This window comes from Ambystoma mexicanum, chromosome 1q (genome assembly GCF_040938575.1).
Source record: "Ambystoma mexicanum isolate Mex_15411 chromosome 1q, UKY_AmexF1_1, whole genome shotgun sequence".
Lineage (NCBI taxonomy): Eukaryota > Metazoa > Chordata > Amphibia > Caudata > Ambystomatidae > Ambystoma > Ambystoma mexicanum.
This window is the reverse complement of record NC_090922.1, coordinates 1,100,847,915-1,100,920,003: the sequence shown is the minus strand read 5'-3', so window position 1 is coordinate 1,100,920,003 and position 72,089 is coordinate 1,100,847,915. Positions and strand designations below refer to the sequence as shown.

Below are 72,089 nucleotides of genomic sequence, written 5' to 3'. Positions count from 1 at the left end.
AGCCAGCCTCTTTTTTTTAATCTACATTTGTAACGTGCATCCATGGAGCCTGAGGCTTGAGGGCACAGACATGACGAACAAGAACATAAGGCATGGTGAGGATGGTCACCACGACGTATGTAAACTTGGAGACTAAAGATACCTCTGTGGGCAGATCAGTGGAATAGAAACGTCAAGTTCTAAGAGAGGAATGAGCTCGCAATGATGGGGGCAGCGAGTTCCATGTCATAGGGGCGAACAGAGCCGTTGATAGGGGGGGGCTAAGAGGACTATAGCCCCTCGTCTTTTGGTTGTAGCCCCTGTTAGAAGCTCAGGGGCTACACCCAAAAGGCTAGATAGCCCAGAGTCCTGCCAGTCCCGCGATTAGCTCAGCCCCTGGTCTTTTCCAGACCTAGCAACAGCCCTGGGGGCGACACTGTAAAAAGCCCCCATCTGTACTTTCTTGGTTTTACATCTTGGCAGCAAGAGATAACTCTGATTGCTCGACATTAGACTTCTGCAGGTGGGTTTTTCCCTGATGTAATCTTGTAAGTAGGCTGGCATAATGCCCAATCTGCACTCAAAGGTTATGACTAAAATTCGGAAAGTGATACAAGCCTCCACTGGGAGCCAATGCAGTGAACGTCTGGCCTCTGTGACGTTCGCCCGATGGGCAAGCCCAGTGACGACTCTTACTACGCCATTTTGTACTACTTGGAGTCGATTAATAGCTGCTTTGCTGACTCCTGCCAGAAGACTACCACAGTAATCGATTTTCGCTCCTATTATGGCACGTGCAATTGTTTCCGCTTTAGCTTGGGAAATGTATGGCCAAAGATATGCCAATAGTTTAACATAATAGGTAGCAGCTGCTACTGTATTTCCCACATGGGGTTTCATATTTAGCAGTTGATCCAGAGTGACAATCATTTTTTTAATTTAGGTTGAGGGACAATGGTGACCTCACCCAGCCGGAAAAGCTTGTAGGTTGAGTCCAATTTGGCCAGAGAAGCTGAAGAGCCCACAATCATAAGGTCTGTTTTCCCTCTGTTAAGTGCCAGATTGTTGTGCATCATCCAGGTTTCTATGATGGTGAAGATTCTGTTAAGTTCTAATTTGCCTTGACAGTGAGAAACTGTAAGAGGGATCACACACTGGGTGTCGTCGGCATAGTTGGAGAATATGACTCCTTCCTGTTTCAAATGGGCAAAAAACAGGCCTATGAATATATTGTATATACATGGAGAGGTGCTAGTTCCCTGCGGGACCCCATACTGGATTGGAATAGGGGAAGCCATAGCTTCGTTAGCAAAAACTGTGCTTATCCTGTTTGCAAGAAAGGAGTCAACCCAGCGCTCTGCGGAGGGAGAGAAATGTGGCACTTCTGCTAGTCAATCTGCAAGTATGGCATGATCCACATGATCAAATGCCGCAGATTGATCCAGTGAGATGAGAGGTGAGACCCTTATCTATGGAGCCAAGGAGCCTGGCCTTCAGCTCCAGCAGTGACGTTTCTGTGCCAGAGCCCTGTCTGAATCCGGATTGAAGGGGATTCAGAGTAGGGTGTTGATTAAGGTGCTGGGCTATCTGCAAGTACGCAACCCGATCTAAAATTTTGAGGGGGGAGGGGGTGTTAGTTATATGTCGATAGTTTAGTGGCTAATCTTGGGCAAGACCTGTTTTCTTCAGTATAGGTGTTATCCATGCTTGCTTCAAGTCGTCTGGGGCGATGTCCCGGTCAAAGGGATCCGTTAATAAATTTACAAATCCTCTTCAAAAGTGACGGTGGGCAGGTCTTAATAATGAGGGAAGAACATCGATCACTCATACATTTAGTGGCCTGAGTTGTGTGATAACCTTCTTAAATTCCTCCGTTGAAACAGGGCAAAAGTTGAAGGCAGGAATGGCAGGATCTCTAATGAAAGATTTGGGATCAACAGCATCTTGCTTTGTTTCAACAGCACCAAGAAGTCAAACATGGTGCTTTCTGTACTTTAATAGACTACATGGAGCTAAAAATGAGCTTACAGTGGGTTCAATGTGTTTGTCCTGCCTAACTTACAAAGCCCATTGATGGCGTAACGTTGCCTGTTTCTGCCAGTTCTTTTGGCATGGAGGCAGCAGATGATGCATGAGCACGAGGATGGATGAAACTCATTCCGGGCAGTGCTTAATTTGTAAATAAATAAGTGCCGGGGCCCAATCATTTCTTATGTTCTGAATTTGCCCACTAAATGCTCCCGACTTCAGGGGTGCAGCAAAGCCAGCATGACCCTGACACTGGCACATGAATGTGCGTGTCCTCCTGCCTGCTAAAACTAGTGAGTTGAATCTGGTACAGTGGCTGTCTGGCTTCTGCCCGTAGCACACACCTTAGCTACCCATTTTACTGCGGCAGTTATGCCAGTCAGCAGCGCTGTCTAGAGCAATGTGTTGGCATTACTACCGCAAGCTCACAACAGTGCCAACTTCCAGCTCATTCTTATTCATTAAGCGTGATAACTAGCACACCGGTGCCTGCATGGCTCATACTGTTGTTGCTTGTTGTGTGATTGAGACTAACTTATAGTTACCAGAACATAACCTCAGTAAGTGCCAGTACTCAGGAATAAGTGCCAAGGCCCAGCCCTCGCAAACAACCCACAAATTAAGCACTGACTCCGGTATACTCATGTCCCACAGGCATTTGAGAAGACACCTGCAGTGTCTGAGAGCTCACGGTGGGTGGGTGATGATGTGCAGGTGCTCTCAGTGCACTGGCTGTGTACGATTGATGATTCGTGTATGGAGGTATGATTTCTCTTTCTGTGAGGACTGCCTGGGCATCACATCTTCCGACTGGACGCTCCAAAGCCTAATGCCATATGCTTCCCTTCGGTGGGTCACATCGTGCCGCAGCTGGCTCTGGGAACGACTTTCCCACATTTAGAGTGTTTAGTTTACAGGGATTATCGTGTGACCTCGACTTCAGGTGCTTCAGGCAGCGCAGATTTAGTGCCCACTGCAGAGGTGGGGGTGGTGGAACGCCCCTTGCTCCACGCTTCTGAGCCCATGCACAGTAAAGACGAACATTGTCAGCGCTTCTTGCTGGGAATTTGGCTTCTTCAAAAGCACACATCGAGAAGGAACCTGCTCACAGCGCAGAGCCAATCACAGTGCGCAGATAACAGCTTCAGGAGACGAGGGCGGGTGGGCATGCGCCAGCTATTCTACTGTTGCACACAACCATCTACTAACCAAACGACCTGGCTCAAGCTTTTACTTCAAACTCGGTCTTTCAATATATGGCATTCACTGGAAAAGTGCGAAATCCAGTGCAGATTTCTAAGGTAGCCAGCCGATCGATTCGATAGAGGGCGGGACAGCGAGTGAGGACGTGCAGATAGCCTTATCAGACTCCCTGATTTCTTTCCCTGGTTCCCCAAGGCCGGAGCTCATTTTTCAATGATAACCCGGAAACAGATGGGGTATTGATGGGCTTTCCCATCGGCTCTTGTATTGCGGGTCGAAAACAACACACCCACCCAAAACACACCCTGGCCTGATTTACAGTGTTTTTCAATGGAATTGCACCATTGTAAAACGTGTTTGTAAATCAGGCTCTCTCTCTCTCTGCTGATATAGCTCGATGGGCTAAGGTACCCACTGCCAGTGAAAGCTGAAGGTGCACCGTGGCCCATTTCAGCACAGTGGCGCATCAACCATTGGGCAGATTGGGCTTTTCCCTCCAATCCCATCGACATTTTGGGCTAGGTTGACTTGACCTGGCTGACCTACGGAGCATAGTAAGATGGGACAAGACACTGACAATTAACTGTGCCAGCGGCTGCAGTTAACAAATGTTGGTAAAACATTTCATTGTTAACACCTGCATTACTATTCATACATTTGTATCCAATTGAAATCGTGATGGGGGTTGGCCTGAATTCCCAGAAGAGCCGCAAATACACCCATTTCTGACTACAATAATGTCACCAGAGGGATTCCAGGGAGGCATATCCACATTATACAAGGCAGTACAAACACACACACCTTCCACTAACACTATAAAAGAGAAATGGGAGCGAGACCTAAAAATAAACATAGAAGACTCACAGTGGTCCAAATATTGCCAATATACCAAATCTATCTCAATGTACTCCAATATTAGGCTAATCCAATAAAAGATCCTGAATCACCTACACATCACACCCAACAGAATATCCAAATTCAACACCTCCAGACAAATCCACTGTCCGAAATGCAACACCCAGCAGCAAATTCCATTCACATGTACTGGGAATGCCCACCCATTACGAAATTCTGGGAGGAAGTATCCAAAATCGTGAGCGAGATTCTGGACAGACACATACCAGCCACCCCACTCAAATACCTTCTAGGAGATATAGGAAAAATTTCTGTCAAACACCGAAGACTTTTTGCTATATCAAATGCAGTGGCCAAGAGGAACATTCTTAAGGCATGTAAAAACAAAAACGGCTCCAACTGTACAAGAGTGGTTGAAGGATCTCGTTTTGGTGCCAAACTGTGAAGAAACAGTTTCCGCCTGTAGACCTAAAGACATCTGGGGCCCTCTCAGGCGATATCGTGACAATGACGAGGTAGAATCCGAAGAAGACTCTGAATAATCCGATAGTGGCGTCAACGGCACAGTGACGATAAGTACAAAGTGCCCCTAAAGACTAAAAATCTCATGCTTTCAAGAGATGTATTTCTTTTTTAAGGTCAAATAAATATAATGTATAATAATACCATATATGTGATGTAGTGCTTATGACAGTAAAAAATAAAGGTTTAAAAAAAAGAAATCGTGATGGGGGTTAGCACTTGCATGTCAGGGGAGTGCTTGGACGGGTGAGGGGCAGGAGTAAGTGCATTCTCACAGCAGTTCTTAAGTGTGTGGTTTCAGACCAAGGAGAGAGTAACTGCTTGTACCATTGAAGCTGCACTAGAATAGATTCATTCGAATGTGTAAAGACGCTAAATGCCACCACCCGGGTCAGACTGGAGCATAACGTTGTCCCAGGCACCAATGAAAAAGTGGCCCACAGTTGCAAATTGCAATGCATTTCTTTTGTGACAGACCGTTTGAGTAGTACCCAATGGGTCGTTTTTTGATAAAAATGTGATGCACATTGTGCATTTTAAAGAATATGTATTTAGTAATGCTGATGAAAACTACTAGTCACATGCTGAAATAACTATCAAACTGGCCCATATTGGCCCAAAAAGTGGCTGACTTTGACCAAAAAAAAGGAGCTCACACTAGCATTTTGAGTTTTTGTCTTGGGCCGGGCTACCACGCAAAATTGTTCCCCTCCCGCAGTCTCTGAAGTTAGCGCCTCTCCTAGCATTTGACGGGTTAGTCCGCGGCCCTCTGCCCCCCTGCCTGAAACGTTTGCATAGGTGCACCCCTGTGTCTGTGGGCCGTCCTCAGGTGGAAAATCCTCCCTCCATAAATCAGGAACACAAATGCATGCAGGACAATGGGAACATTGTATACATGTTTTTGGGGGAAGAAGCCGCTTCAGTTTGTACAACGTTCTATCCCCGATGCACTTGTCTGAAGACACACTCAATATATAATGAGCATTGGGTGGACTTCTTGGAAAATTCTGAAGTCAGTAAACCACACTTCTTCTGCGCCACCCAAAATAAAGAGGGAATTCCAGACGAAATTTCACTATGATTGCTGACAGAATATTTTTTATTATTTTTGCCCCTGGTTGGTTTACACGTGTTTCGGCCTCTCTAGGGCCTTTCTCAAAACAAAAACTTTCTGGGCAAATGTAATAACAAATTATCTCATCTCTCGCGTCGGCACTGTCAAAGCAGTAACAGTGCCGACACGATGAGATTCGTAACCTAGACAGGGATTATCCCGTGACAGACAAGACTTTGACTGGAACTTAATTTGTTATTACATTTGCCCAGAAAGTTTTTGTTTTGAGAAAGGCCCTAGAGAGGCCGAAACACGTGTAAACCAACCAGGGGCAAAAATAATAAAAAATATTCTGTCAGCAATCATAGTGAAATTTCGTCTGGAATTCCCTCTTTATTTTGGGTGGCGCAGAAAAAGTGTGGTTTACTGACTTCAGGATTTAACCAGGGAGGGGGGGGGGGGGGGTTGGCCCCTCCCAAACCACCACACCAACGCGACACATATCCTAATCGGATGTAAACTAGGATCGCCAGCGTAAGAGGTTGAACCAAAAGGAAATCCCCACAAACTTCTACATTCTTGGAAAATTCTGTTTTGATTCCCACGCCGTATGTTTTACTTCTCAAGTCACCTAGATCAACATAATGATTCAAATGTGGCATCCGTAGTAGACACTGAGTATCGCCACAACATCTCTAGCAACATCCTATGAAGGAGGGATGTGTCCTTCAGATGATCAAAGGGCAAGCGTATTGTCCTGCACAAGAGCAAAGAATGGAAGCCATGAGTGGAGATGGCGCCCCTATACGTTTTCTTTCTAAGATTCACGTGCGTAATCTGCCCGGTTAGAAGCGCTGTCCCGGCCGTAGATCCCAGGCTTTGCTCGCCCGAATGACACTGAAAACGTGTTCCATATATTTCATTTTGCAGAGCTCCGGTGCACACGTAAAAACATCGAGTTGGCAAGGGTGTGCACATGCTGCCACGACACTTTGGGAGCACACAGGTTAAATGCAATATTTTTAAAACGTTATTACAATTCTGTTGTACTGAGTGCAATCGCCGGTAAGTGATCAGGTCACATATGTGTCACTGGTTACAAAGAAACGGGAACGTGTAAACTAGGGAGCATGCCATATCATTATATCTCCCTATGTTCAAATTGTACATGTGTGCAACGTCAAATTGTAAAGAATAATTTTAGTTCGTAATTGTCCAGATTACTATCCTGCCCCCCAACACAACATGGTTCCTATAAACCTTTCCGCACTGAACCCCTGGAGTTGTACAGTGTAATGAACTTGACCGGTCCAGAAGCATTTCCTTATGGAGAAACCTGATGGCATTTAGGTAATGATGTTTTTATTGGAGGGCTAAATGTATCACTGTGCTTAGCAAGTGTCGAGTAGTAGCTTTTTTTCTGGAAAAGGCGTAAGTAAAGAAAAGATTACCAAAATGAGCACGTGGCTGGACAGTATATCCTTAAAGCTGATTTAAGGGCGGGGGCGATTACACGGTAGTGTAAGAGTAGATTGTTTATTCTGCTACGATGAAGGTTACATTTTTAAGAAAGAGGAATGAATGAGTGCAAACTGTTTATATTCTCTCTACGCGCCTTTTTGTGAACCTGCTAAAACATTGTGATTAAAGGGCATAGGCACAGCGCCTGATGTTGCATGCACTTCGAGCTGCACTATATATACCCGATCCTGGCTAACTGCCAAACTACTCGCCGCGCAGGAGCTATGAAGCGCTTCATAGTTATTCGCGGGGAGCATCAGGAACACCAACGGGGCCTCGCATGTGTACCTTGCGCTCAAAGCGACCAGGGCCCGCTGCCGACGCTTCTGGGTTCGTGGCCCCCAGTCATTCTGCAAATAAATGGGTGTGCTCAAGTATCCGGGGGCTATACTGCAGTGCAGCCTATGCCACTGCCCTGCTGTCGTCATCTATATAGAGGTGCCCCGGGTCACCTGGCCACCCTTTCAGGTGTTCACCTGCAGAAGCCCGATCATCTGGCCAGATGGGCAGGGCCTTCATCTACAGGTGCAGGTCGCCCCCATAAGTTTGCAGGTTTTCATCTATTTTTATTTGTCGGTTGGAATTTCGGACACATAGAAAATAACGGTTTTGCCTATTACTGTAGCCTAAATGGTCCACGGATTTGACAACAAATACAACACACCTAACAGTCAAGTTTCTTTTTCCAAATGTCGGGCTTCTTACACCGAGGTGGGAACCCCATCAAAGGAAATAAAACTGGATCCCTGAAATAACAACAGCAAACTAGCAAAGGACCTCTGATATTAGTTCAAATACATTCCAACTCTCCATACACACTCGTGGCTCATTTCTAATGTGTACACGTTGTTTGTATGCGGGAAAACACGATTACCATTAAGTGAACTATAAATATGAAATATGGCCGCACACGTACCAAGATATCGTGTGTGACATGGACACAAGCAGTAGGTTACTTTGTACTTTTGGTTCTAAAACATTGAAAACAATTATTTTAATAATAATAATAATAATAATAATAATAATAATAATAATAATAATAGCCGTTGTTTTATATTGCGCTTCATTCTGAATTCCTGCGGCTTCGAAACGCTATAGTGTTATTATTGGCACTCGTTTTACCGGCTCCCAGTGGCACGTATATAAAACATGACTTCGTGTTGTGTACTTCAATGTATCAAAGGGAAGAACAGCACCACCACTACACTGGCACCAAGTGGGCCAAGCCTGCAGGAAACGCAGGCAGGCGGCCCTGCAAAATCAGCGCATCGTCTGCAGCGAGCACGAATCGGGCAGTGCTCGTCCATATCATTGGGAGCAGCCTGACGATCTGTGCGGGAGATAGGGGGTACGCCGGCCGCCACTGGTACACGTGATGGCGGGCAGTGGAGCCGCCCTGCGCTATCAGGGCTCCGGGCGGCTCGCCGTCTGCGCCCCGCCGACAGCCTGCTGCGGTGCAGCTCCGATTCCCTGCCCGTGAGCTAGCACGAGCCGAGGCAATGGCGGCGGGTGGGCGCGTTAGTGCTCCATCCACGGCTTTGGAGGCGCCTGTGCAGGTGCACACGTCCACACAAAGCTCGGCGGACAGCAATAACCCCTGCAGCACGACCACACGGCTAGGACCATTGTAAACAAACAGAGCCCCGAACAGGCGCCCTGTCAAGACCTTCGGCCAGGTTATTATGTGTATTACATTCCAATGACAGGCAGCTACATTCATCCATAACAAGGAGAGGTGAGGTGCAAACCAGTAAATGCAGGCAGGGCAGTTTCTAGCCAACTTGGCGCCCAGGGCAAAACACTAGAATGTGCCCCACTGGCTGGCACAGTTACTCTCAACCGACACCTCTGTGTCACGCGACAAAACCCTCCTCAATAGCAAATCATCGCTAAACAAAAGAAGCTGGTATCATTGTATTGTAATTCAAGTACTTTTGCATTGCAGGTGATCTGTTCACACCACCTCACTTGTATGTTGCAGGGGGTACCACTAGACTAACCATGTGAAATATTTTCTGATAGGTTATCATTCCAAGGTGGACAGTCTGTACACTCCTATTGTACTCTCTCAAAATACCCCTATAAGAGAGGGAAACGGGATAAATAGCACCAGTGAGTATTCCCCTCTCTTTGCATGAAACCACAGAGCATTTCAGGACTATAACAATGATCAGAGCTCTCTATATTTGACAAACAAGTCTGTGAGAAAAAGGTTGAATGTTTGAATCAGTAAAATACATAACGGACACATATCAAAGATTTCCTGCCAAAGCTTCCAAATAAGCAAGACTATCAAAAAGCACTCGGGAATACTCCACAATGGCCCTACATTACATAGATTCTTTCCAAGGGCGCCAATGATGTCCTTCAAAAGAGGGTGTAACCTGAGACACACTAGTAAGAGCTGAGAGACCATCCAAAGAAAAGCAACTCTTCTTGAAGACTGGGAAGAAGGGGACATACCCGTGCCTAAGCTGTACAAACTGCAACAACGTGGTTAAAGGAGATACGATCTCCCACCCCCACACAGGTAAAAAAATAAAATTGAGACTTTGCAACCTGCCTCACCTCAAAACAAACAAACAAACAATAGCCCAACTTAAATTTCAGGTTATAGAAGTTGTAAAACTTCCACAGAGAGGCGGTGACTACCAGTCTCTCTTGTCACAAAGAGAAAAGTACTGGATTCACCTCCTTGACACGTTACATGCTAGGGGTCTCAACGAGGACTTCTCGCTCAATTGTTTTGTCTGAAGACTGACATCAAATATTATTTACTTTACCTATATTTCAGTGAATTGTGTGACAATGTTAAGGTAGTATTCGTTCTGCCACGATGTAATTTGTATCACCGGCTTTTTGTGCAATTTATTGCTGCCTTCAATTTGTACAATGCCCATTTCATTCGTAATACTGATGAAGTAATCATGACATGCTGATGTTTGTAACAACAACTTGGATGATATGCGTGATTAGCCAGGTACACACTGTTTTGTAACAACAATATGGAGCACATTGTTCCTCTAACAGTTTGATGTGATTCCCCTATCTGAATGTATTACACTGCGATCACAAGAGTGATGAACCTGTTCCACGTTAAGAATTAGCTCATTTTCTTCAACATACTCATAGAACCACCCGCCGAGTTATCTTTTTCATGTAACACTATAATATTAGATGAGGTATTAAAGATATGGTTTCCCTAACGTATGTATGATCTGTAATTAGAGCATGGCATTGTTAATTATATGGGACTACCTCCAGACTCATGTAAGATGCCCATACATACAGGACCGGCTCTCCGTTCTGAGTGAGTCCATGACACTGCGCATAGACAACCCTTTTTAAAAAAAAATGTTACTCATTATCTAGGTTCTTTGGAACAGATTATATGAATGGTTGCCATTTTAACATTAGGTTCTGATCCGGCGCCTCTCCAAAAATAAGAACCCATATTATGAGTCAGTACTAAGTGTACAATAACTATGGGCACCTTTACTTAAATAATAATGTACCCGATGGCAGTATGAATGGACTCACCATTACGGGCATCGTTCTTGTCATGGGCACTGCATTTAATAACAAATATGAACTTAATTGAGCTGATGTTCCTCTTCATTTTGATTTTACTTTTCCATTCTGCGGCCTTCAACATATCCCTGACTTCTCTATAAAAGTGCATTATACTCATGAACCATTCTGAGGAATATGTTAGATAAGTGTGGACGTGGATCGATTACAATCATGACTCACTGGTGAACGTTTTAGTGCAGGCCACTTGAGACCGCTTGATTAATGGCTTCGCTACATTGAGTGAGGATTAGCATGCACCCGCCGTTTTAACATATTCAGTGTTGGCTGACTCCACTCAAAGATGGACATCAACCAACACGATTGACACAGTAGTCCTTTGTTTGTGAGACTGACCCCTAGTAAGTCTATATACTTACACAAGATGGTGTGCCCACCTCCTCAGCATCGGCAGCCAACCATGTGGCAAATGACACCTACATTAGATCGCAGCCGAGGGGAAACAGCGGCCCACTGTCTGTAGTTTGAGCGCGCACCGGATCTCGTCTTCTAGCAACATTACGAGCACGAAGTTGAATCATTGCAGGCTTCACTCTGGGAAAGATAGGATAGCTTACCCTGAAGTGGATCCTTTTATCCACAGGGTTACCTGTAATTGGTATCGACATCGATTAATGATCAAGAACGCACAGCAGCACTTTATTTGACCCAGGAGCTTATAACTGAAGATTACAGAAAACATCTGTAGGTGCTACAAGTTTGGTTGGAGCACTGCGCTCGCGGTGTTGACGTACACCAGCCTCCACACCTTAAACATGATGTTAGACCAATATAGCAACTGTTAACGATGAAAGGATTACCCTGACCAACAGGAGAGTCCAATTAGGCTCAAGAAGAAGAGGATTCTGCCTTGAAACGCATCAGCCATTTATATTGGACATCCGGATAGCTTTGCTGATAGAATTCTTTATTGATTAAATAAATTGCTATTTTTATTTAAAAAGCTGTTTTAAGTTATTTTATGTGTAATGCTTAAGAGAAACAACTACCACTATCCCTATACCCCAAAATGGAATCCTTAACTATCTTTTGACAGTATACTATAGTGTGCAGGGGACGGGAGGGTTCCAATCTTAGATCCTCACTTCTTTTCTTGTGTATAGTATTGGTCCTGTGCCAGGACCATTGTTCCTCCCCTGCACCTTAAAATTCCTTGGAATTAAACTAACTCGCTGTCTTAAAAAACGTTTCCCTAAAAATTGTCACTGTTCACAACACTCACTCTAACAATAAATTGTTTGTAACCATGATATATTGAAGAGCAGGCAATCCCACTCTCTACATTACAGGTATTTTATATATTTTTTGTGAGCAACGCCATATCAGTGTTCAAAGAGCACAATCTGTTAGACCTAATATTGTTCATTGAATTAATCTTGTTTGACAGATGGTTGGTTGAATTGATCCTTTGCGAACAGACAATTTGGTAAGTTGGCGGTTGGTGCTAAGTTTACGTATTTATTAATATTAAGACTATTGGTATTTAGCAAGGGGTCAGATGTGATAAAGGTCTAACACGCTCTCCCATTTCTTTGTCGCGACTCAAGAAAACCTGAGAATTGTGTTTGGTAATTATAATTTGTTTTGACAGGTAGAGGTGGTGTAACACGCCACGCAATTGATGATAAACATATAACAAGCTTACCAGCTTAATAATCGAATATTACTTTTTTAAATCTCTTATTTTCTTTCCCCATTCCCCCCAACCTTTATTTATTGTTTTTCCTGTTGGCTATTATATTCCTGCTGTTTGCTATTATAATTCTCCTTTGTATATTACTGTATTTTGGTTCATTAATTGACTCTGTCATTGGATTTACATACATGGGACCCTCTGTTTGTGACACACCTTAATGACCATTGTGTTTGATGCATGTGGTGTTCTTTTTGACTGTCATTATTTGTTCATGATTGTTATCAATGTATCTCCAAACGTTAAATCAATGTTTGCCTCAGCCTCAGAATAAGAGCCAAGTCTCGAAACACGTGTCGGGCTGATCTTGCCAACAATGAAAAAATGCACAATTGTGCATAAAAACCACAATGTTTGATGCAGTGTGATTGCATAATCTCATCAAATTTCTTACTTGAACTGTAGAGTGTAGGTAGGGCAATACACCCACATTATATAATCACACGCGGCCTACAGCAAACCAATATTACACTTGTGAAAGCGCTGGGGGTCTTCTTTGCCCCCTCTCTTCTCGTTCGTTAATTCTTAGGTGGACTTCTCTTGATGTCTTGCCAATATAGATCTTTTTGGATGGACATAAAACAGCACGCACAACAATATTACTTGTACAGGTCGTCAGAACACGTAGTTGCCACACTTTGCCCTCATGTTCAAAATATTGTATTTTCATTGAGTATCTACATGCTACACATGAGGTACAAGGGTAGAGACCAATCACTTGGGTGTGATGGGCATTGAGGGTGGTTGCTCTTCTGACAGGCAGACAGCATACCTTTGTAAGCTTCTGTTTTAGGTTTTTACTTTTTTTGAAGGCAAACAAAGGCTTATCCATCTTGACTCCTATAGTACACAACACTCTCCAGTTTTTTAAGATTGTTCCCTGGATTGCCTTACTATGTCGGCAAAACTTAATTGAGCAGACCAACCGGTCCATCAAGGTGGCATTGGTTTTAATGAAAAGAAAGCTGTCTCAATCTGTAAATCTCACCCTTTTCCTGCATTGTCAGACCAATTTTTTAGGGTATCCCCGATCCACCAGTCGTGCCTGTAGTATATCTGCATGGGCATTGGATTTGGAAATGTCTGTCCAATTCCGTCACAAACACAAAAACATGCCATACAGTAAATTGTGCAATAGACATTTGAGATGTTGACTACCAAAATGTAAAGCAGTGTTTCACTTAGTAGCTTTCCTGAATTATTCTACCTGGAGGCTAGCTCCTTTGTGAAAAATTGGCAAAACCAAAAAGTATATTTTCAGTGGAGAGTAGTCATGTAGGAAGTGTAGGTTCAAATTAATCTGGTTCATCCAATCCATAAATTGACTTAAATTCTCTAGTGTCGCTCCAGATAATTAAGATATTGTTGATATAGCGATGAAATAAAACAATGGATTGGAGAAAAGGGTTTACATCAATAAGGATCAGCTGTTCTTCGAGCAAAATCATAAAAATAATGGCCAAATTGGGAGCAAAAAAGCAGCCCGTGGCCGTACCTTTGCACTGCAAGAAATAATCGTCCTTACACAAAAAGAAGCTATTTTCCAACACTAACCCTGTACATGCAGACAAAAAAATCAGTTGGGACTTTGTGGGGTATTGGGCATCTATTTAACATTGTCTCTATACTGCGTATTGCTCCTTCTTGGGGAATATTGGTGTATAATGCCTCTATGCCCATTGTGACCAGAAGATGTTTTGATGGATCAAATGCCAAACCTTCAACTTTATTGATGACATCTCTAGAGTCTAGGAAATATGTTGGGGTTGACATGGCAATTGGCTTGAGGAAGAAATCAATATATTTGGACAGTGGCTCGAGAATTGAGTCACACCCAGACACAATGGGCCGTGGGCAGGGGGTTTTAACCATGAACCATGCATACTCATTCGGACAGCTTGCGTTTTTGGATTTGAGGATTAAATGGCTGCAACATCAGGCCCTCAAAGGAGGTATAAAGGCTATTTTGCTTCTTGTATCTGTAGAATTTTAGATGAGGCAGAGCTGGGTCTCAGTCTAAGCATGCTCAGCCGACAATACAGACACATCTTTAGGGAATAATATCTTTAGACAGGAATGTTTACCCTACAAGAGACACCCAATAAAGAGGGAAAATGTACAGAAAGCATTGTACTTCTTACAAACGTTAGCCTGACCAGAAATAAGCTGATGAAGCATTTTAAACAAAACCGGCTTCTGAAACGTGGTATAGAGTCCCCAGTTCCTCAGTCACTACCTCCTCCCCATTGCACAGGCCTCAGGGGTTATTTCTGCAAAAAGGAGCAGGCCCATGCTTTATGTAACAGAGTTTGCATTAGCATGTCTTGTTAGTGCTGTCCTGCAGCTGGTTAAAATCATGGTGTGGCGGTGTAGAAGGGTGTTTGGCCTACTGGAAGTACGATTTGAGGGAACCTCTTTGATTGCTTTATGTGTTTTAGTGTGGGGACATTATAGCACACTCATAAGAGCTGCATACACAAACAATTCCAGTACGCTATTGTATGGACATGGGACACATCAAACAAAAAGAGTCAAATGTGCTGTTACATAAAGAAGCAGCACATAGACGTCTTAACAAACCGGGAGGTGACTTGGGCAGTGCACAAATCATAGCTGCACACATATCACTGCATTGATTTGCCACAAACTACTGTCTGCATGGTGACACAATGGACACTGCTTTCCTAATCAAGATGCCAAGTCACATTCAGGAGCCATATTGCAGTGGTTGGCGTGTTAAGAAAATGAAAAGTTATTTGATGCAGAGGGGGTGCATCCATGTCCCAAAGCAGCCACTATTTCACATAGGCAAGAACATAACAATTAACATTCTCAGGCCTGCGCCATATGTAACTAAAAAGTAATATACAAAAAAAGTGTGGGTGTGTTAAATAAAACGACATTAAAATAAAGAACATTGTTATCAAAATGTTCTGTGTGGTGTGTTAATTCTCTTGGAAGACTGCGTAGATTTGGTCAGCTAACTGATGCTTTGTGCTGGCCTTCAGAATAAAAATGCCTGTGTTGTGTTCTTATCCCTATGGTGTAAAAGCAATGGGTTGTTAAATGAGCCATCACTTATAAATTGCCCTCCCTTTTAAGGCTCTATCAACACAAAGAGCATAAGCTGGACACTGGGACGGCGGAGGTTGTGTGTCTCCAGTGAATCTCAGAGGCTGTGTTTGCAATATGCATTCCTTTATTTGAAACAAAGAAATGCTTAATTTTTACCAGCGGCAAACTCAGAGGCAGCTGTCTGGTTCGGGCCCTTCATGCGACCCCCCTGAGCGCCTTAAGCTCTGCTCCCCAGGCAGTCGCCCCCTCTGCCCACCCCAAGAAACGGGCCTAAATGCAGGGTTTTTTCAGTACATGCCCCCTAAACGCTGCTCTCATTTCCTCACTGAAGATCAAATGGTGGTGGTTGCCTGCCTATAGTTAAGATGAAACCTATTAAACATTCTACTGCTAATAACTTTAAACTCAGTGGAGTGGAGAGATCTGGTTTAAATGTTCCAAAAAATTGTCTAGCACACTTACACCACCCTCTCCCCACCAAACTGGAAAATTTGAGAAAAATCCACGAAACGGTTGAAAAGATGTTAAGGGCCTGATTTACAAGCCTTTGTTAATGGGGTTTTCTCATTCAAAAGTGCTTTTGTAAATCAGGCCCTAAATGTAGGGAAAAATACGTGTTTTCGTCCTAAGTCAATAAAGTTCTGCATTTGACAATTCACAAAGCGAAAACCGCTGGACGGATCTGCGCTAAATAAGTAACAATTGGGCACAAAACACTACAGATATATATTTTTTTAATCTGATTGGTGAAAAGGCGTCCAGTAGTTTTAAAAAAACTTCACAGAGAAGGGCGTGCCACTCGTCCAAAAAAGTTTATATACATTGCAACACCAGTGTCTTTTTTTAGAAAAGCCACCATTTGTTGGGGTTAATTCACGTGACTTCTGCGATATTCCCATGGGAACGCATAAAAGAAAAGTCCACAAAAAGAAATTTGGAGGAGTGAGAAGAAGGTTTCACATCAGGGTATAAAGAGGACAAATGGTGAGTTTGGCACTTTGGAGAGGGCAGTTGAGTTTTGAGTTAGATCGTTTTTGACTTCAAGATGATTACTTCAGTAAACTCGTAAGATGCGATCTGAAAGAAAAGTGCGTCACAGGAGCGAGTGGTGGGGAAAGGATTACATAACTAAATGAGGAATGTTGGAGGGAAGGTGGTAGGATCTAAAAGGGAGGAGGGGACACATATAGAGTGACATTGGCGAAGAAGAGTTTTTCATTTTCGAGCATTCGCGGGATTCCACGGTAAAATGTGCGTTTCCACAGGAAACATTCTCACAGCAACACCATGCGGCACCCCGGTGATTGCAGTTATGTTTCTGTGTTAAATGTCTGGGGGAAAATACTGCAGAACTGAAAAACGGGGCAAGAGGGGGCATTTGTCACTGGGCACGCCCCCTTCGCTGCTCAGTCCATGAGCACATACACGACATCACAGCAGGGAGCATCCATGACACCATTGGAGACATCTATGAGGGGCAGGGGACTCCGAGTCAAGACTGTCATGTAGTCTGCCTTGCTGTCTTGCACTAGCCCCATTTCGGGGGTTTCCACCTCCTTACTCACCACCAGCTGGTTCAATATGCGTTATCTACTCTATCATACGTTTGTAAAGATTTGTACACACCCAGCAATGACTGCTTCTGTAATCAATATGCCGTTTTACAGTGCTTCTTTGCAACATTTTTTTTCACTTTCAATATATCTCTGTATTATAAAGCGTCTCCCTGGTTTACATGAAACCTTTCACACTACAAAATACAGTTACAACGGCAGAATACGCGTCCTTACCGATTTTCGAAAATGTGATTAAACTCATAACTCAAATGGTAAGTCTTTCCAAAAACAAAAAAGTGTGCAAGGTTCCATGTAAATCAGAGACACGCATTAAATCATAATTAAAAAATGACAAATACAGAATCTGCACACGTGTGCTGAAAAGACGTCCATAGAAAATAAGGTGTTACGCCATTTAAAATAATGAGGTAACTGCAACTGCGCTAGGGTGTTCTAACTGTGCAGACACGTATTGTGAAAATGAATGAGGTGGTTACAATTTAAATGCAAGAATGACAGGCGCCGACTCACAGAACCAATACATATGCGCGGAAACGCCGGTGCGCGACAGAAGAGAACCTCTCAGTTAAAACCCAGTCGGGCTGGGCAGATTGCATTCCAACCAATGTAAATCTGCGCGTGGTACCATGACGTGCACCGTACAAGGTAAAGACACATCCTTCCCCGTGGACCTTTTATAAAGCATGCGTTGTGAGTCTAGTTAAACTGTGTCCGTTAATTAATAAGCCCATAATTACCTTTGGCAGTGATGTGTGTGTGTGTGTGTGTGTGTGTGTAATATGTGACCCCGACCCCGTTGCTCGTCCCAGTCCTACTTGATGTGTTGAACCTAATCTCTGAGGTTTGGAGCAAAAAAGAAACTATCCCTGGGTCTCAGACCGTGCGATGTGTAATTTATTTTACTGCTAAAACACAGCACCATGAGAAATATCGGATGCCGCGGAAAAACAAATATTCGTTACATATTTCCCTACCACCTTCGGCACAGCGGGTGCCACAACCGTGCCCCATGGTCACTGGAAAGCTGAGTTCGGAATGAATAGAAGGGGGCACCCTAATCTTATAAGTGGATCTACAGGGGAGAAAAGCAGCGCCACTCTATGTGGGATATCAAACTAATTGTCTCACATGGTACCTAACACTACAACTCTGTGGGTGTTGCAGTAGAAACTCAGGTAGACGTAGAAAGTTGTGCGCAGGCTCTGCTCGAGGTGTTCTGTTCCCCATAAAAAGTCAGGAGTGAACGTCTTTGTCAAACGTTGTGGGCTATCGTCAGTTGGGCTGAAAGGTGGAATAGCGCGGCCTGTCCCTTTGGGCGATTGTCAGTTAGGCACGGGCCCGTGATTGACGGGAAGCTGAAAAGGTGGGCTACAATGTCTGACAGTGGGCAATGTGGTGAAAATCACTGGCTTCGCGCTTGGCTGTGGTTTATCCAAGCTATGCTCTGAGGGTGAGAACCCTTGACAGTGCAGTGTGCTGAGGAGATCCCGGCTTGCATCAATGGCTGAAGGCAAGTCACTCTGCGTGCTTTGCGGGAGGGCTCGGGCCGGGGCCCTCCTGCTGTCGGCTACACTTTATGGTTCACAGAGCTGCTTACTTGGCCACCTGCCTGAATGCCACCTGGTGAATGGAGAGTGTGCAGTGCGCGTGCGCGCCCCCTCACCCCCACCCTCCGTCCCCGCTATCAGGCTGTTAAGGACCCGCGTAGCCCTAACCAATGGGCTGTCAAATCTTTCCACAGGGCTGCCAGCACCGGACCTTAAAGACATTCAACCGCAGTTCTGCGAGATTTGGGACTCGAGTTCAGAGCAGGCTGTAAACAGAAGCAGAGAGTGAAGGAGGAGAAGGCGGCAGCAGCAGCACCGCATCACCCGCCCCAGTGCCCGAGGGCAGCAACAGCAGCAGCGCCATGCCCAGGTCCTTCCTAGTGAAGAGCAAGAAAGCTCACAGCTACCACCAGCCCCGATCCCCCGAGCAGGACTACAGCCAGCGCCTGGAGGCGGTGCTGGCCCACATCTGTACAGGTATGGCTAGGGTGCGGGGCGGGGATACATGCATGCGGGTTGTGGGCACGCCGGAAAAATGCCGATTTGCAGAAATCACCTACGTGCCAACATCTGTCAAACGAACATCTAAACAATGCAGGGCGTCCGCCCATTTTTATTTCAGTGCATAAAATATGTTTAGGCATGGGTCATAAAATGTCCGATTAAGTAGCGGGCACCACGCTGTAGCCGGATGAAAATACATTTAAATCTAACAGAAAAAAATCGAGGGCATTCCTGCATTCCATACGTATAAATACGCAGCTTTTGATATATCGAGCGTACTTTGTAAACAAATAATACATTTGTATTGTAAAACGCATGGTATAAGATTACACAATTAAGCCTCTCACCCTCACACGTATGCAGAAACACCCACATATGTAATCAAACACGCTTTATTGCATGCACGCATATATTATAAAACCCTTTACCGTTCCATAGTTATATATATTCCTAAAAACAAAAGAATGTACACACGGTTAACTGACTGCAATCGGATTACTCCTTGTATGTTTAAAACAATCATATTTTTAAATAGGTATGTGTGTTAAAACAGAAGCTAAGCAGATTTAAGGTGCATATGTTCAATCCAAGTGTGCGAGCATGATTCGATAAACGACACGTCATGTGCGGCGGGAGTGGAGGGCACCACCTCGGGGGAAATGGGCATTTGTGCACAGGATCTTGGCCTCATTCAGATCCTATAGTCATGTTTGCGGCTCGGCCGTAAGAAAGGCGTGGGCATTTCTGTTGGAATGCTGCACTGGTGGCTTTGCTGGACAGAGACGTGCTATGATGTACAGTAATGCACCCGCCGTGCTTTCTTCTGTAGTGATATGTTCGGCTGTGGGGTGCTGTGGGGTATAGTGCGTGCCTTGACTTGTCCACCTGTGCTTCTTTCAGACAGTGAATCGCTGCTCACGCAGGGCTGCAGCTTGGCCTCCGGGGATGTGGCTCCGGTGTCCCCCGAGTCTTCGCCGAGCTGCGACCGGTCCACCGAGATCGAAGACTTCTGGAGACCCCCTTCCCCGTCGGTGTCACCAGGTAGGAGCGGCCGGGGTGGAGGGCAGGGGCGGAGGGGGGGGACAAGTAGGCAGCTGCATGTATGTACATCTTATGATCACGGCAGGTGCACACAGTTCATGTACAGGAATATGGCTATTTATGGGGCACTGCGTCTTGTGTAATAAAGTCATATTATTATGAGGCGCTCTCTATATGTCTTGTAAGGTTTTCACTATAAAGAGGGAAAATACGCACACGAACACCCCCAACCACCCACCCATCCAAGGCGGTAGGCGAAACGTCTGGTCATGGTGATGTGCTGATATGAAAGAGATTTTACACCCGTCATGGTCTTGGGACCTGGGATTGGTGCCAGTGCAGCAATTTCCGTGTTCCAACACGGGATTGGCGCATATATATATATATATATATATATATATATATATATATATATATATATATATATATATATATATATATATATTAATTACGAATGATAACGGCGGAAACATCTATGAGCTATGGAGACAGGGCAGAAACATACACATTACACATATCTGTGTTTTTGCACGTGATAGGCGTGTTCTTACGTCATTTAACAGGGAATGTAGTGCCAATGTTCGCATTGAACGGAATGAATATTGACATTGTCGTATACTGTCGACATGGCCGCGTACATCATTATACCTAATTAATTGCCCATTACGCACAAGAATGATCGTCAACTCAACTGCATTGGCACTTGCACCATGGGGGGCTGGCACCACATCCTATCATGATGTGATGGGCACGGCGCCTCACGCCTATACACATTTCTGCGCATCTCCGTGCATGTACAAGGCACACGTGCTTCGTGCTTCTAGCTTATACGCGCATTCGCTTTGGAAAGCCGTACCCTCAGTACATTCTTTAAGGAGATTAACTTTTTACATTTGTGCAATAAAGTATTTTAAAGGGATATCGTAGCAGTCGGTGGTACTCCGCACGCTTTTTCAGCGCATTCAGACATCGGAATAAATGAAGCCAACACTGCAAATGCATTGACTATTTTATACGACCATTCGAAATATGCTTCATTATAAGTAGCTGCTTAATTTAAAAGCCAATCAAAAGCATCTTTGTAAAATTTAAAAGGGCCCACTGGAACATGGCTGTAGAGTAGGTTCACTAAGTGAAAAGATAACTAGTGCGGTTTTAAAAGCGAATGGAGTTTAACGTATCTATAAACTTGACACGCACATTCAGGCTAACATTCCACCCCTCGGGGTAGCCCACAGGTGCGGTGTATTTCGCAGCACACTGCACCTGTCTCCAGAATGGTCAGCACAGGTGTAGGGGTCTGCAGTGCTGCTACATCTCCACGATGAACACATGCACCTTTAACACAAAACAACACAAATCCCTTAGCTGGTGACGCGGTTTATTGTGTGGCCGGGAAAGAGGCTTCACTCGTGTTGATTTTCAAGAGTCTCCAACGCCGCTGCTTGTGTTTGTTGCACGTGTGTGCAAACAACGCGGGTACCGTTTGGGGCGACTAGAGAAAGGGAGGGTGGCGTTGCTTGACTAGTTCTGATGCAAAATAGGTTATTTTAAATGGGCCGCGTAATGCACAGGGATTATGACACGAACACATATGGCGAGACTTTCCACGATCTACGCCTGGTCTGCTGAAAAGAAAAGGACCTGCACAGGCACTTTGTGTGTGCTGCAGTTCCACGCACACGAATGATTTGTTATTGAATTGTTAATGTTGGCTGAAAATGTAGACATCTTATTGTTTTAGTTTGTATCATATTTATGAATTATGAACCTATTTTGTGTAAGGTTTTATAAACCAATTCACAATGAACAATAAAAAAGGACCCCCTCCCCCACCCGCTGTAGAAGGAAGAGTTCTATGAAAAAATATTCTCGGCTCCGCTACATTTTCTCGGCAGTGCGGCAATACATTTTAATCGGTGGTGCTGCTTTAAATAGAAATCTTGCGTTTTCCAATTTTAGGTGAGGCTTTTTGCTCTCAACATTTTACATTAGAGTAGTTGGAGTTTACCGTTCTCCGAATATGCACACGTTTCGATCACTGAATGCATATTGCATTTCATAACAAAGCCGCTACATGTAATATAATGCAAAGTGGTTTGCGCTAAAATAAGTAAATGGCAGAACTGACACCACTGACTCGAGGACCTTTCAAAGTATTGGAAAAACATTTATTTTGCCATTAAAAACTCGGGCCCCGCCATAAACAGTAGCCAAAGCTCTGTCAGCTAAAAAGCAAGGATGGTATGAAGGTGATCCCGATGACACGCGCTAGTTGGCAACTCGCTATCTGCAAAAATAGCTTCCGCCAGAGTCTCTCTCTACTGTGCACAAACCAATCCTGCACATCTTTTTCATGTTTTAGATTCCGAGAAATCTGTGTGCGTGGATGAGAACACTGGCCATAGACTGCCCTTCAAGCCATACTGGAGCAGTTTGGCAGGCTCAGAACTCCGGCAACTGGTGGCACAGGGTCGGGCCTTGGCTCACACCTCCGTGGCAGGACTGTGTGGCGAGCCCGGCACTGAGCACTACAACAGGGAGCGAGGCCAGGAGCCTACGCTTTACAGCAGAGACCAAGGGCCCGAGACTGGGCCGTACAGTCGGGAACACTGCCAGGAGCCCACTCTCTTCGGTATGGAGCGCTCTTCTGCAATGGCGCTCTATGGAGATTTCGTCTCAGCTCCAGCACTGTATGGGGAACACGCTGCTCTCTACACGGAACATGGTCTCCACCCACATGAGAAGAATAGTACAATTAAGAGGGAGTCAGAGCTACTGTGTACGCGGCTGCTTCTCAACAATGGTGCCTACAAGTGCATCAAATGCAGTAAGGTAGGTGGAGCTTATATTCCGTATCACTAATTATAGCATTCTGTGGGGACATTCTGTTAATGGATTGCTTAGATTGAATATTATGATGCTTCTTGGGCCAGTGTCATCTTTGCTGCCAGTACTGGGCGTGGTGACGTTCTTATATTCATTTGAGTCCCCGAGGCAGGCCACTCTGCCAGAAACCACACACAGTGCCTAGTGGCACAATGTACTTTATTTGTTGGACATTTGTATGACACCTATAAACAAGCGTTTCCAGGCGCCACAAGGGAAGTGTGGGGGGAGGGGGGTGGCATGGGAAAGAAGTATAACAAACGGTTATATTGGCCTTGTGACAATCCTACCCTGTAAGTGCAAGACAAGGTGGTAAGTGCAGGGATAGAAGCTAGAGGGAGAAGTGCAGGAGTGGGGTGCCCAAAGGGAGGGGGTGGGCAAGTTCTTGGGAGGCCAAGGAAGCAAGTGCCAGGGGAAAGAGAGGGCGAGGGGAGGATGAGTGCAGTGGACAGGTGGGACCAGGTTAGGGCTAGTCCGGGCATGGACGCCCAAGGGCAAGTGCTGGCAAGGGATGCTGGGGAGACTGGTAGGGAGGTGGTCTGGCCCCTATGTGACTCTGAAGGGACCAGGCCTCAGTCATAGCGGCAGAGGGAAGGTTAGCATGGGAGGGGGAGAGGGAAGGAAGAGGAGAAAAGGAAAGTCTTGAGAAGTTCCAGAACTTAAGATTAGACTCAAGTCTGAGGGGGGAGGGAGGCCGTTCCAGAGGGAGGAACCAGCCCAGGAAAGAGATCAACTTCACACTCTGCTTGGAGAAAGGTTTGACCTGCTGAGAGTTGGAGCCAGAGGAACGAAGGACTCTGACAGGGAGCTATTTAAGGAGGCAAATCTGGATGTAGAGAGGTCCCATGCCCCAGACAGCCTTGTGGATGATGTAAAAGGTCTGGAATTGTATCCTTGCGGTCACCGGGAGCCAGTGGAGAGATTTTAGGGCTGGAGAGATGGAGTCTGCGAGCTTGAGGCCAAGGATAAGTCTCGCAGTTCTATTCTGAATTAGTTGAAGGGGGCGAAGAGGAAAGAGGCAGATTGAGGAAGAGGCTATTGCAGTAATCCAGCCTAGAGAGAACCAGGGCTCTGGAGATGTTGAGCTTCTGGGGGAAGGTTAGGAAAGGTAGAATGCCCCTGTGGAGGTGGAGCTGAAAGTTGGATTTCTTGGCAAGGTCCCTGATGTGTGAAGAGAAAGAGAGAGAGGAGCCAAAGATCCCAAGGTTTTTTGCCTTACAAGAGGGTGAGGGGAGGGGACCCAAGGGGGCTGGCGAGAATGGGGTGGGGGAACAAGGAGCAGGCGTCCCAATAAGAAGTATCTCTATCTTACTGGCATTAGGGCAGAGATCAATGGCAGAGCACCATACCTAAATAGCAGTCAGGCAAGTCAGGTATGAGGGAGGAGGGGGAGGAGGAAGAGGATTGCAGCTTGAAGGAGAACTGTGTGTAATCTGTATAACACTGACAATGAAGGGAGAAGGTGGAGATCAGGTGGGTCAGAGGGGCCAGGTAGGTGTTGAAGAGCCATGGCGATAGAGAGCGAGGTGGAGGAGAGAAAAGGACCAATTTGCACTTGGGAGGGTCTGTTTGAAAGGAAGGAGGTCAGCCATGCCACTGCCCTGTCCGTGATGCCTAGGGTATCACGCAGACAGTTTATGAGGATGAAGTAGTTGACTGTGTCAAAGGCAGAAGAAAGATAGATGAAGATCAGAACGGAGGGAGTGTTTGAGTCCAGGCTAGAGAGCAGGTCTTCACGGGTGTTCACGAGAGCAGTTTTCGTGCCTCCGAATGCCCTGAAACCGGACTGGTGGTCATAGAGGATGAACCTAACACCAGGTTGGAAAGATATTATTAATCCATACAACACTTGCTCATCATGGGAGCTACAAAGATCTCTGCCCCCACCCCTGGAAGGATCCATGGATTTATACTTGTAAATTCCACCCTCCACCCCTATTATCACCACACAGCCAGTCAGTCAGTCCCCTGTGGGATCAATGTCCACTGCAATGTCATTCTTTGTTCTAATTTCACCCACTACACCCATTCTATCACAGTTTTGCTTTCCTTTCAAAGAGGGCTGTTGAAATTCTGCTGTTTTTGCAATTCGCTATGACCTCCCCCAGGCTTGTTTGTTCTTTGTCTCAAGTATCTAGTGACTCATACTGGCCTCTAGTGAGGGCTTGCACACCAGGCAGCAGCAGAAGAGACACAAAGGTAGTCAGACGGGCACCCTTAGCAGAAAAAAACCTTTAAGGAATGGTCGTATAATTCTGGGGTATAGCCAGAAAATATGCTTGTTCTGCCAGAAAAGAAATGTTCTACGCAATCATAAGCAGGTCTATTGGACTAGCTGTATTATTTGAAGAGCAGGGGTGTACACTTTATCAGAAATGATTTACATGAACACATTTAGAGATTGCATAGGCGTTCCATGGAAGGGTGTCTGTACAATAGCACAAACATGAAAACAAGGGGTGGGTAGATTATGAGGGTGTGATCTAAGTCGGACATAGACCAGGGGCCGAACAACGCAAACCAAAATAAGAAACAAGGGACTTACAAAGATAGCATTATAAACTAAGGGGCAAGTGCTTTAAACTAAAGAGGAGTACTGAGGAAATATGCAAAATTACATTATTACGCTGCACTGGAAGGAGAGATGGGGTCTGGTAAGAAGGGTGGGGAGAGTGTTCGAGGAGCTTGCTCTTTGGCAAGTAAGTGAAGTTCAAGCCAAGCTTTGGAGAGAACCACAGTCGATATTGTTTTCATTGTGATGGCCAGAGAGTCCCAATGAAGTAGGGCGAGTAGGGAGGAACAGCCGAAGCGGGAGGAGGCACAGGGCCATGGGGCAGTGAGGAAAGGCAGAGGAGCGGAGGGAACGAGACAGCAAGTAGAAAGAGACACAGTCAGCTAGGTACTTAGAAACAAAGCCATTGATAGCTTTGTAGACTAAAAGAAGGTACTTAAAAAGGATGTGGTTTGCATGGAGTGCCAACTAGCATGGTGTTAGTAGGTTGAAGTAGGGAGGGAGCTGGGGAAGTTGTAGAGAATGCCGGTAGAGAAGTTCAGGACTTTGTCCAAAGGGAGTAAGAAGCAGAGAGGAAGGTCAAGCAGCAGGTGCAAGCTATAGTCGAGTTTGCTAAGCACAAGGGTTGAAATTACATTTTTTTGTAGGTGATGAGTACAAAATTGGCACATTTTTCGAATGTTGAGAAGGTTAATACGAACAGTAAAGCTGGTAGTAGTGATGAATTGTTGCAGTCAGAGGTCACTATCAGAGATGAGGGCGAGGGAGCAAGAAGGTCAGGCGAGAAGGAGATATGCGGTCTGGGGGACAGGGGTGTTGGAAGCCAGGAGAAAGATGACATTCATTTTTGTAAGAGTTCTGCATGAGGCCACAAGAGCCATCAAGTGAGTTCTGCATGACGCCACAAGAGCCATCATGTGACCGTTTGCAGTGAGACCTCAAGTCATTAGTTCTGAGATGACTGGGGTGATGGAGGGGAAGGAAAAAAAAGATTAGAGTGTCATCTGCAAAGAGGCGATAATGAAAGCCAAAGTAAAGTACGAGCCAAAGGACAAGTTAAGACTTCCTAGAACAGCTGTATAGCGGGTGAAGAGCGAAGGTCCAAGGACTGACCTTTGGGGGATGCCGAAAGGGAGAAGGGTGGGGACCGAGTTCTGCGAGTTGCAGGAGATTTCTAAAGGTGTGACCCTCCAGGTAGGATATAATCCAGGCTAGAGAACATTTGCAAAAAACCAAGGTTCTGGAGAGTGGGGAGTAGATAACAGTGGTTGGCAGTGTCCAAAGTGGCAGAGAGGTCCACAAGGATGAGTATAGAAGAGATTATGGAGTGGTGAGCATTAGAGAGAAATATGGAGACAATCATGAGTACATTCTCGGTGGAGGATTTACAAATGAAGATAGATTGAAATGGACCTCTAGGACTATTATCTTCAGTGTACTTAGTGATCCTCTGGAAGACGACCCGATCAAGGAACTTTGAATGAGGTTGGTTGGCAACCAGGCAATAGTTTGTTGGGATGTTTGGGCCAGCAGAGCGTTTCTTAAAAAGGGGTAGGACAGTTGCAGATTTGAGGGCAGTAGAGAAGAGTCTATACAGAGGTTAGCAATCTCACAGAGATGAGGACAGGACAGGAGATTAGGACCAAGTCCTTGACTGTATGCTCCACGTGTGAGTTACAAGCAAGACATGTAGCATTATAGAAACTCAAATACGTGAAAACAGGTACACATGCGGTATACCATTTACCAAAAGCACCCATTTATTATTGCACAAGGTATGGTAGATTGTGGTAAAGGGTTGGGTAGGTAGCACAGGTAAAATGCCACTGGACTGAAAATCCAAGGGTATATATAGTTCCTGTCCGAGGTGCCCTGATTTGGAGCCTAGTCTTCTTGAGTTTGCAAGAATGTGCAGACAGAATGTCAGATAAAAGCATACTGAATCACATATTCTCGGTGGAATAACATACAGAATAGGTAATTTATTACTGTGGTCTCTCTGAAACACATTTTCCAAGATTCGATCTGTCTGTAAAGGGGGCATTAAGAGTCAAGCGTGCAGGGAGTTGGCTTATGGGATGGGAGTAACCTGAATCCTGGAGCTGAATAGAATCTGTTACACTTTAATGTAATCATTGTTTACTTGTAAATCTGTGAATGCTGCAAGGTTCGAAATTGAGGTGAGCTGGGAGATATTTGGCTCCTGCTTGTTGCCTAAAAAGAACCTGGTTAGCTTGACTCCAACAACTACCAGGAACTTCTTTTGGCTCCCCCAAGCCAAATGTTGCAAAACAAACACACCTATATGAATTTTAAACTGTGCGTTTGGGACAAACTATAAACAAACATTAGGACACATATTTAAAATTTCAAGCATGAGGGGTCAACAATTATGGACAAAAGGATATGTCTGCATATTACGCATTAATCAGATTAGTAGAACTCCATGTTCTAGCTCCACGTTCCCTAATGGTAGGTCCTGGTCACTGGTTAATGCTGGATACCAAGATGCTTTTAGCTCCTTGTGCTGCATATACATATCTGCTGAACCTCAGGTAAAACTGCTGATGAAACCTATCCCAAAAACTATACATACATGTATGTTAAGAATTTAGCATCCCAGATTTCGGGTATGGCCACGGACAGACCGACACACACATGCAGTTATTTAAAAAAAACACTTTTTAGTATGTTTTATGACTGCAATAATATACAAGAAGACATGTGTTTAACTATTATAATGCTCTTTACAGCTACTTAATAGCAATTAGCCTTTTGTGAGCACCATGTGTGTGCATACATACGAATATTGTTTATTCTGTTTTTGTACATATAAGACATTAACCACGTGCTAACTAGAGGCTAGCATGTGTTATCCTAGGAGGAAACATATCATACCTGTTAAAATCATTTTTTAAAGAGTGACGATGGAGTGACAAGCAACGAGGTCACTTAGTCTTATGTACGTGCATTTCAGTTGGAGCAGTTTTAGGAGTGGGGCAGGCTAAACGTATTAAAATGTTTTATTGAAATAGAGTAACTAAACATAGGGAGTTGGAAGTGCCTAAGCTCTGGACAACCCTGGCGGGCGGCACAGCATGCCACTCCCTGGAAAAGCATGGCCGCTCTGAAACTATTCAGTGGTATTTTTGTTGTTGTTAATTCAAGTTTACTGCAACAGTACAACATAGGCTTCACTTAACTCATAACACAATAATCTTCACATTGTCTGAAAATTATACATGCTATACAGGCCCTGGCTGCCAAAATAGCACAAGAGATGCCTCCTTTCCCCCTCTACTTCCTCCAACCCAAACAACAACACCATCATAGGGTCCAGATTGCCCTGTACCCCATCCAGGTCCCTGATCCACCCCTGAACCTCCTTGCAATAGCATTGCATCTTCGAGCATGCCCAATTAAGGTGGTATTTTTAGTGCAGCATAAAAGCACATGCACATATTTGAATGTCAAAATGTCAAGTTTCACGAGTACTGGTACGTATAAGGGTTTTGGGTTTAATTACTTACCCTATTTTTTGTTACAAGCCAGCGATATTAGAAACCCAATCCCCCGATATAGTCATCAAATGACTAATCAAATCAGTTACAAATGTAGCATGCACTAAAGTCCACCGAAATTGACAACTCTTTTAGATTTGATTAACTTTAGTTAACTTTGATTAACTTTCATTGAATTTTGCCAAATAGATAGGGACGTGGACAAGTGGAATAAACACACAGTTTGGGTGCTGGTCATAACTATGTCCACCAGACCGAACGAATACATACTATTAATAATTATATAATAATATTAATTAATAATTATAATATATATACACATATATAACCTGATGGTGTGGACTCATGACATTATATTTCCTTTTTGGTCAAAAATGGGGGGAAGGCCGTAACAATCAAGAGCGCAGCTCAATGCATTTCTCAACTCCCCTTCCCACAAATAATAACATTATTACTATAACTCAATTAATTTGAAATGTCATCCAGCAATTGAACATTTAAAGACACTAAATACACAGAAGGTTACTGAAGGCATTGGTCGGAGATTAATCGTTTTGTTTTTTCCTTATCACTGCTCCAATACTGAGTGAGGATTATATGAATTGATTGGTGAATTGTTTAGTTGGAGGGCTGTAACAGTTTCCGATGAATGGGTGCGAGGAACCAAACCAACCAAGAGTGCTTTGGGGTAAAAGGCCTGGTTTCTCGTAAAGACCTTTTTTAAAATAATGTGTTAAAATAGTGGACTTTTCATGTCTTTGCCAACAACATATGCTAGTATTCCACTAAAGCAAAAAACATTTTCATGATGGCTGCGAAAATATATGCCAGTATCTCTATGTGAGAAAACTCATGTTTACTTTCCTGCCACTAAAAGAAAACCTATCCAAGGTTGCGACAATGTAGGCCAGTATTCCCCCAACAGAGCATTCATCATGATGACTTGCCTATAATGCATAGCAATCTGAACTAAGGGCCAAGAGGGAGGGGGCCAAGAATCTACTAGAACAGGCGCTAGTAAATCTTTTCATTTACATCATACAAACATTGAGACACCCAATATCCCTCCAGAGGGATCCCAGAAAACCTTTAACACTGCCTATTGGCTCTGATGTTTGGACACTGAAAATCCTAAGGAAACCATCCTGTAGGAACTGAAGTAAAAAGGGGGTAGGTATGGATGAAGAGGGGACCTCATAATGAAAATACCACTTCCAAAATGATCTCCAGTGCCTGGCATAGGCAGAAAGTGTGGTGGGTCACCTGGATAGATGCTGCACTGAGCTAGTCACCTCACAAAAATGGCTTTGTTTCAGGAGACCTATGTGTTCAATTTGCATGCCAATAATGGCAGCAACTTCTATGAAGCATCCCCAGCTTTTCCTGGAGGGCATAAGGCGAGGGAGAAAGACATAACACCAGTGAAGCTACAACCAGTTGTACCATAACAACCTCGAACAGTAAGGAGCTACTAGGGTCAGGAAATGACCCACTTATCCTATTCTTCCTACAATCCTGGTACCATAGGAAATGGGGGGAAGGCATAGAGAAGGCTATAACGTTGGCAGGGCATCCTTCCACCATGACGGCAGTCTCCTAATTTGGGTACATAACCTCTGCATATATGCATTCTTCCTGGTAGAAAATAAATCCAGTAAGGGGCACTCAAATCTCTGCAGATAACCCTGAAGGAGAGATTCGGAGTGAGACAATATCCTGCTTAGGCAATCCGTCCACTGACTTTCCTTCCCGTGATATTGGATGCAGAGATTGAGAGCAAATTAACCCCTGCTGATGCTACAAGAAGAAAAGCCAACTGCACCAGAAAAGGATAGCCAATGATATTGTTTTAATGGGAGGAGAGTGCATGCTAATAGGGAACATTATTAATAGACCATATGGTAAGAATGGCATGAGAACTATGAAGCGAGCAGAGTCTACAATACTCAACTGGGAACTAACACGGAAAACAAATCCTAACACAATACTTATTTTTGCTGGTGATTTTGAAGTACACCTTGAGTTTGACATGACCCTGGTAGACTCACAGAGCGAGGAGGATAAAGCTTTAGGTAGCCTTCAACCTCTTCACAACAATCCTGGCAGATATTACACAATGGTTCCTGTGAAAATCCAAATTTGTTACAACCAAGGCCTAAAATCATGAAACAGCAGAGTAACAGTGGACCAGCCTGCTATGGTGACCTTCAAGGCTGCAGGTAAACAATCATTAATTACCTTTTGATCAATGCTAATAATTGGCAGAGACTAAAGGAATTTGTATTAAACCAACACCTCGAAAGTGATCATAATCCGTTAAAACGGATCATGAAAGTCAAAGGAGCCATCAATTAATATTTCTCAGCAATAGTATTAGCCCCCCCGCCATAGTGAAAAGGGAATGAAATGGCTGACCATAAAAACAGGGAATATATATCCTGTCTACTATGTATAATTCGTTCCTCCCAACCCTAGAAAAAAGATTAAAAAAGGCGACATAAGGGGCTAAGTGGTTTGTCAAAGAATGCAAACAAGAAAAGCACGGCTCGTTGCCCACTTTGAAGACCAGCAATGGAAGGGATAAGAATACAGTCAAAATGGCCTGCGCAAACTGCCAAGAAACCTTAGAAAGGAGAAAGAAAGAATTGGAGTCAAACAAATGATCTTCTCGAATGGCAACGGTAAGGTCAAGAGACACAAAGCCCTTTTGGAAATTGGTTCATTCTCGGGACAACCTGGGCCCACCTTTGATAATTGTATCACCAAAACTATTAGCGAGAACATTTCAGTATCTTGTTAAAAAAGATAGGTATAACGTCCCTGATTCTGGAATAGATCCATATGTGAAAGATAAATACCAAATAGAAAAAATTACCATAATCAAAGTAAGGCCATTGTTCCAGAGAAAAACGGAAACGCTCCTGATCCCGACTGCCTACAAGATGATATGTATAAAGAATAACCTCTTGTGTGGGCACCATATCTATGTGTATTATTTTATGCCATGTATTTATTTATTTATTTATTCAATTTATTTGAACATTTATATAGCGCACAAAACCCAGAGGTATCTAGGCGCTTAAAACCTACGAGATCGGTTACAGGCATAAACTACAACTTAATCAATGAAGCACAGTGACAAGGTTACAGAGTAGGGTACAGTCCGAACAGGTGGGGAACCCCCCTAGTTTGAAAACTTGACATACAGTATACATTATAGTTAAGGTTTGCATTATTTACAAAGATTTACACAGATTACACAGCAGGCAGTAATGTTTTTGCTAGATTAGCAGGAACCTTGATTGAACATCAGAGTTTTATGTTTTTTTCAGAAGGACAATAGGGACTTATCCATTCTTAGTGAAGGAGGCAGAGTGTTCCAAAGTTGGGCAGCAACCACCGGGAAGCTAGATCCTCTGGCTTTCTGTCCCATGAATCTCAGCGTGGAGATTAGGCTGCTGTGGGATGAGCGGGTAGCAATGCTGGATTGGGTTTTTGCGATTTGATTGCAAAGGTAAGCTGGGGCATTATTCGATAGGCCTTTATGGGTCAGTGAGAGGACTTTGAATTTAATTATGTCCGTTGCTGGGAGACAATGAATGTTGCGTTGTGTTGATGAGATGTGTTCATGTCTGAGTATGTCTAGCGCAGCTCTGATTGCATTATTTTGCACAACTTGACGTTTGCTGATGTTTCTGGTATTGGATCCTGCAAAGAATGAGTTGCAATGATCCTCGAGAGGTTGAGTGCTCTGGCCAGGTTAATGCAATTGTCAGGGGACAGGAATGGTCTGCTAGCTCTAATTAGTTTGGAAGTATATGCCGATGAGGAGACAATGGCATTGACCTGTCTTGTTAAGGATAGAGTTGAGTCAATATAGACACCTTTGGGTTTTATTTCTTTGGCAACATTAATAGTATTGCCATCAATGTTGAAGGATTTATATTGTTGTGATAGGTTGCTTAGTTTTGATTTGCTACCTATGATGAGTAGTTGTGTCTTCTCATCATTCAGACATTGTTCATTTTGTGCCATCCAAGCTTGGATGATGACGTAGATTTTGTTGATGGTGTCTGAGTCAGTGTTATAGGAGCCTGTGATAGGGAGGAGTATTTGGGTGTCATCCCCATAATTAGTATAGGTGGCACCCAGTTTGTCTAGTTTGTCGAAGAGTAGTTTGGCAAAGGCATTATATAGTGTGGGTGATACACAAGAGCCTTGTGGTACACCACAAGAGATTAGGTCTGGGGTAGCTGCTGAGGAGGCTGAGAAGACCCTCATGGTGCGGTTGGAAAGAAACAATTCGATCCAATGTACGGCTTCCGGGGAGAAATGGGCCGCTGTTTCGAGATGATGGCAAAGGATTTTGTGGTTGACCAAATCGAATGCTGCGGACAGGTCAAGCAGGAGGAGGATGCATAGGTCCCCTCTGTCCTTAATCTGATCAATTTGTGTTTTTAGATCCAGGAGTGCTGTTTCCGTTACATGACCTGGGCGGAAGCCAGATGTCTAAGGACTAAGAAGAAACCTTTGAATCTGTAGATAAGCTACTCAATCTAGAATATTTTAGTAGAAATGGCACTGTGGTGATGGGTCGGAAATTGGTTACATTTTCACAGCATGTACAGTTCCTGGAGAAATACAATTCTAACAGGTTATTAAAAAAGGCCCTAGCAATTTCCCAGGGAATCACTGTTCCATCTCCTTGTTAGAATGCACAAGCAAGATATTCGGAAAGGTAATCTTAAATCGCTTGGAGTCATAGGTAGAAAAATCACACATCTTTAACAGTTATCAATTAGGCTTCTGCAAAGGCCTTGGCACATTTGACCATCATCGAAAAAAGCCCCACAATTTGGCTATCTGGGATTTAAGACCAGCAACGATAGAGGTTGGCAGAAAAATAGGGACACAAGTGCGGTTACTGCATAATTTTCCCAATCAACTGGGAACAGATCCATCAGTTCCATTCTCGAGGTATAGAGGGAGAAAGCAATGTTAAGTGTTTTATATGGGGCAGAGGTATGGGGCTGGTTGAATAGTCCAATACTAGCCATAACCGAAAATAAATACCTGAAATAACTGTTCGAAATCCCTCAAAGCACCCCAATTGCACTTGTTCATTACGAACTGGATCATAGAAGCCTAAGTCACGACCTGTGCATCAGACCGACATTGTACTGGATTTCTTTATGGACCAAACCTAGGTTATTTTTCATAAAAGAAGAACATCTGACGTCGCTGGACATGGTGACATGGGTAATTTCCGCTAGATAGCCCACATAAAAGGCAGTATTGAATTGTTGGGTCTCAGTGAATTAGGGCAATCCCCCATAGCCTAAACAAGGTCTCAGGAAAATATGTGAAAACTGCATTCCATGATCGATGAAGACACACTGAGAAATGCTATCCCGGCCCTTGGATAATTAGAACTTAAATTCACAAGGGGCTTTTAATACTATCTGGACTATATGGTTCCAATACAAAACAGATGTCTGTCTGCCAAAATGTGCTTGGGCCTCCTCCCACTGGCTCCAGTAACAAACAGGTGGGATCCTCGAGTCTCTACAGATTGTCCTTTTTGTAGTGGCAAGGCGGAATATAGGGCAAAGATATATTAAGCCATGTCTGAAACAACATGGGTTTAGAACCCTGTTGACTGCTGAACATTTTGGCAGTTCTGCTGAACATAGAGGTAGTGTGGCCACCTTTGTTCATAGAGCCTGGACCAAAAGAAAGAAGGATAGTTTGTACATTCCATATTAGATTCTCCATCTGTTTTTAGAAAACTATAATTATGCTTATATGTTTTCTATATTATGTGTGTTTTTATCATATATTTACTATGGCCATTGTGTTATGGCTGATGACAAACTAATGAAAAGAATGAGATCCAAAAGGACATCGATCTGCTTCCAGGCCCTGGAGAATATGCTTAGCTCTTGGAAGTACTCATACAATGTTAGCACAAATCCTTTAATGTAATCCTGGGAAGTCTTGGCAAGACTACTCAGGCCCCATAGTATGTAAGAGAAATACTCAACACGTTTATGTCATTATTTTGCACTTTCAGCTACAGGTTTTACAAAACAGTTTGTCTGCAATGCCGTTTTTTAAATTATGGTTTTGGGAAGAAAGAAAAGAGCAATATTACATTTTAAGACCATTGTCTGTCTGGCACACCAGGTACATCCTCCTCTCGGTTGAGTTCTCAGGGGTGTGAACTTACCAGGTGTTAGACCAAGCCACCCCACAGAACACCAAATCAGTGCTGCATATGGAAATGGTTTACTTTAGGATCCAGAATAACTGGAGAATAGGTGGGATTATTTTCAACCCTTCCAACTCCCTAAATAATTTTTTCATGACGTAAAAGGTCAACACTGCCACTTTAAATCACTTTAATGGTGCTTTTGTCACAATGTATGTCATTGCGACATTAAACTAATTACATGATGTTGCCAATAAACAAATAAACCGACCTTGCCCTAGGACCCTGGCCCACCCCATCTGGCCCTGTACACCTTTCCCCCATGTACCTCCACATAAACACAAACACAGACACGCATGCACACATGCATTTACACAGACACACAGGGCACAATTCCTAAAAACAAGTGGTGGGCTCATTAAAATATGCAGTGGCAAGTGACATCAGATGAAGAGAACAAATGTTAAAGTGAAATGTGCACATTTTATTTGATTGGTCTTTTCAATCGAAGAAGGTGCAAAGGACAAGTAAGCATTTGCCTCTCAAAAGATTAATGACAAACACCTGGAAAATAACACAAGAGAGGAGCGTATCCCATGCTGTTGCTTGCAAAGTATAAAAGATGCACACTTTTAAAACCTAAAACGCTGTATTTAAATATTTCCCGTAGAGTACATTCCTAATAAGCGATTTCACAGGCATTATGATAAGAAGTTCAGGTGGTCTTTTGGGTGTCTTGCCACTGTGCGTTTTTGCAGATCAGGGCAGACATTTTTACCAGGTCACAGATCCAGGAAAACACGACCCAATTCCATCATGGCAAATAATTATCCAAACTTGCTCTCAGTGAACAACAGATGTGAACTTTGGGTTTGCAGTCACTAACCTCTGTTCACCCTGAGACTGCTATTCACCACACATTCAGACATAGATTTTCCAAGCAGGTTCCAGGGTGGCACTTAAAGAGTTAGAGCCAACAAATTCAGGGCAAAAGCCCCAGTTGATATTGAGACCCCCCCCCCACCCCACAGCACACTTAACGTAAAAGTAGTCTTATCAGTAGAAGTCTGGTGCAATTTGCTAGCAACTACCCAAGTGGCAACTGCTAAACCAGGAATAGAGCAGGCACGCCATACGATATGGCTGCAACAAGAAATAAAATTGCCAGTGCCACAGACCTAATACTTGATAGGTGTAAATGATGATTTAGAGCAACTTGTGCCTGTGTTGCAGTCACCAATTCCTATGTTTTGCCGACTTTCATAAATGTATTGTCAAATAGCCTAGTCTGACTCTCTGAATGTACAAAACTCATACACTGTCTCTACCTTTCAGGTTTTCTCCACTCCCCATGGACTCGAGGTGCATGTCCGCAGATCTCACAGTGGCACAAGACCCTTCGCCTGCGAGATGTGTGGGAAAACCTTCGGACACGCTGTGAGCCTGGAGCAGCACAAAGCAGTTCACTCACAGGTAAAAAGAACCCCAGATGGAATTGTTCAACTATTGCAATGCTAAATGCTGTTTTCAAAAGGGAAATCCTGCATGCCATGTCAATGAGCAATCATTTTGAAATCATCCTCACTACAGAGTGTCGGTAAATGCAGCAACGGTTACCATATTTGTAAGATACATGTCTCCGGTTTTACTGTGTTTTTGGGCATACATGTCCTGATACATCATACCTCAATTCCATCACATGCTTAGTAATAGTCACTCTGTGATCATATATATATATATACGTTAAGTTACAGGAGAATACTAGATGTGTGTAAGGAGATTGCCAATATGACACTCAGAGACTGAAAGTAGAGCTATTCCCACCTGCTCTTTTTAAATTTGTTTTACGTGCCTTGGTTATCAGAAAAATCCTTTTCACGAACACAAGTTAAATGACATTAGTACATACACAAAACATTATATAAACATAACAGTCATCGTCATAATAAGTTACATTCCTGAAGTCACACATTTTTACAATTATTAGAAACATTACTAAAATACCAATCAAAAAGTGTTTTTCCCTAAATTACATTTATGTTCTAGCACAGTTATATCCACATTCGTTAAAAACACGTACACCATAAAATTACCGTTACATTCATCATAGCCAATGTGAGGTAAATCAATTGATTAATAAAATATATCCAAGTGATATGAATGTATTAATCAATTAAAATAGCAAGGTCACTCTTTTCCTGATATGGGAGGCTCCGCAGGTTATCACCAGCGAACTGGCAGAGTATATCGCAGCCCAGAATCGATCTTGGGAGACAGATGTTAAGCATCTTACGTGGGTCGTATAACCTTTTATATAGAGTTTTTTTTAACTTGGGGCAGCCCGTCAATATGTGTATTGTTGTTTTGATACTAGTTTTACAGAGTCTGCATTTTCTATCTTCTAATGGAATACATTCCCAAGTTTCAGTATATTCATATCACGGTAGTATGCTAAATCAAAGCATTATTATGAATCGCTTGAGGTTGCAACTGCTATATTTCAGGAGGTAGTCACATGCAGTTACTATACTAAACACCTGACTAGCATATTCTCGATCTCGCTTTTTAGTACTCAGTGAGTCCCATTCAGTGAAATGTCCCAGTTTCTGGCTTTTGTTCGAAGTTTATGATAAAAAATGTCACTGCAGTTCTGGGTTCTCATTTGGAAGTTACAGACCTAAGGATTCTAGCTATTTTTCTGATGATATTTTTATGTTTTTCATTGGTGGGTTATTCTTTTTTTGTTTTATTATCTCTTGCTATCAAACCCATCATCGTATCCTCTGTTGGATTCAGCATGGTAAGCTTAATATATCATTTACACTGTTGAACCTAGTTCACTTCTAATGTCCTCTATTGGTACTGATATAGATAATCTCAGATTCGCCGCCAGAGCTTTCCCTCAAATCTGTTAAACTACTGTATGTGTTCTTCACTGAGCACGTCAATCCCATATAACAGACTTGGAAATATGACTGTCTGGTATATCTGCAAGTATCCCTCTATTGAGTGCCCACCCCTAATGGCAAGAAACTGTTTGGCAATATTCCATTTCCTTATTACATTTTTTGCACATACTTCTTCATACCATTTTATAGTAGGGTTAGCAAAAATTGTCATGCCAAGGTATACATATGTCGAAACAGCTTCCAGTTCTGCCTAATTTATTTCCCACTTAAACTTCGGTTTACTACCTTACGATACTCCTATTACCATAACCCTTCTTTTCGTCAAGTTTATCTCCATGTTGTTTTCTGTACCATAGATATTCAATGCTTTCATTGTCCTATCAGGATGCTATCCAGGACCACAGTGTCGTCAGCATAAGTGAGCCATTTTATTTCTTAATTTCCTATCACGGGGGAAACCGGAAACCTCAGGATTCGTCAAGGACTTTAGCCAAATCTGCTAGGTATAAATTAAACGGTACTGGAGCTAATACATAGCCTTGTCTGAGGTCTCTATGCATCTTTATTGCTCTAGTTCTGATCCCCTCTGTGTAAAATCGGACTGTCACTGTGGTCCTGGTATACATTGCCATAACAAAGTGCAGTAATTGTGGGCACATTCCCCAATTTCTTAGTTTCAACCATAATCATGATCTATCAACTCTGTCAAATGCAGATGAATAATACACATATCATAAATATAACTTCTTCCCCTTGCTAGCTTTGACCCCAGATATTAGATGCAATACTAGTATATTGTCGATTGTCCCCATGCCGGTTCTGAACCCAGTTTGTTGACCCGATAATATTTCATTTTTTGAGGCCCAATCTTTTCTTTTTCTTAACAAAGTCGCACATATTTTCGAGCAGACATCTGTCATGGCCAACATTCGATATTTCACAGGGTCAGTCTGTGACCCCTTTTTATGTGCTGGTATGAATATAGATTCATGCCAGTTATCGGGAACAACCCCATCCTGCCACATTGTAGTGAACATTATAAGTAGAATCGGGGTCCATTTGTTGGGATTGTGGTTTATTACTGCACAAGATAGGCCATCTGGGCCAGGGGCCCTGGAGGCATTTAGACTAGTAATGATGTTCTGTATATCGTCCAGCTCAAATGCGAATTTATATCGATAATTGAAAGCAATTTTTCACAATGGTACACTTTACCGTTGTACCTCGCCCATACTGTTGCCGCTATGGGGTTTAACATCATAAGGTCTTTTTCTGACACATATTGATGGTATAAGTGCCAACATTTCTAACTGTCCTTGGATCTGAACCTACTGAACAAGAGCTTCCAATTGCAATTCGTAGTATCCTGCTTATATGATCTCAACCATGTTTTATATTTTGGTTTTATAGATGTTATCAACTTCTTTCTTTCAGTCCCATTCAAGTATATATTTATTTTTGTGCTATGGAGCTCGCCTCTGTATAGTTTCTTCCTCTTTCTTATGGTTATATCGCATATATTCTGGTAAATGTTCCCATTTTTCATTACTACTGATGATTCTATAGCCTGTGCCAATACCTCTCCCAATGGAGTCATTATTTCATAAGTACCCATTTGGTCTAGATCATTTATGACTATAGGGCACATGATCCACAACTGATTGTACTTGGCTATAATTGGATTGATCCAACAAAACCTTTTCCCCTGTGATGTTACCTGGATGTTATGGGCACTTTCTACTTTATTGTTATTTTTCCTATACATGATCTCTAGTTTGAATATTCTATGATCACTTAATGGTGTCAGGATACGGGTTAACTGTTGTAACCCTTTCCTTGCTATACCATCGGTGAATATAAAGTCCACTCTGGTAGAAGCCCTACCGTTAGACCACGTGTCCCGACCCATATTACCTTCAGGATTTATGGGGTTCGGGTAATCAAGGTCCCAATCCATCTAAACATTCCAATCATTTGTTTACCATTTTCTCTTTGCATTCTTCCCTGTAATGCTTTCTTATATGTTTTTTACACATCAGCCTGATCATCATCACTCTCTACTTCGTCTATGACCACTGGATGACAATATGCATTCAAGTCCCCCAACAAAAAGATTTCTGCTTTGGGATGGACGCTAGACCATTGCTCAATTGTGCATTCAACATACTTCATTCAGTCAAGGGGGGATCGTAAACATTAATTACTAGTAATCTTCCCATGGTCTACAAACCGTTAATACATGCACTTAAGGCATAGGGGCAGAGACCAGATTAATCATTTTCTACGATCTTATACTTGGACATCACCCCTATGAACAGAGCCCAAAATCGTTGTATGATAGATTTCCCATCTTAACAAAGTTACTGCATATGTTTCGCTCCTGTAGTGCAAATGTTGCAGTTTGCTATTATAGCCCTTTCCTGAATGCTTACAAAAGACCTGTACCCTCTAGTATTCCATGATTGCAGGGTCCTGTAGCTTTCTGTATCAGTATTTCAATCAACATAATGTTGCATATTCTGGGATGTCCACCTTTCCATGTTACTGTTTTTGGTACCAGATGCCACAATATTAGGACAGGCATTTAACACACTAAGCCTTTTGCTTTAATAGCTATAGCTTATTATCCAGTTTACACATGTTTCCCTCTGCTTTGTGAATTCATTTGCTTCTCCAGCACATATCTTATTCATAATGATGTTGAATGCAATATTTAGTAATTGTGCGGCTGATACCGTTATTAATTCCGAAATAATTAGGGACCCAAATTCGACTATGTTCCAGTTGTCAGAACTATACAAGTCTGGTACTTCCACTAACACAATGTCAGATGAAGTGATCCCAGTCAACCGAGGAACATAGTGTAGTAGGTTCAATACCGTTTGTCTACTTAGAAAGGGGCTGGCACTAGTTTGATACAGTTCTAGGATTTCTATAGTTTTCCCCAGCCGCACACTTTTAATTGTTTTCCAGACATCATCTTGGCAATCGTCCCTTTGGTTTAGACCGATCTTTGTTAGCTGCATGTTAGAACGTTGTTGTACTGTCTCTAATAGTTGGAGTCCTTTGTCATGATTAGATTCCTCAGCTTCGCCAACCCTGTTTTCATCATTAGTTAATATCTGTGCTTTTAAGTGAGGCTTGCTTTCTACGTCATCAGTGATTCTCTCAATTGTACTTTGAGTGCCTATGTTGATATTCGAATGGCCATTTATGGTAGCCCTATTATTTCTCCCCGGCTTTCCATTCTTGTCCCAGGCTCTTACATATCCCTTGTTGGCTACATCTGCCTCCTCTTGTCCACTAGCTAAGCCTTCTACCCTTTTTCGGATTTGTTGTTTTAAGCCATTGATCTAGGGGCCCTCTGTTTGCTAGCACAGTATTGGAACCTCTTTTGTTTTTACCTGGTCCAGTCACTTCCAATTCATATTTTGAATTGTCGCTAATTCAAGTGATGTCACTGGTATTCAATGTTGCCAGTCAACTCCTGTTTCTTTTTGAAGATCTCTTAGATACTTCTTTCAGCCTGTTGGCCTTTTTTTTACCCATTTCCTATTATTTCATCTTCTGCTGGATATTTAACATTTCCCATAGTTTGTGTGTCTTCACTGTCATTCATAGGTGTAGAGATCACAGACAGTGTACTTTGATTTGTGCCAATACTCGCAGGTATGCTGATTTAATTTACCACCTCGGCCAACTCAGAGTTGTCTATAAAATCGTGTTCTTCTAATTCTGTTCTCCTGGTAGATCTAAGTACGGGCTCATCATTCTAGAGTATTATGTCTACTATTTATGCCACTGTCATGTTAAGGTCCCTATGGTCTTTCATTAAGGATGAACATAACCCTAATACTGCTTCCAAGGTAGCCGATATTGCATCTAGCCTAGCATCCAGGTTTGAAGAGCTTGCCAGTGTATCGTTTTCTTGAGTGGACAAGGAGGTATCAGCTACTTCAGCTGCAATATGTTCAAGATCTGGTGATGCAGATACATTTATACCAATCAGGTTCTCGCAGCGCTCCTGGGTAATGCTCTTCCGTTTGGGCAATGAGGATGGTATACCCATAGAATCCCTCCTGTATTCGTAACACAGGTTTAGCAATACATTGTTATCCACCTCCAAATTAGCAATGTCATTCTCAGTCTGTGTTATAATTCTGTTGCTTCTACTGTCGTTTAGACTCTCATGGTTGCCTTCTGGTCTTGCTGCAAAGAACCATGTTATTTTTGTCTGTTCACTTCCCTCCTTCTGTCCACTTTTCCCAGTGTCTTTAGCACCACCTAATCTGCCACTTTTGTCTATTGCTATTGCCATAAGTAAGGTGGTAGGAGAGTCTGATGTTGGGTTATTACGTTTCTTGCTTTTCTTTGCATAGAAACGCAATTTGGGAGGCATGTTTATGATGTACTTCAAATGATGACTCCCGCACACTGGCATGATATAAGTTATCTCAAAATGATAACTTGAACTCACTGTGACAATAAATATTATCACAGATTATGTTAAGCACACACCTATGGGGCAATATTCCCCTTTTTGTGTCAAAGTCAGATTCCCCAGCCCCCGAGGTCACGTCCTCAAAAGCACTAGGGCACACCCAGCCACACTCTAATGATTTAAATTGTAAGCACGCACAGATGCTAGACTAGCACAGTGGAGAGCAGAGTGATAATTAACTTTCCCCAGCAGGGTTGCTCATACTACTGCAATTACTCAAAGGCCACAGGGCACCAAGGCTCACTCTACCACACCCTAGCACGCCCCTCACAACTTTCCCATACACAGATACAGACCCTACTGGACCCTAGTAATTCCACATGACTAGAGTTTATTCCCACTTCCCGTTTCACTCAGGGTGCGGTAACACTCGCTGCAGGTAACAAACTCACGGTTTTGTGTCCTCACAGTAGGGGCATAGGGTGCGGGTGCAGCGGAGTAGAGATAAATAGGAAAAAGACAAAAAAAGAAGAAAACAATGCAGGGCAGCACCTGTTGCCTAGCCAATACCTAGGCAGCCAAGCCTGTTCTGCTACAGGCTCCACCAAAGTTCTAGATCAAATGCTGATAATCGGGCTGATAGGCAGGGCAGCTTTCGCTCCACGGTACTCACGACACAACGTGCAGTGCAGAACAGAACAGCAACCCTGCACTGTTCTGCCACTTCTAATGGCCTCTGCCCGCCGCTCCCGAGGTGCTCAGAGTCCTTCAGGGTCCTTCAGAGTCCTCACTTCCAGGCACCATCACAGCTACACAGCAATACAGAGCGCGTTAGGTTTATTATTGTGATATGAAACAGGGCCAGCCCACCTTAAGGAGAGAACCATATTAAGGGACGAGGAGGAAGCCAAGGACAGGGGGAAGGAGGGAGGAAGAGGAGGGGCTAGTAGAGCCCGGGAACAGAAACCTGGAGAGGGCAATAAAGTTGGTTGAAGAGCTCCCTGTGCAGGGTCCAGGAGAGTCGACCTCCAGTGAAGAGAGGCCAAACTGGCCACAAAAACTGGCGATGAGGCAGAAACGTGATCCACACATGAGGGGAGATCCAGATGACTCAAAGTGAAATGAACACTGGAAAAGGCGAACAGGATGGTCACAGGAGAGATTGCCCAAGTAGGGGGCCACAGAAGAGATTGCCCAAGGAGGGTGCCACAGGAGAGACTGCCCAAGGAGGCGGCCACTGAGAACACTGCAAAGGATGAGAGGGCACTGAGGAGGTACCAGATAAAGGAGGAAGCAGGAACCCCTGCCAGAGGGGACAGCTATCCGCTACATCAATAGAGGCAAGGGGACAGCAGTACGCCACGCATACAGGAGCATGTAAGGAGCAGGAGACTGCAGCCAGCCACATAAATAGTGGCGCGAAAACGGCGTTCTGCCGCAACCCAGAGTGTAGGACAATCCTCCCTGCTACTCAGTAATCGTTGGCAGCCCACTGCTGGGAGAGCATTGGACAATCAAACAAAATTGCGGCAGTTCGGATAGGCGGGTGGCACCCTGCCATCCTACAGGGAGCACCACTCCACCACCTGCTGACTGGCTGCAAGCAGATATTGACGCCCACCTGACAAAATACTACCAGAGACATAATACTACCAGACCATGTAAGTGTCTGAGGATTAGGGCAAGAGCACAGCGTGGAGGTGGAGCACCACTGCCCAGCCACACCTCCGTCTACTCAGAGAACTCCTGCCATGCTGACAACCAACGTCCCATGGACCCCACCAGACAGCGTCCGCTCACCTGGAGAGATACTGACTGCACTGGACTGCCAAGGGCAAGACAGGAACACAGCAACCCAAGCAAACATGCCAGTCTCGCTCCCAAACAGACAGCCGGCTGCCGCACAACTGGATTGGGGAGTGAGAAAATAACTGGGGGCGTGAGAGAAAGCACAGACAAACAGAGCCATTGGGAGTGGTGAGACAGGGAACACCAGGAAAGAAGACCATAGAAGAAAAGGGAGAAGAGGTAGGACTACGCACAGGTGCACCTAAGGCACTGGACAATCAGCTACCATTCAAACAGGTCCAGTCAAGTGAAGGAACAAATGGGGCCCCACAACTAACCCCTGATCCTCCACCACCCGGTGAAATACCATCAGTACCGAATGACGTCAAGGTGACAAGGATCAAGACAAGAATGGAAGCCCATCAGAATAAACTTGTGAATCAAGAGAAGCAAGAATGGAAGCACATCAGTATACACTACAACAAGCCCAGACCAAGGGGCGAAGAGTGGCTGGACAACAAGTGGCCCCTGTTCGGGAGAAGGCTGGAATGTAGCGGTGGCCCTCCTAAATCTGACTGTGACCAGGACTACTTCTCTGGAGTACAGAAAATTATGCTGTCAAGGGAATTTCACAATGAGATTATCACACTGCAGAACATAGCACCCCACACAGCAGTGGAACACATCCTGACTGCATTTTCTCTACGTGCGCCACCTGCTTAGACTGCCTGCTTCAACACCGGATGCTCCTCAAGTACTGCAGGCGGGGAGGAGGGTACACCCACTGCTCAAGATAACAGGCAAAGTAAGTGCAGTTGACTTTGGGGAAAGTGCATTCAAACATCTGGTCCGCCCGGTGGGGAACTGGGCCACAGCTTCCACCGTAGCCAGCACAGCAGTTGCTGCTGATCAGCGGTTCCCCAAACAGGAGCAGGGGCAAGAGCAGACTCCAGTTACCAAGAAGGCCATGTGCAGCATGGGCAGGTGTATCAACGACATTATCGGTCTAACAAGGGTACTGGCAAATCTACCGGGCTAGAGTCATCAACAGCGACTACTTCGGTAGTGGGCTGTCAGAGGCCTCAGCTGTACAACCAGCCAAGCAGAGCACCTCAGGCCTGTACCAGCACTGCAGAGACCCCTGGGGCCACCAAGATGACTAGTACAAGTCCTGCTACACATGCTGCCTCCTCTTCGACTGCTATGATTCCAGATGATATAGAGATAGTCCTTGACACCTCAATCTACGACTACGATGAATCCCTGGATTGTCACTATGACCCAAACAAGAGACTGTACTATAACACCAACTTTCAGGATGACTACAACTCGCCAACTGCACAGTACGTGTACCGGGAGGGTGGTAAGCAAACCTATCTCCCAGTTTAAAAAAATGGCCGGCAACAGAGGCAACCAAATGGCATGGCCACCAACAAAAAGGATGAGAAAGAAGGAAAAGAGAAACACAAGAGTAGGGCTGCTCAGCAGGATGCCAAAGAGATGGAGTGTTGGGCTAAGAGTTTGAATGGACAGAAAGAAGATCTTAAGAACAACTTTCAGACATTGCCCTCCAAGGACGAAGAGAGAAAGGGATCGGCAACAGCAAATGCCAGCGTCATCTTGTTTGAAGGAAGGGGTGTCCTGGCTGAAAGGCAGCTAATGATGTCAGAGATGACAATGCTAATGGAGAAGAAGGAAGTGGAACAGGAGCGAGTGGCAGAGGGTGAGGAAGAGGTCAACGTTGCTGAGGTAACCGAGGACGGCACTGAGGAGACACAACAGCATGGATCACGAGCATGAATGCTTATGGAGGAAGATCTCACCCCGGGCAGTATTGCTAGTATGGCACACTGCAGTATTGCTAGTAGGTCCTGGCATGATTCCAGAGAGGAAGAAGAGCGCAAGGAAACAAGACCAAGGCGAATACCACGACGGCCCCCAGAACGCAGGAGAAGATGATAAGCAAGGGGGGGTGTTGTGACATGAAACATGGCCAGCCAACATTAAGGAAAGAACCACCTTAAGAGAAGAGGATGAAGCCAAGGACAGTGGGGAGGAGGGAGGAAGAGGAGGGGCTAGTAGAGCACAGGAACAGAAACTTGGAGAGGGCAATAAAGATAGTTAAAGAGCTCCCTGCCCCTGTGTGTTTATGTGAATGCTGTGCAGGGCCCAGGCGAGTGGAGCTCCAGTGAAGAGAGGCCAAACCGGCCACAGCATTTATTATATTATATTTCCTGAACACTCACCAGGCGGCGTGCCAGAAATCTGGAGAGCCAGAAAGCTGGAGAGCCGAGCTGCCACTGTCCTCCAGGCTCCAGGGCCGCAGTATGCCCCAAGTCAGACATAAACCAGAATCAGGCTCCCATGCTCCACAATGAGTCTGGAGGTTAGCTCAGGGGCAACATGCTCGCCTTGGAATCAAGACTACACGGAGCAACACAGGTTCGATCCCCGGGTAGGGCTTAGAAACCTCTGGGTATTAAGTGTGTTATAAATAACCTATCATATCATATCACGTACAGGTACCAGCGCCAAGCTCGGCAAATTCCCTAATATTCGCAGGCATATTCCGAACTCTATGTCATGCCATGCAGGGCTGTGCTTTAGAAAGCTCTGAAGGCAGAGGAAAGGACCAGGCAACGTAGCTGCAGACAAAACAAAAGGTGAAAGTGTCTGTCAAGCCGCACCAGAGCCCAAACCTTCACAGGCAGCAGGCAGGGTGGCGAGGCCTCGCATGCTGGTGGGTATTATTGAAATCAACTATACCAACTCGTACAAATATTTAGGTGTTGATTTTGATAACAGGGGAAACTACATTACCTGCAACCAGGCATGCAAAACCAAGGCTGCACAACTCACAGCGTTAGTTCACAAATTCACACGTGATCAGAGTGGTTTTTCTATCTGGGCTGCTCGCCAATTGTATAATCAATGTTTGGCACCTATGGTAACGTACGGCCTAGACCCTTTGATCAACATGAATTTGGGGTGGTTGCAGCTGGTGGAGGGTAAGTTCTGGAGGAAAATTCTTGGCCTTCCTCAGTGCATCCCAATGGCTATGATCAGGCTCGAGTTGGGAATTACCTCCCTTAAAGCTATTGTTCTAAAAAAGAGAGTGGAATTCTATATTAAAATCATTAATAAGCCTACCAACAAGCTTCTCATGGCTATTAAAGAGGATGCACGGGTGGGTAGACAACACGAATTAGAAATGCAAATGAACACCCTGTTTGAAGAAATCAGCTGGTCTCCGGAGTGGGGACAGAAGAATGAGCTCCTGTTTCATAGTATGCAGAAACGCTTAAATGTCTGGGATTGGCAGAATCATTTCACACACCTAGCAAGCTTGAAAAGTTATAAATTAATCTCTCATGTGTTGTTTACCTATAAAAAGTCTTGCCCTATTTAAATCTCTGCCTTTCTGACCTGCTAAGGCGTTTTGTTTTGCTTCTGCGTATCAACCATCTGCCTACTCTGGTTTCAGAGGCCCGAAATGGGCCTAGTGGAATCAGAAAGGTATTGCAGAGTATGTGCACTGCACACTGAGTCAGAAACTGCTCGACATGTTTTAACCCAATGTCGAGTGATGAGCAGAAGCCGTGCTAAAAACCTTGGGAAGTTTGCCCACAATATCTGGAGCAGGTAGAATTTTGGCACCAATGCGTTAACTCATTGAATCCTAAACTACATATAGCACTCTTGCAGGTATGGCGGGAAGCCTCTATCCGTATGAATTGCTGCTCTAGGGCTGGCCCTGTAACCAGGTGTTTCATCTAGAAGGCAGCTGAGAAAGTCAGATGTAAGAAGTCTGTATGAGTTTTACTTTTGATATTATCTGGTATTTGCTGCTGCTGTATTGTTATTAGCTTTCTATTTTATTACATGCATTGGAAAATGATTGGTTTTGTTTATGACTCAGTATAATTCTATTGATTATGTCTGATGTTTCTTTTTTCTCTTTTTTGTTATGGTGATATGTGTAAAGTTTTTTACTTTTGTATAAAACTGTATCACATTAATAATAAATAAATAAAACAAAAGGTGAAAGTGTCCGTCAAGCCGCACCGGAGACCAAACCTTCACTGGCCTTTTCCGACAGCACTTCCGCCTCAGGCAAAGACACCGTCTTTTTATTATGTGACAATGGATTTTTCCTTTCCTAGGGCTATATCACCAAAGTCTTGTTGCATTGGCATGGGGTTTGGGGAAATATGCTAATCTTTGCCCCTTTTTTGGTACTTTTGCTGTGGATTGCTACATTTTTTATCAGTACTCCAACTGGTGGGTAAATGTAGTTGCTTTAATATTTGACGCCATTCGTGTGTGGTTTCCTTTTCCATTTTCTGTCATCAAGAACATAGTTAAGACTGACAGATTGAGAGTAAGGTCGTTATCACAGGCTAATGTCCACCCCTAAGTTACGGCCCATAGTGAAAACAAAGGCACTAGTGGACACTATCCCAAGCTTTAATGACCCCTGTCGAGCTCTAAAAGACTGTTATAATTTCGTGGAAAAATAAAACAGTGTATGCAGTATCATTTTTTAGGTTGTTGCTTCCATGAGAATGTTGTCATCGGGTCAATAACAGAAATTATTGACTGCGCACCAAGCATTTTGATTTGTTTGGGGGAGAACAATAATGATTTCAATGTGCTACTGAAACGTCTCTAACATCTAATGTGACAAAACCCTTGGTAGGTAAATTAGATAACTGTAGAATTGGAAGTCAGTGTTTTGGACATGTGATTGACTAATTAGCAAATCCATGGCCAAGGAATGGATAAATCACAATCACATATCTTAACAGCAAACTTCGATGTCATTATTCCATTCACTTGATCACAACAACAAACCGATCAAAAGGTTTTGTGCAGAAGGCAGCCGTTATACAACTAAACTGTCCTGGGGGGAATAAAAAGTAGATTAATTATTTTCAAACATATACTCTGACCGGCCATCACCTTATCATTTGTTTTACTTATTATATAAACAATATTAAATGTAACAACATTCGTGGAGGAATAGCTAAACGAAAAAGTAGGTCTTGTGGAGAAAGGTCACTGCAAGGCTCTATGTGCTTCTTACATATGGTGGGAGAGTGTTTCCCACCTCTGGGATTACATTTCAGAATGACTACCCATTCAGTATTGGATTTAATACCCATAGTCTGGATACATTAACATCCCCACAGGATGTGACACTGTAAGCATCAGAACTCACTTACATTCTCACTCTGATTGTTGGAGAGACGCACTGCCTTCAGAAAAGACTCAAAGACGCAGCTCTTTGGTCACTCCTCGTGCTTTGCAGTCTACCGTTATGCATGCCACCCATCATGCTTCCCTCTTGGTATCAAGAGGCCAGTAATAGTAAATTTTACACTCTAGAACTTTCATACATGAATTCCTCCAGAACACCGGGAAAGTATGCAAATAAAAGGTGTGGTGTCCTGAGAGCTTTGAGTGGAATATAGCAAGCTAGAATTCGATATGGAACACCACTCTGTTATGTTATGTGCATTTACTTGCATTGCTGTTTGCTTGGGTTCATTGTGAGGTGTGTGCGTTCTTAACTACGTGTTATGTTAGTATTCCATTTTGGGCCGGTTAGGTTCGAACTGCGACAGTTTGCGGTGCGATCTTTATCTAGCAGGTGTGTCTGCTGCCCGCTTTACCTTGCATAATAAATAAGCTTTAATTTGCTGCCGGCGTACAGGGGCGTTGCTAGGGGGGGCTAAGGGGCTATAGCCCCTGATCTTTTGGTTGTAGACCCGGATAGAATCTCAGGTGCTACAGCCAAAAGACTAGCTAGCCCCCAGTCCCAACATTTCCGACATTAGCTTAGCCCTGGGTCTTTTCTAGACCTAGCAACTCCCCTGCCGGCGTATCTTAATTCGTAACACTGGCGACGAGGATGACTTTGGGCGCACGGCTGTATCCTATTCTCCTGAATAGCGTGACCCACGCGGCAGTGGTGGGGATCCTGAACTTGTGCCCTGGACGCCGCTCTGATCGCACTGCTCCACTCTCTGGCAGCCACTACTGAACGTCTCACCCACCCCACCTCTCTCCAGCTGCTAGTGGGACCTGCCTCCCCTCCCCGTTCCCTGCGGACTCGGTCGATCGCATGAAGAATACTGAACGGCATCTACAGTGCAGGCAGCAGACACGCTTTCCCGGTGGTCACAGGTCAGAGGGGTGCCGCATTATTGGGAGAAGCATTTTGTGAGCCGCATTATTGGGAAGCGCATTTTGTGAGACTCGTTCGAGTGCACCATTTAGGAATTGCTATTTGAGGGACTCGCCTCGCGCGCTTTGCTTTTGGTTTCCAGCCTCGCACAGTGTCGTTATAGCATTGACGCTTCCCTCCTGCACCATCTACGCATTGCGTGGGCGGAACCTGTCACCACACACAGAGTTTATGTTCTTGTTGCCTCGGCTTCCAGGATGTTGCTTGGCAACCCCGTCTGCTGCTGTGACACGGCCAACAGAACACATTCCTTCAAGGAATCCTCACTCCATTGTGACGCTGTTTTGGAATTTCTTTTCGCAGTGCATTCCATTCAATTGTTTTGGCTCTCACAAGACATTCCTCTCAGATGACATGGCCTGGGAAAGGTTCTATGGTTCTTTAGAACATCCATTGTGATGTCACAGTCACTGCCATAAGTGGAAGGTAGCCTTATTCAGTCACTATTGTTTCTTAACAATTAGTCTTCTTGCTAGGAATTCTAAACAAGTTCCCAGCATTTGCTTCAAGTGACAGTACACCATGTTCTGCTGTAGTGTTGGGATCAGCAGTATGGCTGCAGCAATTCCTCCTCCTGCACCTTTTCTCTCCGAACCTGGTCGCCCCCCATTGAGGTGGGACAGATGGGTCCGCATGTTCGAGAATTACATAGTAGCGATTAGGGGTGACGGGTACAGCTCTGCAAGAAGGAAAGCTCTATTACTCCACAAACTGGGCCAAGAGGGACGCATTGTGTTCGACGGTCTCACTCCAAATGCCGAAGAGGGTGCCGGCGATGCGGATGAGTATCTCATTGCCATAAAGAAAATTGAGGAACATTTCGATCCAAGGAAGAATATAATCTTTGAAAGGCACAAGTTCTTTCAGCGCACCCAAGACAATGCTGAATCTGTGGAGTCCTATGTGGCGTCATTGAGGACTTTAAGCCACACTTGTGACTTTGATGACCTAACTGACTCTCTCATCAGGGATCAACTGGTTCGATGCACGAACAGTTCCAGGATACAGGAGAAATTGCTTGCTAAAGATGTGTCCCTGGAACAGGCCATAGAACTCACTCGCAGTATTGGGCAAACCTCTCAGTATATGAAGGTTATGAAAATTGACAAGCAAGCCTCACAAGATGTTACACAAAGCGTGTGTGCTGTGACGCCAAAGAGAAGGATAACTGGTAGAAAAGAGTGGTGGAATCAGAAGTGTTTCAGGTGTGGAAACCCCAAACACTCTGCCAATTACCCCACATGTCCTGCTAGATTTTCAGACTGTTTCAGATGCAAGCGCAAGGGACATTTCACCAATATGTGCAAAGAATCCTCAATAAACGCGATAGAGCAGAGAGATCTGGACAACCAGGTGAACAGCCAACCCTCTGCAAGGGCATTGGAAGGGCCACCCGTGCAAGAAAAGAATTTCAAACACATATTCCACATCTATGCTGTCTCAGGCGATATTAAAGGACCAGTTGTTCACTTTGTAATTGACGGATGTCATCTCAAGATGAAAGTGGATTCAGCCTCTCTGTGGACAATAATTTCTGAAGACACGTTCAGAAATATTCTTGGTAAAGATCCAGGAGTTCTAGTTCCTGCCAAAGTTCAACCGTGTGGTTATGGAGAGTCCACCATCGCCCTTGTTGGTGAATTTCACGGGAGTGTATCATATAAGGGAAGAGAATGCTCTGCTGAAATTTTAGTGGCCAAAAGGGGAACATCACTTTTAGGTTGGGACCAACAAAGAAAACTGGGGGTTTGCATCCAAGCGTGTGCTGCTGAGCCGGTGACCATTGCAGAAATTGAAGACAAATGGTCGAAAGAATTTCCTGAGGTTTTCACTTCGGAGTTGGGAACAATTTTGAACACAACATCAAGTTGAAGAAGAGTGCACAACCAGTGGTGCACAAAGTGAGGCTAGCGCCTCTTAAGCTAAGGCAACAGTTACAAGAAGAATTTGATGACTTGTTCAAAAAGGATGTCATTGAGCGTATTGAGGGCACTGAGTGGCTCTCCCCTATAGCACTGATCACCAAAAGCAATGGTAGTTTGAGACTTTGCGTAGACCTCAGTGATCTCAACAAGAACCTTCTTGTCGAAAAGACATTCGTTGCTGCGATATCGGAAACCCTAGCCACATTAGGACAACCCAACTGGTTCTCGGTGATCGACCTCTCCGCAGCTTATCACCAAGTGCCGTTGTCGAACAACTGCCAACATGTCACAGCCTTTGTCACCCCAGAAGGCACTTTCAAGTTCCTATGGATCCCATTCGGGTTGGCATCAGCTGCTTCGGTGTTCCAGAAAACTATGGAAGAAGTACTTAAAGGCCTTAATAATGTCACAGTTTTTCAAGATGATATATTGATCTATGCTGATTCTGAGAGTGCTCATGATGTTGTGTTGAGAAATGTGTTGCGGAGGCTGAAATAATCTGGCCTTACAGTACAGGGAAAGAACTGTAGAATTGCACTCAGCGAAGTGGAGTACCTGGGACACACAGTGTCTGGTCAAGGGGTGTCACCAAAAGCCAACTTAGTAGAGAGTATTTGTGGAGTGCCTGTCCCGATAGATAACAATTTTTTCTGTGGGGGCAGGATTCCAAATCAAATCTGATCACAAACCATTGGTACACCTGTTGAGTAGCAATGACTGGGCAAAAGGCTCCCCAAGGATATCAAGATAGATGGTAGGATTAGAGAGGTATAATTTTAAGATGTGCTACAGACCTGGCAAGGACAAAGTGGTTGCCGACTGTTTGTCAAGGCTACCTACAGGGGACGTGGAAGATGTCCTGGAACTGGTCAATGAAGAAGATATAACTATTTCTGATGTGATTGCATGTGCTGTGGGGTAGAGGAATGGCTAGAGGCTGATGAAGCTGACACGATACTGGCTAGAGTAAAAGAGTGGACAAGGGGTGGATGGCCAAATAGAGGAGCTTTGGATAGAACTTTCGTCGTTACTATGAAGTCAGCTTGGAGCTAAGTTTATCTGAAGATGGGAAAAAATTGAGGAGAGGTTCAAAATAGTTCCTCCTTTGAGTATTACATCCCGTTTGGTCAGACTGGCCCAGCAAGGTCATTTGGGCATGAATGGTACAAAAAGGCGTCTGAGACAATCATATTGGTGGCCAGGTATGGGCAGTGAAGTTGCCAAGGCTGTTCGGGTTTGTAAGGAATGTGAAAAGGCAGACAAAGGCAAAGTTGTAAGGGAAGTTCCCCTCAGTCCTGTTCAAGTTCCTAGTGAACCGTGGAAGAAATTTGCAGTAGATTTAATTGGTCCTATTCAAGGTTTGGGTGATGGGTTCACGTTTATAGTGGTGTTAGTTGACTACCACTTCATTCAAGTGGCTAGAGTGGAAAGCTTTGAGGGAGGCTACTACCAGTGAGTTGATTGCATTTTTTGAGGAAGTGTTCTATAGGGAAGGATTTCTCACTGAGATCATCACGGACAATGGAGTGCAATTCTGCTCAGATAGAATGAAGGGGGTTTTAAGGCATTTTGGCATTAAACATTTGCGGACTGCCTTGTACCATCCCAGGGCAAATGGCCTAGTAGAAAGAGCTAACAGATTTAAGGGAGGCATACAATTGGCACTGTGTTCTGGTTTGGAGTGGTCTGAGTTGTTAAAGGAAATGATCTGGAGTTACCGCACGACACCACACTAAATCTCTCCGTTTGTGTTGCTGAAGGGCAGACAACCGGCCACATGACTGTGCCCAGGTTGGTTAGGAGTTGCTGGTTGTGTGGAGGTAGACAGACAGAAAATAATGAGGTTAATTGCTGATGCCCAAAATGTATACAGGGAAAGGTCCAATTCTAAGTTCAGGGTCAAGGATGTGGAGTTTGTGGTGGGAGATTCTGTATTTATAAGAAATCCACATGTTGGGCTGAAATACTTGGAAAGAAAGTTTCTGTGTCCTAAAAAAATCACAGCCATACGGGGTAGTGTGGTCATTCTTGAGGGCGGTGTGTGTTGGTCAATGTCCAAACTGGTCAAGAGCACATCCTTAACTGGTGGTGATGAGTTGAATGAGGATTGTGCGGATCGTGAGTTCAATGAGGAACAGGGTGATGAGCTAAAGAAATCTGACATGGAAAATACTGGAAATGTAGATTTCAATGTTGGAACATCCAGCAAAAGGGCAAGGAAAGTACCCAACCGTTTCAATGACTTTTACCTAGAGTGACTTTGCAATTGTACTTTATGTATGTAAGGGGGAAGTTGTGTTATGTTATGTGCATTCACTTGCATTGCTGTTTCCTTGGGTTCATTGTGAGGTATGTGCGTTCTTAACTACGTGTTATGTTTGTATTACATTTTGGGCCAGTTAGGTTCGAACTGCGACAGTTTGAGGTGCGATCTTTATCTAGCAGGTGTGTCTGCTGCCTGCTTTACCTTGCATAATAAATAAGCTTTAATTTACTGCCGGCGTATCTTCATTCTTAACACACTCGTAGCCAGTGTGATTTGCTTACGTTGTGTTTTATGTGCTTGAAGCAAGTGACTATTCTAAGCAGCCATGATGCTGCCGTCTTTGCCAGCAGTAATGATATTCCTGTTCAGGCACAACCTCGAGTCTACTCAGGCACAGCAAGGTTTTATACACAGAACATGCTTGTGATCTAGACGTGTCAAAAAAGGCATAGACTGAAGTTTTTCAGTCCCAAAGGAGCATTCTGCATTTAGGGAGCAGGGAAGAATCAACTTCCCTATGAATAATAAAGGTCGCAAAAAAACACTCTAGAATATGCAGTTTGATAAGTTTTGTGTATGTGTGTGCCTGTTAGGGTGTGCGCATATGTCTTATTCTAAGATTTAATATTTGACCTTTGATTTGAATACATTCCTTTATTTTTGCCAGCTTAGATTCTCTGGGGAACTAGTAAAAAACATATATATATATATTTTTAAACATCTTTTTATTAGTATGTCAACAATAAAGTACAGAAACAGTTCAATACAGAAATGAATAGTAAACCAAATAATACAATTCAACGTATTCAATAAACAAACATCACAATCAAGTAACCTTCCCGACATACTAAGAAACCTTCAATATTTACAGACAACAAAAGAGCAAAATACAATAGTCAATAAAAATATCCAATATAGGACACACACACAATCACCAACACCACACAAACAACACCAGACCAAACACCCCAAAAAGTATAACAGTGATATATATAATAATTAAAAAAAAGAATAATAAAACAAATATAATAATATTTTATAATTGATATATATTTCTACCCACCCTTCACATTTATCCACAGCCTATGTAGTCAATCATACAAGGTGTTGAATGGTCCCCAAAATAGATTGTACACCTCTTCTTTGTCTTTTACTTTAAATGAGAGCTTTTCAAAATTTGATAAGGTGCGTAAATCAACCAACCAGTCTTCCACTGTTGGCTTCTTCCTAGTTTTCCAAACCCGAAGCATCAGTCTCATGGCCATCAATAAAACCTTATCTATCCAATTGCTATATTTCAAAGAACGTTTACACCTTCCTCGATGTATAAGTAAGATAATGTTCCCACCCGATCTCTGTAAAACTACATCCAAAATCAGATTAATCCTATCAATCACATAATTCCAAAAATATTGAACTCTTGAGCAACTCCAGAGAAGGTGTAGAAGGGTACCAATTTCATTTCCACACCCCCAACATAAATTATCAGTTTGTAACCCCAGTTTATACATTTTAACTGGTGTCCAGTACACTCTACCTACTACTTTCTGTCTAATCAGACGCAAGTTCAAATCCGTACCCACAGTGGCACTCACCCTAAGTATATCCTTCCATTCCATATCTGTGAAATTCGTATTTAGATCATCCGACCACACCGTTCTCAATTTATCCCATGCCACAATATGTTTGTTATCCAATTGCATAAAGTTCATGTATGTACACAAAGAATATTCGTGTCCAGTAAGCAATTGACACAATGCAGGTTTAGTTCCCAACAAATTACCAACCATGCTTTTCCTGAGATTAATGAGGGAGCTCAGTTCTACATATGTTTGTCTTTCTCTTTGATGCAGCCCAAATTTCCTCTGTATTTCCTCAAATTTCAAAAGACAATCTCCATCTGATACATCACCCAGTGTCAGAACCCCCTTCCGAACCCAATTCTGCCAAATCAAACATCTATTGTTTAATTGCAATATCTCATTATGCCAGAGAGAAGCATCTTCACTAAAGCCATATGACTGACTATTCTCTCCAAACCATAACCGCATGGTCTGCCTGGTTGTCGCTATAGACTTTATCTTTAATATACCGACTGACATATTACCCATGGTATAAAGGTTACTTAAACAATACGGATTGCAAACCCCTTTCTCCATGCGCAGCCAAATAGCACCTATGAAATCGTCATTTGCATAATAATAAGTTCCCTTCTTGAGCAGGAACGCCATACAGTACTCATATAAATCTGGATAACCAAAACCTCCTTCTTCCACACTCTGCATTAACATAAATCTTGGAATCCGCAGGTCTCTTACCCAGCCCCCAAAGGAAACAATGAAAATGTATATCAATTTGCAAAATTTGCTTCTTGGAAATTAATAATGGAATCGACTGAATAATATATAATACTTTTGGAAACAAAATCATCTTTATCGCATTTATCTTTGCCCATAATGATAAATGAAGTCTTTCCCATCTTAGTGGATACAAAATTTTATCCATGAGTTTATCAATATTATATTGCATAATTTTCTTCAAATCACCTATGATGTATATACCAAGATATTTAACACACTCAGGGGACCATTTGCATTTCCATACCTTCAGAATATCCCTACTACACTCTTTAGACAGTGGGAATATCTCAGTCTTGTCCCAGTTTATTTTATGACCAGAAATCTCACACACTTCCTCATACATCCGTCTCAGAATCAAACCACATTGTTCTGGATTAGATAGTAGGACCAACATGTTGTTCGCATAAGACAAAACTTTAACCTCAACTCCTCCAACACATAAACCTTTGATTTCCCCACGTTGCCTAATATAAGCAGCCAACGGTTCAAGAGCTAAATCAAACAAAAAAGGCGACAGAGGGCACCCTTGTCGCATGCCTCTGGACAATGAGAAAGACTTTGAAATTAAACCATTCACAGTCACCCTCGCGTTAACCTCATAATGAATACACTTAATCATTTTCATAAAGGTTGGTCCAAATCCCATGTTCAATAAGGTGAATTCCAAAAACCTCCAATTAACCCTGTCAAACACTTTCTCCGCATCAAAAAACCCTAGGACCCCCTTTGATTTTTTATTATGATGCATCCCAATGACATCCAAAACAGTCCTTATGTTATCATATCCATATCTACCTGGGATAAAACCCACCTGAGACTCATCCACCAGATCTCCCATATTGACCATAAGCCTATTTGCCCATATTTTCGTAAAAATCTTGCAGTCCACATTCAACAATGAAATAGGTCTGTAATTACTGCATTTTTTGTGATCCTTATCAGGCTTAGGAATGACAATAATCATTGCATCTGTCATTGATTTACATACCATACCCGACTCTAAAAAATCATTAAAGAGAACACATAAAATAGGTGATATTTGCTCAACACATTTTTTTATAAAATTCTGAAACAATCCCATCCGGCCCTGGCGATTTACCATCTTTCAATTGCAATATTGCATTAGTAACCTCAGCCACATCTATCGCAGATTCAAGAATTAATTTTTTGTCATCCCGGTGTCCTGAAAGGTTAATTTTATCAAAAAAAGACTGCAAATCAGTTTCATTAGGATGTAACTGCTCCTTATATAACTCTTTATAAAATAGTCTAAACTCTTCACAAATATCTTCACTCCTATGAAATACCTCACCTTCATCATTTTCAATTGACGAAATACACTTGTCCTCCATCAGACCATTAAGCTTATTTGCCAGAAGTCTTCAATTTTTGTCTCCAAATTCCCCAAAACGCTGTTTTGTATAAAACAAGCTCTTCCCTGCTAGTGAATGCAAAAGTATCTTTAATACCTCTTCCAATTTATTCAATTTTTGTTTCATGCAATTCTTTTCCACTTGCGCACAACTCCTTTGCAAATCCACAATCTCCTTCTCTAACCTTTCAATCGTTTCTTTTTTCCTCTTTTTAGCATGTGAAGTTCTACAAATCAATTCAACCCGCAAAACAGCCTTAAAACAGTCCCATACAATCTTAACATCTGCCGATCCATTATTTTCCTCAAAATATTTCTGAACAAAGTCATCTAGTCCTTCATTAATCAACGGGTCATTAAGGGAATTGGCTTGCATTCTCCATCTATTATTCTTTTTATGAATAATATGCAAATTGACTTTCAAAACTATTAGCGCATGGTCAGAAATACATCTCTCTTCAATACTGGAACCAAACATCTGATCAACTAATTTATCACTAATCAAAAAAAAATCTGAGAATATGAATTATGTACCGGCGAATAAAATGAATATTCTCTATCTCTTAGATGATGAACCCTCCAAATATAAACAAGATCATATTTAAAAGCAAACTGTTTCAATTCTTCTCCTAACCTCCCACCATTATACCTACAATATGACTTCCTGTCTAGTTCACTATCCATCACCAAGTTAAAATCCCCACCTAAAATAATCGCCTCTCCCTCCATCTCCTCCAAAAGACTGTCTAATTTCCTAAAAAAACACATATCTGGAGCACATGGAGCATATACTGTCCCAACAGTAAGTTTCCTACCATTATGTAAAATATCTATGAGAAGAATACGACCTTCTTGATCTTTTACTACTTTCTCAAAGTTGATAGATAGTCCCCTCCTGAACAATACGCTAACCCCCCTAGATTTAGTATCATAATAATGCGATACCACCTGTGGGTATTTATGAGTAGACAAATAATCACCATTTTGCTCATTTAAATGAGTCTCCTGAAGAAACACAATATCCCCCCTACTCTGCCATATCCGTGCCAAAACCTTCCTTCTTTTAAACACTCATCCAATACCTCTGACATTCCATGAAACAAAGTTTAGAGGATCAATATCTCACCACTAGAATAAAATGCATTTTACACATTTAAATTCCCATCTACTGATACAGATAAGTTTTACTAAATCCATTTGTGAGAGAAAAATAAAAACGTCCAACCTAAGAGTGAGAAAAGTATGTAAAATAAAATAAAAAATAACTAACAAAATAAGAATTGTAAAAGATAAAGAAAACCCCACCCAAACACTCACAAAAAATAAACACCAAACACACATATCTACCAATTCCAGAAGCCCAACAACCATCAGGCTTATGATAAGCAAAATTATATACACACCAACATCCATTCATATTTTTTAGTTTTCATACAAGCCAGAATTTTCAAAAGTTCTCATTGTATGTTGTAGAATGAATAAAGAAAACAGTCTATTTGTAGGGTATTCCTAACATGTTTTCTTTCAATTGAGGGGGCGACTAAAAATAAATAAGCTGGAAATTACACCTTTTCTAGTCCACATCACTCTCAAAAATGTGGCCTCACTGCATAGTACGTCCTGCCCCCTGAAAGGTGTCTTAAAGGTAAAGGTCATGAAAATAATGTTTTGATAGTCTCTTAATGTCTTGACATTGCGTTTTAATTAAGATTATTTGCTTGCTTTTTACAGTTATCCCATATAATAAGAAATATTCTTATCAAATCATAAATCTTGAGAGCCACCAAAACGCTAATCGAAGGGAAGGTGTCAGATTGTGCACTTGCTGCATGCAACATGTCTATCCCCTAAAGTTTCCATAATTGTATGTCATATCATATTATTGAGTTTTCTATAGAGCAACTGCTACAATGTTCATGGTCTCATGGCGCTTTAATTTATTACCCAACACACTAAGAGCTGAGACTTCCCTCCTTGCCTTCCGGAAAGGGCTAAAAACTACACTTTTCAACTAACACAGCCTTCCCTCCCTTCTCTTGCTTCCTTCCTCTTCCTCCCTACTCCCTTGTATTCGTTATGTAACTAAGAATGTATTATGTAACTAAGCATGTTGTCTTGTAACAGCGCCACCATGCCTTCGGGCTGTTGCACATTTTATAAATGTTAATAAATAAATATTAATCAGTTCAGACGTTAAGACATTTTAGGACATGTAGGATGTATTATGATGCAACTTAAACGGCTTGCTCTAATATCTCTGCTTGAGCTGGTGATTTATTTGATGAATTTCTTTTTTTTTAAAATGTGTCGTGCTAATGCTAGCTTACATGTCAGATAAAAGGCTCCAATCTCCAATTCTTGTCTATGTTTCCTCTGCAGGAAAGAAGTTTTGATTGCAAGATTTGCGGCAAAAGTTTTAAGAGGTCTTCCACCTTGTCCACTCACCTGTTAATCCATTCAGACACCAGGCCCTACCCATGTCAGTACTGCGGAAAGAGGTTTCACCAAAAGTCTGACATGAAGAAGCACACTTTTATCCACACAGGTGAGGAGGTTAAATGTATTTGGTAGAAACTAACCCAGTGACAGTATGAACCTATCCTAGAGATATTTACCTTTGACACTGATCAGCATGGTATTGGTGTTGCTAACTACCCAGTGTGACTTCATTACTAAACAGTAACCCAATTACACAGAGTCTTTGCTTCCTTGTAAGTCTTTCATATTATGAGGGTACAATTGATCCTTGAAACAAGCACCTCTATATGCTTCTGATAAAATTAAACATTCCCCAGGGCCCAATTCTCCTTCCGTGTGAAGCACACAAAGTCATGACACGATCAAAGCAGACCTACGGGTATTGAGGGCAGGATCACAAGGACTGGGCAAAGAAGAGAAAAGTCAGTAAAGTGGGATTACTGTTAAATTATCAAGTCCTTTTCTCCTTCTCACTCTTCCTCATCCCAGTGCATATGGCTACAAGCATACAGGAGTTTTGACAAACAGAAAACAGAAACCAAAGTAGAATGCACACCCATGATTTATTCACGCAAGAAGTAAATTTGGGACTGGCCCAAAGTAGACTACAACATGGAAGTCCCAGAATAGGTACTGGCTAAATCTTCATATTGGGTTTATAATTAGAAATACGTGTGATTTAAGTCACTGCTGAAGAATATCAGTCATGCAAACCCCTTGACCAATTCCAAAAAAGCAGCTACTCCCTGAGTGTTTAAAGGAAGTCTCACCTACAAGCAAGGAGACCAATCTCGACACTGAGTTGCAGGTCCTGTAGTGATTGCCATCCTGAAGTACATGCTGAAAGTGGCCCAGGATAGTTTCAGAACTCACCAGGACTGAATAGAAAGACATAATGAGATTGGGAGTAGGTTGAGAACTAGCCATAAAATTAAGGTACATTCCCCACCTTCATAGGATATGTTATGTTGTGTTATTGGACTTTTACACTGTGCCAAACAACCACAGTAATAGTTTCTGAGGGCCTAGGCTTGTCCGTGGAGTGGTGGTTCTGTGCCTGCGCCAACCAAACAATGGAACCTTTTCTCCTCAGTAGATGTAGGGCTTTGAAAGAAAGCTGGGCTAACCGGATCCTCATGCAAGTGAAACTCTGTAAGAACCTTTAGAAGAAAGTCCCTTCTAGGCATCACAAATATGGTACCGACCCAACTCAATGCGCCCATTTCCCTGCATTTATTCACGGCTGTTTTGCTGCATTTTTTTCTGCATTTTTATGGGGATGCGAGGTTAGGGGATTTTTTTATATTTAAGGGTAGTTGGGATGAAGTGGAGCAGCGTGGGAGGTGGGATTTGGGGGGCTCGTCCCCTTAAAAATGCCACAAAAATGCAGGGAAACGGACCCTGTGGTTTGTCCCAAATTAAAAAATATTTCTGGCTGGATGTAAACGCAAATAAAGCTTAGCAGACCACAGAGATCCCAGCCCACCCAATCTATGGGCACACAGGACTAGACTAGAAACATCGCAATAGTCAAATCTACCGCTCCAGATGTCACTGATGAGACAGAGAATAACTTTAGCCTGAACCCAAGACATCAAAAATATTTTTAAACTTCGCCAGTATTCAAAAATTCACTATCGTGCCCACAACCTGAAGACAAAAGCAGGGCGAAGGAAGGCAAGAGTAGACCTTTCGTAGGGCTCTTGTGAATATGTATTTTAAGTTGGTGGCTGCTGTCGTCTTAGTTTTACATTTTGTTTTAGAACACACCTCAAAATAGTAAGCGGTATGACAAGGACCAGGTGACAATCGTTTTCCTTGCCTACTGTTTTAGTATTTCTTCATCTCCACCAGTACCTCCAATGTTCTAGCCTTCTCTGTCCCAGCTTTATTTTCCTAAGTCCTTTTAAGATTGGTCTATTACTTCCTTCCATTAAGCACTCATTAGGTCTCACTATGTCTGTATATCGGTCATTCCTTCCCACGCCGTATTTTTTTTTGTTGTCTCCTCCCTGCCACTCAACCCCTTGACCCCTGGCTACTGCTTGAATGCTTGAGTTTTCTTATCACATTAAAACTATTTACATATACATATAATTGTAAAACAGTCTTCCACCTGCAACCTAGTGGGAGTATGTTTTGATGAATTAGAAGGGAGGGGATGTAGTGAACCAAGGGTTTAATGTCTAATCCACAGAATCATGGAAACCATTAAGTAATGAGGAAAATGTAACATACTATTATTTGGAATGTGATATGTTGTAACAAGTGATATGTTCTGCATCACGGCTCAAAAAATAAACTATTATTGGGATAAAGTCATACATTTCAATAAACTGTCACAAATAAGACATATCATGTAAATACAACATTGTAAACACGTATAATCAGCGTAATTTACGTTTGCCGGTACTGAGTACACATTGCATTGCTGCGTATCCATCACTGCAATACACAGAATATTAAAATCGGAACCTGTATACAGTACCTGTCAAGAGAAAAACTTATTGAGATTGGTATTGTTAACAACATCTATTCAAAGTCTGAATCCTTGTAAGCTAATCAGTATAACTCTAAAATGATCTGTCGTGTCTTTATTAAGTAGGCCTTTTCAATGAGTGGTTCGATGGGCGGTTTTATAGAGCATTATATTATAGTGGAGTTGATTTAGGGTATCTCAAAACGGCAGGTGAAAGGGACATCATTTAATCTTTCCGTATGATCTACCTTCCAAGCACACTCTCTTCACAATAGCTGTCTTAAACGCAAACAGAAGGTTTGGGGGCTGAGGTCAGCTGGCAGTTTAAATATTTGTTTTGAGAGGTATGTTGAAACGTATGCAGATAGACTCTCAATCAAAGCGCACCAAATACAATGAAAGTAAACCTGGAAACAAGTCTCAAATATCAATACATTAAAATGTGTAGGGCCGAGCCTGGGTTCAGGCCTGGCTCTAGGAGCCCAACACGGGCCGAGCCCATGAAATCCCTGGCTCCTCCAGAAAAGGGAAAAAAATGAAACGTGCTCCTGGTGAGCCACCATCAAGGCCGCGTTTATTGTGCAATATAAAATATGGAAATTCTTTTCATGTTGCCCGCGCCGCGCTGGCAAAATGAAAAGAAATGCTCAGATGTGGAAAAAAATGGGCATTTCTTTCCATTTTGCCGCGCGGTGCAGGCAACATGAAAATAAATGGTCAGATGTGAAAAATAATTGCCATTTCTTGCCGCAGGCAAAATAAAAAGTAATGGTCAAATGTGAAAACAATTTGGCATTGCAGGCAAAATGAAAATAAATGGTCAGATGTGAAAAAAATGGGCATTTCTTGGCGCAGGCAAAATGAAAAGTAATAGTCAACTGTAAAAAAAATAAATGCAGCCCTGATGCCCTCTCGGCATCCGAGCCGCCATCAGGGTCGTGTTTATTTTTTTCATATATGGGCATTTCTTTCCATTTTGCCTTCGCGGCGCAGGCAAAATGGAAAGAAATAGTCCAATATGAAAAGAAATAAATGCCCATTTCTTTCCATTTTGCCCGCACACCGCAGGCAAAATGGAAAGAAATGCCATTTTATTTTTGTTGCCCTGTGCACTGGGCAGCCATGGTGGGGCCTGTGGCATCCGGGGGTACCGGCCTGAAAGGAGGGTCGGCCTGGAGCCCCCGTTTGAGCTCGGGCCGGCCCGGGCCTCGCCTACCTCTACCTACCCTGTAAGCAAAGGAGTGATGCAGTTTTATTTCAATCAACTGAGATTTCATTCATATTTCAAAATGTTTTTGGGGAATGAATAAAACAAGTATATTAAATAATGGGAAATTAAGGGTATGCTTAGTATATACATTATACGTATGTTATGTTATTTGGCATTTGTATAGTGCCTACTGCCATTGGTATGGCCTTGAAGCGCTATGCGGGATGAATGCCCCTTCCTTGGCACACCCTACCTAGTCTGAGTTGAGACCTGTGTGAGGATTGGTAAAATGCATGTGGGCACTTATAGCCTGATCGAAGATAGGTAGGGAATGGCAAGGTCCCTAACATAGCTCATAATATCAGGTGGGACGGATGCTTTGTCAGATTGTAAAGAAATGCAATTCAAGTTGGGAGCCCACGTGAGGCACAATCCAAGTGTGGCAAATACAGACAGTGCAATCTAGATGGGAAACCCAGGCCTTCAAAATGCCAGTTCGATAACATACAAACACTGGCATGATTGAGACAACAGTTTAAGTGGGAAACCCAGGCCTTCATCTTTGTTGAAAATACAAGAAAACTTTTTGAACTCAAAATGCAAGCGCGATAACATACAAGCAGGGGCATGATTGAAACAGCAATCTAAATGGGAAGCCTAAGCCTTCAAAATACAATTGTGATAAGATAACTACCAAGTACCAACACAGTACATAATCACTACAGTGCAAGTAACCCAGCAGTTTTATGAGCATTTAGAATTGCGAGGCTACAGCCCGATTACATTTACTAGATCGATGAACTCTGAGGTGACTCTACATACTTGCTCATATTTAGGGCTCGGGTACTTTATTCTTTAAAATGTAGTGTCCCACACCCCAAAAATACAAACCATGACTTGGGTCCTGAAAATTCACTGCTTTTGATTCAAAACATACCCGTGTACTATATATCCTGTGAGCATGGTTTAAATGTGTAAACAATTTGGAAAATAAAATTGAATTTGGGACTGAATTTGGGTGCGTTCTCAATTCACTTTCAACTTTGAGCTTGCAATTTGCAGCATGGTGAGTGAGTGTTGTTGGCTAAAATGCCAGAACTAAGGCACTCTTGACGATGAGCCATTTGGAAGCTATGTCTTGGACGGCTATGGCAGTATGTTAAACCACAAAACAGCCTTGTACATTACACCATCAAACATACACAAGTATCAAAACACTGTCATTCCTGAATTTTACCAGCAGAAGATCTTGATATAGGCGAACAGACAAGATTTTTCAACATTGTAATACATACTTAGTCCCTCTTAAAATCCTCTCAGCTCAATTTGTCTCACTGTGGTGATGCACCACATCCCTCTTTCTGGATCAAAATCTTAACTTTCAATGTGTTGATTTTCCAGGGAGCATGAATCCAAAATACGAGAGGGTAACGGGGAACAAGTTTTTAAGGTCAAACCGAACAAACTGAAGCATGTGCTAGATTGATCTTTTTGGGGAATGGGGGGGTTAGTACAAGGTGGCTGTCACCCTTCAAATGACGCTAAATTAACAAGTGTGCAAAATATTCTTTGTTGAGCTTTCCACTTCTGGTGCGTTCCTTGGTGCAAGTTACCTTCCCTTGGTATGTCATTATTGAATTTAACCCCCTCTTTCTTTTCCCTGCAGGCGAGAAGCCACACAAGTGCCAGGTCTGCGGGAAGGCCTTCAGCCAAAGCTCCAACCTCATCACGCACAGCCGCAAACACACCGGCTTTAAGCCATTCGGCTGCGACCTGTGCGGGAAAGGCTTTCAGAGAAAGGTGGACCTAAGGCGGCACCGGGAGACGCAGCACGGACTTAAGTGAGCAGACTCACTGGACAACCTCAACTCCGTAGAAATATCGGTATCGGGAATGACTTACGTGTAGGGGCAGATACATTTGCTGGCTACGTTGCACACTCTGCCTCGTGTGTGGTCACGAACCGTCGGTCAGCGCCATTTTGGCCTCACCTCCCACCCACACAAGATGGCCGCCGGCGGCTGTCAGCGCTGAAGAGGGCAGGCAGGTCATGCGAACTGCATGCTGATAGACGGTCTGAAATGAACAAGCGCGGAATTATTTAAAGCCCCACGACCGCAGAAGAATGAACAAATATGTCAGGCGAAGGACCATCTGACTAGTTTACATGTGTGAAACACTGCATTGACCATGGCATCCTTTTGCTGTCAACGTCTGTCAGTCCCGTATTTATACGTGTATGTACATGTTGTGCTACTTACGTGTGATGTGGTTTGAGTTAACCAATGTAAAATAGGGCGTGCCCCCTTGATTTGAGTTGCACATGCAGACGAACATTTGGCACTCTGGAGATATTCAGCCGCTACTATGTTTTATGCATTCTAGAAACAGACGTTCGGAATTTATCATGCGGGGGAGGGGTGGGAGGGAGAACACTGTAAATTACAGAATGCAAAGCAAAAAACATGAATGTGTGAGACTGTGGGGATGTTGGGGCTTGTCGATGTTTGTATATATCAACCAGGCTACCGACAGAAGTTGGGGTTGCCATTGCGTCTCTTATGATGTTTTGGCCTGCGCCTTGCCGAAGTGAATTAGTAACGCCACTGCCAGCATATGGCAGAAACTAAGGTAGCAGCCCTGAAAACCGTACATTACGCCCAAAATGTGTGCACGTGTGTATTTTCCAAACGATTACATACACAGCCCAATGAGATCTTAGTTTCAAGACCTTGACTTTTAGCATGTGTGCTCATATCGGTGCAATCACCGGTTATGGCTACGCGGGGTGGAATTTTTGAAAGGCACACAAAGAGCCACCAACATATTTGTTTGTGATTTGTTTTTTAAGATGGACACGATTTCAAAGTTGGCCGGCTCCAGAACTGTGTAGTTAAATAACATTGCCTTAAGTGTACCTTACCCTTGGAGGGAACAATTAACCGAACTTTGAGCGGTTTGTAAATATGTTTTTCATCTATACGTTATCGAGTGTAATATGCATATTGATATAAATATATTTATTGGAATTATGTTTTAAATTAATAAAATATTGACGACTTTCTTTCACGGTGCGTTGTGTGCGGGTTTCCTTTATCGAACTTGGGATCCTCTGGGAACATACCATAAATTACAAATGCACAAGGTTATGCTATGGTCAACATTCACCTAATGTAAAGTTTGGAAAATTACACATGTGATAAAAAAAAAAAAAACGCACGTTACTGCCAAACCACGCCGAAGATGATTGAAACGGACGGGTTCGTGTGTGTATCATACAGAAAAATTCTCACTGAGGTACAAACAACCACAAACTGCATACAACTCAGCACGTTGTGCTCAAGTTCGAGTCACTTCAGGTCCGACTCGTCCTTTCATCATTGGAAGTTCTATGAAACAACCGCGGTATTATATCAAAAACGGTTGTTGTGCCTTTGCCTTGATTGTGTGCTCCCAGTAATTAAGTACTCACCCAATGCCTGCGAGCTGTATGGGGGCAATTTGAATCATTGGAGATGTTAAACCCTAAACCGACCTTCTTAAAAATGCGTCGTGTTTGTGGTTACAACAGGTGATATGATAGGACACGCCTTCCTATTGCCTGACATGTTCCCTGTGAACCTGCTGTTTTTAATGGTCCAGGAAAAGCGCAATAGAGTTAGTGTTCGCTCAAGGGATAAAATGCGAACAATAAACTATTGTGGGATGTGTTTGACCGACGCGGTGTAAGAAGTGAATAGCAGCTAGATCTGGGTTCGGAGAGTACATAACATAACATAACGTGGAGAGTGCAATTCTGAAATGCACTCCATCACTGGTCTCTGTTGTCATTCCGCTACTGGAACACGAGCCACTACCCCCAATCTAGTCCCAGCTCCGATAGAACACTTCAGCAATACTGTCTGATCCAACAAACAATGATAGGAAGCACCATACCACCGCCATAATCCCGCACAATACTCATTGCTTGTGTATTTGTTTTTGATTATCTTAAACGCTGGACTCCTACCTGAACCGCGATATGAACACATGCAAGTCTTCACGTATACTCATAATAGGTGATCAAGGAAGAGCCTCTTAATCGCACACTTATGAGGCATATGTACAATGTGCTTCTAGCAGATCTCACTATTGTGATCCCGAATCAAAACAAATTACTGTGCTGGATGTCACGTGAAATTTGAAGATTGCGAATATCTCCTTAATGTTATTGGCTAAAACCATTAAAAATGCATGGCGCATATTCCGTGTGCCATTATTCATGAGGCGTGCGCCGTGGCTTTTGTTAGCGGTGGTAACCGTAGAAAGGGCGACACGAGACACCGGTGCACACCTTTGTTTCTCCTGCTACATATTTAATGAACCCCCCCAGGTAACCATTTGGTGCAAGCTCAGCTCATGAACAAAGCGGGGAGGGGGAGGCGGTCCTCTCAGGGGCTAATTCCAGCCTGTGTGCATCCACCCCGCCGGGGATTCAATTACCGATCAAGTGTGCAGAGCTATCAGGATTCAGTGCTCTAAGAACAGGGAGGACGGGGAGGAAGTCATCGGAGGGATGTGAAGTCATGGGCAGGAGCGGCAGGTGAAGTGCACGCACTTCCCAGGGCCGTTTCGCACGGTTTTATGCCTGTCCACCGAGTCCTGACGTGGTAGGCATGCGCTTTAACAACCGGGGTAGTATTTAGCATGGTTGGAGTGTGTGAGGGAGCAAACTATTAAAAAGTCCTCTTTTTTATGACGGGAATCGGGCTCTCCCAAAACTGAAGCAAGACCTACCTAGCCATCTTCACGGGGTTCCAGTTCCCACGACACCTTCAGTGATTGGCAGCAACAAGGGAGACAATTAACATTGGCCCTGTAGCAGTCAGCTATACTAGAATCTCTGGTGCACTGACTGGCTGTTGAGGCAAGTACATTGATTCATGGAATGGGCTGCAGAAAAGGTGCAAGGTCAATGCGTGGAGAAGGAACCTGCGTGAGACGTGGCGCCACGTGTATTCATGGATTTCAAGACGCATTACTAGCCGTTGCGCAAATAACAACAAGCTGCGAGAGGCACGCCCCCACGCACACCAAAAGGCAAGTTAAAGGACTAACACAGCGCAAGCCTCAGCGCCATCCCTGACCCAGCATCCAGCACCCCAGAGAAAACGTGCAACAAAAGCTTGCAATCCCAGGCCGCACCCCAGCGAAATCGCGCGACAAAACCTTGTAATCCCAGGCCGCGCCCCAGAGAAAACGCAGGACAAAACCTCGCAATTCGAGGCCACACCCCATAGAAATTGCGTGCCTGCCCTCGCAAGCCCAGTCCGTACCCCAGCAAAATCGTGCGACAAATCATCGCAAACCCAGGCCACACCTCAAAGAAAACGGGTGCAGTCCCCCGCAAGCCCAGCCCGTACCCCAGCAAAATCGCATGACAATACCTCGCATTCCCAGGCCGCAACTCAGAGAAAACACTTGCCCTCCCTTGCAAGCCCAGCTCATACACCAGCAAAATTGTGCAACAAAGCCCCGCAATCCCAGGCCGCACCCCAGAGAAAACACGTACCCTCCCTCGTAAGCCCAGCCTGTGCCCCAGCGAAAAATGGCATGCCCCCTCGTAAGTGTAGGCTACCCCCTGTAAAAAGTTCCCCCCTACACCCTTGGCACCCATCCTGTCCACATACCCCCCTACTGTACATGAACCACTGTAGTCCACACACCAGCCCCCCTCACCTGTGACACTTCCCACAGACAGCCCCCTCCAGATGGGACACCCCCCACAGGCAGCCCCCTCCAGATGGGACACCCCCCAAAGGCAGCCCCCTCCAGACAGGACACCCCCCACAGGACACCCCCTCCAGAAGGGACACCACCCGCAGCCCCCCTCACCTGTGACTTCCCCCACAGGCAGCCCCTCCAGATGGGACACCACTCACAGGCAGCCCACTCCAGACGGGATACCCCCCACAGGCAGCCCCCTCCAGAAGGGACACCCCCCACAGGCAGCCCCCTCCAGATGGGACACCCCCCACAGGCAGCCCCATCCAGACTGGACACCACCGCCAGCCCCCTCACCTGTGACTCCCCCCACAGGCAGCCCTCTCCAGACAGACCCACTCCACAGGCAGCCCCCTCCAGAAGGGACACCTCCCACAGGCAGCCCCCTCCAGAAGGGACATCCCCCACACGGAGCCCCCTCCAGGCGGGACACAACTCCCCAGCCCCCCTCACCTGTGACACCCCCCACAAGCAGCCCACTCCAGACAGGACACCACCCTCAGCCCCCTCACCTGTGACACCCCCACAAGCAGCCCCCTCCAGACAGTACACCCCCCACTGGCAGCCCCCTCCAGAAGAGACAGCCACCTCAGGCAGCCCCCTCCAGACAGGACACCACCCACCAGCCCCTCTCACCTGTGATCCCCCCACAGGCAGCCCCCTCCAGACGGGACACCACCCCCAGCCTTCCTCACCTGTGACACCCTGCACAGGCAGCGCCCACCAGACAGGTCACCCCCCTCCAGACAGGACAACCCCCACAGGCAGACCCCTCCAGAAGAGATACTTACCCCACATGCAGTACCCTGACAGCCTGACACATCACCACTGCAAAGCATGTCTGTTGCTCACCTGAACTTCTGTGGTGTAACAGCACCATGAATTGCAACATGAACATGTATCCTGCAAATCCAAACAACTGCAATCACCGGAGGCCCATCCATGAGTGGAGCATCTGTTAGGCAGAATTACATGCAGGATCCTTTGGGACTACTACATGCAATTAGGACTACAAGTGTAAGCACAATTTCACCTTTGGTACAAGCCTGTACTACACAGTAAAGTGGTAGCGATGGCTGAGCAGACAGACGTATCTCAAGAGTTTAAAGGAATGGTTCGCCCAAAATTTTTAATTTAAAAAATAGATAGGCAACATAAAAAAAAACGATTGGCATTTTCCCTATGTAAAATTTTGAGCATTTCAAACTCAAAAATTGAAAAAGCAAGCACATGGGCGCATCCATTTTGTGAAATGGCTGCCCGCCTGTGCTGGCTTTTGCGGCACTAATGAAGGAAAAGCCAGCCAGCTGTAGTAAACAAAAGCTACCACTGGGTGGCTTTTCCTTCATTGGTGCCGGGACTCGGAGGACGCAGACCGGAGACTACAGGCAGAAAAGCTGCAGCTGCATCTCGGTAAGTGCTATTTATTTTTTTAAAAAATAAGCACTAACTGCTCCCCCAGGAGAGCACTGGAGACCCAAAGTGAAAGCAAAGGCAGGCATCAACACAACACGGTTGTGTTTAC

The 72,089-nt window shown here is 43.7% G+C and overlaps 1 protein-coding gene across 1 annotated transcript; it reads left to right on the top strand.

The window, feature by feature from the left end:
* Positions 1 to 18,740: 18,740 nt before the first annotated feature.
* GFI1 (growth factor independent 1 transcriptional repressor) lies at positions 18,741 to 67,208 on the top strand. The gene is made up of 6 exons (XM_069641801.1): positions 18,741 to 19,122; positions 20,050 to 20,190; positions 22,556 to 23,025; positions 36,659 to 36,796; positions 61,014 to 61,179; positions 66,468 to 67,208. The coding sequence occupies exons 1-6, from the start codon at positions 19,008 to 19,010 to the stop codon at positions 66,644 to 66,646; spliced, it is 1,209 nt and encodes a 402-aa protein (XP_069497902.1). The 5' UTR covers positions 18,741 to 19,007; the 3' UTR covers positions 66,647 to 67,208.
* The last annotated feature ends 4,881 nt before the right edge of the window (positions 67,209 to 72,089 follow it).

Excerpts from the sequence above, each read along its gene's own strand:
- GFI1 (XM_069641801.1), top strand. The coding sequence starts at position 19,008 with ATGCCCAGGTCCTTCCTAGTGAAGAGCAAGAAAGCTCACAGCTACCAC. Across the intron at positions 20,191-22,555 it reads TTCCCCGTCGGTGTCACCAG|ATTCCGAGAAATCTGTGTGC; the intron begins GTAGGAGCGGCC and ends TTCATGTTTTAG. Across the intron at positions 36,797-61,013 it reads ACAAAGCAGTTCACTCACAG|GAAAGAAGTTTTGATTGCAA; the intron begins GTAAAAAGAACC and ends TTTCCTCTGCAG.